Below are 72,089 nucleotides of genomic sequence, written 5' to 3' on the forward strand. Positions count from 1 at the left end.
TAAAAAGAAGATTTTAAAGTGAAAGGTTTTCTGCACTAAGAGGTCTGGTGTTAAACTTCACACAGATGGTGCTTAGGGGATAGAGCTCAATTCCCTGCAAACAATTTAAAACACTGCCTGAGCTCCAGCCTCAGCTCCTCTCCCAGCTAAACAGCAGCAATAATCCATATTTTGGGACTGAGGGCTCACTCCACAATATATACTTAAGGGTGGGCTCCAAACAGGTCACCTCTTGCCCTGGCCAAGGAAGCACCGGGGAAGCCCACCCAGCCCCAAGCACCGCTCGCCAATGCAGCTCACCCACTGGGGCTGCCGAGGTGAAGGACCCTGAGCAGGACACATCCCTCAGCACGTGCCAGGCCAGTGGTGCTGCTCCTGGGGAATGGTGATGGATCAACTCCAGGAGGCACCGACATACGGGATGAACTATGCTCCCCTGCTGCTGCCCAGAATTTAAAATAGCCGAACCCTTAGCTGTCAATGAACACGATGCAACTTCAGGACAGCAAATTCAGATACCTGCACCTGCCTTTAGTAATTGCAAGGCCTCTTCCTACTGCCAGACTCATGCCAGGTACCAATACCTCTAGCCAAATGCTGCTTTGGAAGCTTTGCCCCAGTTACCAGCAGTAGGGCAGGAATGAGCAAGGCCAGCTGTGACAAATTACTGCCAAAATGTGACAGCACTGAAGAGCAATGCAAGGAGCAGCAACCCATATTTGTTGTGATGCCATGCTTCAGGCAGAAAGTGCCTCCAGTCCTGCATGGCAGCAGGCAACGGGTTAGGAAGCGAGAAACTTGACGCTACGTGGAAAATGGTGATGCTTCAACCAGCAGCACTGCACTGTGGGTGTAGTAAAAGGCATTAACAGCATAGCAACAGGAGATGAGAGCTGGACCACAGTCACATACCTAACCCAAGGTAACTCATGGTTTAGTGATATTCCAACTTTGTAGCTTTGGGTCTAGGTTGGAGAGGAACTGCTGACTTTTCTCCTATACTAGGCACCTTAGTCAGACATCCTCTTAACCCTTGTTCCCCTCGTGAGCCCCTAAAGCGGGCAGCCTAGCTGCCTCCCTGACTGGATAGGAAGCCCAGCCACGTCACCCCAGGCAGAAGGAGGGCTCAGTCAAGGGCTTCGATTTACAGGGCTTTAACGGGCATTTAGGTCTGTCCCAGGCAGGTGGTTGGACTATGGCTGTGGGCCTCATCAGACCGTGTAGCTTTTCTTACTGACCGCTTTGGAAATTTTTTATATGATCTTATTATCTTTTCAGATTAGTTCCCTGAAGGCTCGCTCACTTTTTTTCCCCCCTTTGAGTTTAGAAGCACTAAAAGGCAAGGCTAAGGCTTGCTTACGGCTGTTGAGGATAACGATGGAAGTATGGGAAAGAGTCTAGTATTCCTCTGCTGTATTTATAGAGTAATTTTCTCTATCTTTCTTAACCTATCATATCCTGCACAGGCAGATAGGGGGGGGATTAAAATGCAGTTTTGCTTCTTTGGCTCTTTTATCCTTTTGTATCCTTTGCCACTTCTTACAGTTCAGTTATTTTAAGTTGACAAGACTGAGTTCAGTGGAATTCCTGGATGCTCAGTCTCCTCAAATATCCACACATTTCTATACCTATATTATTCTTGATTTTAAGTTCCTCTCTTTCAGTGCTTTGACTGTGGGATTTATCCCCACCAGTGTCTCCATCTCTATGAGGTAAGTATAGAGACACTGCTGTACCTCTGTTTTCCTATCTGTGAAATATAGAGAATAGCAGTTTCCTGTCTCATAAAGATGACTTTTGAACCTGTAAGCTGTTTTGTGATCTTCACAGAGGAGGCGTATGAAAGTACAACATATATTCCAGTTTCCTTCTCAAGTTCATGGTACTAACTTATATAGAGTCTCCACAAGCCAACTCGAGATCACCAAGGAGGAAGAAAACCACTTGCCTCAAACCAGCAAAGATTTATTTAATTACTTTTATTAAAATAAAAATATCATGCATTAATACGCATTAGACATTTCTGAGAACCAGTAATATGAAGATTAAGACTACGTCATTTCTGCATAAAATAAGTTGAGTTGGTAAAGCATGCAGCCTATGTATTGGAAGGGACTGGATGGAAAGATGAAAATGAGAAAGGTGCTGTAGTGGCTTTTTTCTGTGTACAAAGTTCATCTATAAAGACAAAGAAGATTTAATTTACTAATCACGATACCAGGGACTTATCCAGGCTGAATGTGTACTGACAGTTCCAGCTCCTCTCTTTCTACTGTGTTGTCAACCCAATGTATTTTGCTTCTAGAGAGCAGAGAGATAACTCTTCTTTTCCTCCCAGACACTTCACAGAAATCTCCGCTACGTTTAGGACCCTGTAATTCCTTTTATCTTTGTCTGCTATGAATTCCACCTGTTAGATTATTAAACACCAACACTCAGGGGACCCTTGGGCTTCACTTGACTGGCTTTGCTGACAGAATTTCTCTTTCTTGCTAGTGTAGTACAACTGTTCTTCCACACATCTTTCCTATACTGCATTAAAGTTAAAAGTTCATAGCTTTCCTATGCATTCCCATGTACTCCTTTGCTTCTAATGGTACAATCTACATTTTGCATGAGTGTGACTGCGGTGGAGATCTTGTTATTTTGCCTTTCCCTATCAAGGAGTCCTGCTGTGTTGCTGATGTACAATTTGCAATTATACAATTCACAAATGGCCAAAGAATGGCCTTATAACCCAAATGTCACGTGGATCTGAACTTGAGGGATTGCTTTGACTGTGCTTCTATGTTCATCATAAAACTGAAGTGAGAACCTGCCATGCATTTCAAAAGAGCAGCTTTTATTAGTGCCCTGATAAACAGCACCTGGGCTTTCATATTGCACTTCCAATGGTCAGAATTGTTAGCTGTTTTATAGCTCACATTATGAAACTCCAGCACAGTGCATGGAGAGAGATCCAAAGAGTCTTGGAGAGAGGAAAGAGTCCTGTTATTACCTTTGCTAAGCTCTGGATAAATCCCCAAGGTGACAAATTTTACAAAAATCTATGTCCATCAGTAAAGAACCGTTAACATGAGTTCTCTGGCTAAAAATCCTACAAGCTAGCCACTGTGATTTCTTCCCCTCCCAAATACAACAGTATATTACAATAAATGTTCTCCAAAAATTAAAAACAATTAAAAAGAATAATATACACCTAATTTTTATCGCTCAATATACAAACAATCTTTGATCAAAAGTATAAACCATTAAACCATATAAAAGTCAAGAGTTTCTTATTGTACAAATAGTGCTTTCATAGCTGAATAACTTTACAATGCTGCAAGGGTACCATCTGCATCTATGGATATATTGCTTGACAGTTTATTAAAACCAAGACATTATTCCTTATGCTTAGTTGATTGCATCAATACAAAGCAGCCTAAAATGGGCAGTGGATCCATAGGATCTCTGATTATTGTGAGGGATTTTCAAAATCACTCAACATTAGCCTCATTTTATACTCTGAATGAAATCAAATTAAACTTTCTATTAATTTCAAGGGAAGCGATGTTAGGAACACAGGGTTAGAAAGGAACCTTCCAGGTATGTGAGCCAAATATCTTACCATTGTAGGCAAGTACTTCACATATTCCCTTTCTTAAAATACCAGGATAACATTGATGGTGTTTGAAAATCCACACTCTTCAGCTAAATCATGAGAGACTGGGAGGCTGATTTGGATAAATTCCAGAGCGACTGAAAATAATGTACCATATCAGCTACACAGGAACAAAACCCTCCACAAGTCCAGCCATTAGGTCCACAGCTATGGTTTTCATTTTTGATTTTTCACCTTATTAATCAGAAAACACATTACTTCAAGAGAGAGCTACAGAGAGACCACAAAGCCCAAGCAGCCTTGTGTCCAGACAGCCCCATCTCTGACAAAGCCGAACACATATGAGGATGAAAGCAAACATGAAGGCCTCAATCTTGGCTGACCGTGTTTGGCCATTGACCTCAGTGGCGTAAGAAGTAACATGGGTTTTGCCAGCTAGGTCCACCATTCTCTCTTTTTGCTCCGGAAACCCTTTTCTCTGACGCTACCGAGGATTTGCTTGACAGCTAACTGAGGTACAGCCTAGAACCTCCTCCGCACTTCTCTCCTTGTTGCATTCAGCTTCTCAGGTAAAAAAATGAAGGACTCGTATGCGGTACCTCACCGACACGAATGAACCACGGGTCTCAGGCCACAAGGCCATGGTAATAGAGATGCTCTGGAAATACACAGTGTTGAAAGTAGGCAGAGCATGTGGCGGGAAGTAAAGTCAGTCATGAAGTGTCGTGATTTCAACTCCCCCACGTAATTCAAGTAATACATAACCAGAAGTGTTATCATCTTAAAGTCTCACTGCCTGCCTACACACTTCCTCAGTTAAAATGCAGTTATCTAATCACGTATCATCTTCACAGCTTTTTCTTCCCTGATGCTAAGCTCAAACATAATGTATTTTTTTTCTTTTCCCTAACTGTGTCCTTGTTTGGGTGTTGTGTGAATAGAGAATGAATCAAAGTAAAGGCTCCAGATGCAGCCCTGAAGAAATACCAGGTCCTGATTTTTGGTTTTGTTTTCAATGGACAGGCCTCATCCTCATGTCAAGGCCTCCTGGCTTAGTGGTGCTCTGGGCTGATCCCAATGAAGAATGGAGATCTATAGCTTTTTCCTGTAATGGGATGTTGTGGAAGTGGTGATCAACACCGTATTACTTTAAAGCAAGAAAATAAGACATTATATCTTTGGTCCTAATGCAGCCCATTTAAAAAGCTACTTGAAGGTATCTTTTTTTTTTCCTTTAGTATAAACTTTTTTCTATTAATTTATTTTTTTAAAAAGGCTCCTTAAAAAGTTGTATGTCAGTTGTATGTCAACAAATAAAACTTACAAAAACAAAGCTAGAAAATGGGATTGCAATATAAAAATTTGGATTAGTGGTGATAAAACATTACAAAGCATTCTTGCTAAGTGTTATACATGGAGTTTGCAATTTCATCAATATACTGTTTTCATCAGGAAGGAGGATATATTTTCATACTTTGTCCTGATTCAAATGTTTTCTCACAGAGAAATGCAGGGGGAAATAAAAGCCAGAGTAACTGCAATTGCTCATTTGGAGAGGCAGCAGTCATGCTAATAGAAGATATTGAACTCCGAAGCTGAAAAACGAGCACTTGTCAGGAAATGCAAAGTTTCTCGCTGACACCCTGAAGCACCCCCAGACTGACCGAGGACCCCCCCCCAGGCACCCGCTGCTGGGAGCTGCTTAAACTGTCTGTGGTCCTCCTGCACTGCAATACTGCTAGCAGTGTCCTTCAGGCACGGGGGGAAATTCGCCCTGTAGTACAAAGACTGAGTGCATTGGGCTTTGCACAGCAATCTCTGCAGAAGTGCAGCAGATTTAGCTTCAAGCCAGCTGTAGCAACAAGAGCCATTTGTACAGCTATTCCCACCTCTGCTCTGCAGAAAAAGCCAATGACTTCACTGACATCCCTTGGCAAACTTGGCATCTGTATTGGGTACGGCTGCACCCCTGCCCCGGCAGTGTTTTCCCTACAAGAGCCTGACGATATTTTCTAATGTCAGGGCTTCATGTGACTAGCTGAATATAACATGAGGGGACAGTAAATTACCTTCAGGCACTCCAAATCTATGAAGCATGTCCTCTATTTCAAACAACTCTCACTAGAAACCTCATCATGTTGCTGCCTGTCAGCTGAAAGCAAGAGCAAGCTACTGGACTCTCAGATGAATTTGCTCTACAAGACATACTGCAACATGAAGGAAATTTCCCAAGCCAACTCCCTTTAGAGCAAAACAAAACAACCTAAGGCCCAAATGAAGTAAAGTACACAGATCACTGAAAAACATCAAGGAAGTATGAAGACCATGACTTATTTCCATGTACTTTGCAGTTATTGAAAGTCTCTGAGTCTGTAGCACTTAAATTATTATTACAAAAATAGCTCCCTATTAATTGCTACTACAATGATTAAGAGATGCTAAACACTATAACTTACTGTTAAGCTGTGTCATTTTGTCTTCCATGAGAAATACAGTAAAAATGAAAATTTTTATTTTATTGGTAAGACATAGCTTTTAAAAGTGGCTGTGGCCTGCTACATTTCCCTGTTTAGCTGTACTTTAAAAATCAGTATTTTATACCCACAGCTCCTGAGAGACAACTGCAGAACTTTCAACTTTTATTTGGATGATGATTTATGTAAGATCTCAAGATGCAGCATGTTTATTTTGCTCATTTAGTAAAAACACAAGATTCATGCCCCATTCAAGTAGCCTGAAATCCATACAACGCTGCGCCAGCAAGATCCCACGAGCACCACAAAACCGCTGCGTAACTGCATTGGTCTTTCTGAGCACCCATGAGCTGCAGTGGGCTCTTTGCTGCGACACGCTCTGTGAGCTACAGCGGGAAAAACAGATCCTTTCAGCTGCGTATTGATTTTTTTCTTCATCAGAGGAAATAATTTGGTACATTGCTAATGTCTCTTAGCCCTGCTAGCACCAGCCAGCACAGCCCCTATGCCTCCAGCCAGAGCCGTGCTGCTGCACAGTCCCTCCGCTCCCAGCACCACTGTGCCTGCCCCGGAGGCACTGCCCCACAGGCTACAGCGCACTGCCCAATTTTTATTTTTGCTGGCTTTCGAATCATTACTGAGCTGCCTATTTGCAAATCACAGCTTAGAGGATGCATATTTATGAGAGTTATTTTACAGTGCTGCTAATCCCATAAATCTGGAGTCTTCTTGTACATTCATATCAAGAGCTTGTGGCTTCTGCATTCTCTCTCCTACATTTCTCAACACAGACAATACATTCAAAAAAGGAAGATTTTTCAGACTTACATTTCTGAGTTTTTAAATGAGTCTCTGTGGTTCTAATAAAGAGTTGTTCATGAATCCCTCATAAATTGTTTTAAAAAGGCAAGCTTATTATTCTGTATTAAATAGTTTTCATGCTACATAATGCTGGTGATACATACTGCTACTTCTTAGTGGTTTTTTTGTTTTAAATAACAGATTCAAATAATTAAAATATAAATAATTTTTTTTGCATAATAGTGTTAGATTCTGTAGGAAAACATTGCACGCTATAATCTTCTAGTGTTTTGCCTGGAGATGTAACAGATTTAGCAAACTGATAAATTTTCCATGATTTCCATTAAAATATTTTTGGATTTTATATATACTTTTTCTGGGGCAGTGCGGGGAGAGAAGCGGCACTGCCTGTGTGGACATGTTGCACACTGAAGAGAGCAGCACAACAAATCTGCTCTCAGGAATGCAAGGAGAAATCTGCCGTGAACTGGACGTGGGAACTAGATTCTAGTTTATGTTTTGAATACCAGCCAGTAATAATCAAAGTCAAACACTGCATCCTTCATAAGGCTGTGATGCGGACTTGGTCACTGTGACACAGATGTACCAAACAGCACAACAGGACAACCTTTGGATTTTGACTAAATATACTGCACTACCCCAGACCGCTGTGTGGCTGATGAACTACTGCACGCATAGAAGCCATAAATTTTTAAATGCATTACTTTTAAAGGGGTCATTTCACAAGATCATTCTTTTCCATCAATCCTCAATAAATCTGCAAAAACGAAGGGTTTTCTAAGGATTTTCTGCTTGATCCTGGACTCCAGATGCAATATGTAAACTGAAGTACATACTGCAATATTCAAAACATATTGGCAGCATAAAATTGACATTTTCTTGCCCCTCAAAAAATACTACATATCCTCTGCAGCTCAGCTGCTTATCCTACCTCAAGCAAATTCCTAACACTTGGCTAGATAAGGGCCTTAGTACAAAAATCACCAAATGCACCTTTCATTTCTGATCTAATGATTTGATTAAAATACTACTGCCAAACTGGTGGTGGGATTGTTCTAAATTACTCACTAAATTCACGCTTGAAGCATTTTACTCCCACTACGTTCATAAGAAACGTTAATGACGAAAGGCCTTCACATTCCCTAACACAGGCCCCTCGAAGGAGCAGCTTCTTCTGCTGCTGTGATTTACACACCGTCAGCACGCAGTATATTTATCCTATTAAGCTGAAATGTTTGCCTTGGCTAGTCTGTCTATTCCACTGTGATAACAGGAGATGAGGCCAGGTATTATCTAAAGAAGCAGTAGACAGCCCTGTGCTTCAGAAGAGGACGATGACATTTTCCATCATCCCAGATTTTTCTTCCTTTCCCTGATTCATTCTCCCAGCACTTCCCGCATTGCCAGGATAAGTGGTTACCCCTGCGGGACAGGTACAGTCAGGCAAACAGCTCTGGCCCCTGCCCTCCAATGATACAGCAACTGGCAGCAACTGCCTTGAGGTCAGTGCTGATGTGCCCCTTTTCTTTGCCGGATGTAGGCAGGAAAACGATTCCTGCTCTGAGCCACTTTAAGAAGGGAAATAAAACTGCATGGATAGAGCTACCTGTGTTTCTTGCCCTAATCAAGTTTTATTCAGTGTAGTTCTTTCAGCCCTGTCTGTCTCATGAGTGCTCCAATTTGCCACCATTTGCATTTCCTTGACATTTAATTAAAGTCTGTTAAATGTTATTTGACACTTCATTTTTCAGTTATGGCAACGTCTTTAACGGTTTTGTTAAAAAAAGCAAAAGGCATTTTTGACAACTCTACAGCTGCATAATGGATCAGAAAAAATGTCTCATGTTTGACCATCAGAAAACAGACTAGTGAGCACTTTATAAACATTTATAAAGGGCTTTGAGCTGAGTGCCTCCTGTCAGTTTTTAGCAATAGTGGTCAGAAGATGATGTGTCTTGCCATTCGGTCCTTGTGCTAGTTTTCCCCAGTGATCCACTTCATACTTCTGTGAACAGAATCTCCCGTACATACATCCCCCAGACGCATTTTTCCTGTTTATGCCAAGAAATGGTATATGGAGCTAATTTGTAAAAAAATTCAATGGTTTGGAATAGCTATTTATGTTCCAGGACTTTTGGAAAACTCTTCTCAAGAGTATTTAATAATATATTTTTTTTCCTTGTTGATGATCTGAGCACCACATAACAGACCAGCGGTACAAGCATCTGATCTTGTAAAAGATCCAAAAATTCTGTTAGAAACATTTATAAAAATATGCACTGTAGAAAGGAATTTGACTGTGCAATGTGTGCAGCTCTCAAGTTCATCACAGAATGGCTTCTTACAATGCTACCATTTGAAAATGAAAGGAATGCATCTGCTATTTTTTATGTACAGGAAGATCTCACTCTATTCCAACATGCATCCAAGTGCAGCGTATGGGCCTAAGTTATTACAAGGAAATGGGCAAGAAAACACCCAAATCGTATTGTCAAATGAGCTTTGCGATTTCAGCCCACATGCTGGAAGGGAAAGATGTGCTCGTTGATGCATTGCAGTTGCCATTTGCTCTGTGCAGAGTCTGTTCTTGCAGCAGCCAGATGATTCAGCAAGAGTCTGGCTTGCCTCGCTGCAAGAAGAAATTCTCTATGGTCATGCTGAGGCTTCAATGTATTCACTTTTTGGTGCTGCTACCCTTAAGTACTCCGGGTTTTCTGCTGCAGGAACTTTCAAGAGACCATTAGGTTTGTTTTCCTTCGGCAAGAAGTCCTGCTGATAGTCAGGATTGTCCAGGTTTATTTGGTGATTGCCCGCCTGGATCCAATACGGAGAGCTCTTGAAGACTGTTTTGCCCAGAGGAGACTGGTTGGTGTTGAGATACTCGGGGTTGTCCACGGCTGTGCTGTGGGAATTCTGGTAGCCCGAGTCCGTGGAGAGCTTTGAGTTTCCCGTAAGAGAGCAGTTGTTGTAGATTGGATTCTGGACCACTGCCACAGGTGGTTTGTTGGGCATCAACTGGTTTACATACTCTGGAATTAAAAAAAGAGAGAGAATGAAAATGAAGACATATAAATAATGTGGCTACTTGCATGATTTGATGTGTAGCTTTAACCCAGGTGCAGGTTGCTTCTCACACACAGCTTCCTAGCTCTGCACCAGGATTTGGAGAGAGCCAAATGCAGTGACTGCCATTTCATGGCACAAAATGCAGTGCTCTGAAGCCAGCCTTCAGGAATTAAATTTGCAAAGCAGCAGAAAGATGACTTCGACCATGAGATAGCTAGACAGCTACTGCTGATTTTAGTGACATGTAGGTGGCTAAGTCCCATGTACTGTTCTGAAATTTCAGTCAGGGAGTTTAGCTGCCAGAAGCTCTTTCCATAGAAAAAAGTTCAGAGACGAGGAATACGCCTAGGAAATACAGGACGGGCAGTAACAGAGACTCCACGTCTCACTTAAATGCCAATCCTTGCTGGGTTGTCTTCTCTTTTCAATTGTGTGTGGGTTTTTTTGTGTTTTTTTTTTTTGTATGGACACAAGGCATTGTGAGTGCATAAGCTGGCACCAGCTCCCTCAGTGCTCACCGCCTTGCACTTTGACCTCCCACTCCGTAAGTTCATGTCAAACTGTGAACTTCCCTCGGTGTATCAACATTTGAAAGCATTGAAACAAACAAAACTCTTTATATTGCAGAAATGGTTTAAGGGGTGAAAAGAGTTTTTAGAGGAGATTTTCTGAAGTGCAGGAATAGTAGAAAACTTTAAATATATACACACATATGCAAAATCCCTGGCCAGATGGCGCACACAGCAAATATGAGGAATCTAGCAGGTGAAGTAACTGAAGTGAGAGGCAGTCAGAAGCAGCCAGAAAAAGTGCAAGAAAAGGAAATGTGCATGCATTTTCCAAAGGTGCATCCATTTTCCTGTTTACTGAGCAAAAAAAAGGGTAGGGAGCATTAGGGTTGTTTCTTTTCTATGGAAAAGGAAGGAAAATGGTTATATTCAAGCAAGAATCCTCAAAGATCTAACCTCATGGCTTGCCAATGAATGGCCCTTAGGATGGAAAAACAGGAGAGGTACTCACCTGGAGCAGGCAGGAAGCCATCATCTATGCTGTCCTCCAAGAAGGCACCTGTTGGGTCTGAACTATACCTCTGGGCAAAGCTGTCTTCCCTCACCGGGTGTCCCTGCTAGGTTGGAAGCACAGGTTCAGAAAATTAGTATTAAAGGGAGTGTTTTGTAGAAGTTGAGCCACAAAAATGAGTGAACAAAAGGGAAGGCGAAGCGATTTGAAAGGAAAAGGATCTCCCAATGCTGCTACTGCTTTTGCAGAAGTCATCACACTTACCCCATTTCTGTCAATACAGGTTGTGGCAGAATTGTTGCTAGTAGCACTCTTTTAAAAAGAGAGAGAGAGAAAATACAGACATCACATGAGAAATAGTTCATTTGAAAATTGCTTGGCCTGTATTCATAGATGAAAAGTTTCATACCAATGAACTCAAGAGCGGAGTCCGGGATGTTGAGGGGCTGTTGAAAAATCCCTGGTGTGGAACAAGATATTCGTCTGCATCCACTATATCTTCCATGTCTTCCTCTTCCATCAGGGTGCGATAAAACTTCGAATCCGTGGGGCTGGGCAAGTGCATCCTTTCATCTCCCTGTCAGACAAACCACCGTGAGAGAGGACTCTCAGACGTCTTTCAAGTAAATCCCATCCAGTAAATCTGGCCTTACATTATCAACATGAGCTAAAAATTAATGGAAATATATTTCCTCAACTCATACTGATGGTATTGACTGTGGGTTTTATGAAATAGCTCTGTCATTCCACAGAGCACAGTTCTGCTCTGTTTCCTTTTACCATCAAAGCCAGAGAAGATGTTCAAGATCTATTCTGCAACTGCTCTTATTTTCCTAAATTGTTCTTCTTTCCACATCGAGTTACAGCAAACACATAATAGGAAATAATCCTTCACTGGAAGCAAGATAAACAGTTTAACAGATCTACTTCTCTAATTCTCTATGCCATTTTTGTACTGGATCTTTCAGTTTTAAGAAAATGCCAATATATTAAAGATTTCATTGCAGCACCCAGAAATGGTCTAGGCAGAACAAATCATTCTGCTTGAACTGGAGGCACACCATGAGAATGGACACATTTGATGCATACTGTGGGCCCATAATATCTGGCTTTGTTTATGGGGTAGTTGAGCAATTGAGGAAAACCTGGTATTTTGACCAGGCCAGGAGTATATTTTTATATGCATCACTAATTCATTTGGGCATCACGTTAAGTGCCCATTGGACATCTCCCTACCATTGTGTTCAGTACCTGTATAACAAGATAGCGTGAAGGGTCACGGGCCATTTTGGAGAACTCTGCTATCAGTTCACGAAACTTGGGACGACTGTCAGCATCAATCATCCAGCCTGAAGGGACAACAGGGAAAGCAATGCACAAATAAAGTCATTTTGGCAATCAAACACGGAGTTTAAAACAAAATGTAACTGCTGAAATAACTGCGTCAAGCATGAAACAAAGCAAGCAGTTGACTGCATAAGCGATCACCATAATAGCTAATTCACACCAGCCACTAGCTAGTGTGAATTTTAGCATTTAAAATGAACACCTTGTCGGTCCTGGAAGAACGCAGAAGGTAATTCAACCCCACAGTTGGGGAAGCTCCAGGCTGGGCTGTCCCCTCTCCTGAGGACCAACCTCAGCTTGGGCAGGCAGGTCCCACTAAAATAAAAAGGTACCAATCCTGAGGATAACTAGTGGGTGACCAGCCTGGATCAATCCACATTAAAACTGCTCTGAAAAAGCTCTTGAAGGAAGGGAAACAAACTAATTTCAGCAGGCCTCTGCAGACTGACTGACTGGAGCATCTATGCCTTACTACATTCATGAAATCAGGGGACGTCTAAAGCAAAAACTATACTTGTATTTTTCTACTTCTTGTACCAGATGTCTTTTAAAATTCTAAAAAAACAAACTGGGGACATTCTGAAAGATTAACCATATCCAAGCTGTATTTAATTAGTACAGGGACTTAACAAAAGCAAATCCTACAGCTTAGTGTGGATCAATGATAGAAGAGGTTTCTAATATTGATACTGGTGTTTTTACATGTGAGATTACTTAGAAAAGCCAGACTTTCTTGTATCAACTAAAAGAAGAGCTGATCTAGAGACTCTTGTGTTGAAAATTAAAAATAATAAAGGTTAAGTTCAGTGTGTCTAGAAGAACTCATAAGAAATGGCCTATCCACAGTTATGGACGAATGAAGTGATAATATGTCGTCTAAAATCTGCTTTAGACAAAATCTCACCAGTGCAAGTGGCTTTTTGCCACGCTAGCAATATGATCCCCTGCTAAATTCTTCCAATGCAGTTCTTACCAATTAAAGAAATTCCTCTCACTTTTAGACAGAGGGGAGCATTTGGGAGACTGTTGCCGCAGAAACAGCACCTACTATTTCTCAATTTATCTCTGAATTGCATATGTTTAAATACCATTATTAAAAAAAAAGAGTAAAAACTTGTAGCGCAATAATTCTGAACATTTCAATTTATACTCTCTGCTTATAAAAGTGATGGCTGGCAATCCTGAATTCCTTTAGGCAAAGCAGCACTGCTTCAGCAGGGACGGCAGCTGTGAACACAGGGTGACTAGGGCAGCGAAAGATGTGCAGCTGAATCCTCTGGCAGAAGAAAGGATCAGTCCCCAGATTCCCATGCTCTTGCTTTTACGTCCAGAGAAGGGTTTTTCCAGACAGTGGTTTGGGGTCTGGACACTCCCGCCATGAGAACGTCCCAGGCTAGGTGCACACGTTTGGATGTGGTTCCTGCTCCCTTTGGGGAGAATGGGATCAGGCTCTCCTCGTGGGGCTGCCTGTCCCGATGGAGCAGCAGCCGGCAGCTGGGACTCCCTGGAAGTACTGCCTTAGGGAGTCATCACCCCCTGTCAGGAATGGGGCATTTTGCTCCACTGAGAAGGTCTTTAAATGCCACCTAGTGGGCTGCCTACGAGCATCCTCAGAAACACTAAGGCGAACGGGTGGCAGAGATGTACACAGGAAGCAAAATAAGAATCTGACATTGGAGTGGCTGCTGTAGGGGGAAAAGGGGATGAGCTTTTGGGTACCAAAGCCCTTTGCTGTGCCCAAACAACAGCAAAAAAGTGCTTCATAAACCCCCTAACTCTTGTGCTACTTTATTGCAAAAGCTGTGCACCGAAAAGGAGACATCTGAAAATGGGGAAGAGATGCACTGAGGACCTCAGGACCWTCATGTCCGTCTGCTGTTATTGTGGTGTCTTTGCTCACATCCTTCAGTTAGCAAAGGGAGCACATAACCCATGGGTGTGAATGCTGGGGGAAGCATATCACCGAACTAAGGGTGAGCTTGGAGGAGCAGTTAGCATTAATTTTCTTTTCTAGACATATTAAACCAGAATATCAGGTAGAAGGGATGGTGTTACACAATTTATACTGCTTGACAGTCTCACCCTGTTTGAAGTAAGTGACAATATCAGTCAGCAGTGTGAATAGTGAAAAACTGTTGTGACTCTCTTAGTTGGCTGAATTAGTGACTAACAAAACGAAATCCTGTGATCCTGATGGAAATATGAGGTCCTGGAACAGACTCTGATGTCATCACTCTTTTCACATAATAATGTTTCCACGCAAGCATCAAGAATACAGCATATATAAATGCAGCATAACTAAAGCAATTGTCCTTATTGGACTGCAGACAAAACGCACTGAACTCACATTTGACCATGATCATATACACGTCGATAGTACAGATAGGCGGCTGAGGCAAACGCTCGCCCTTCTCCAAGACAGATGAAATTTCACTGGCAGGGATCCCATCGTATGGCTTGGACCCAAATGTCATGAGCTCCCAAACTGTCACACCTGTAAGGTGGAAAAAGGAGACAGTGCGGGAGATTATCCCAGGAGCTGGTGTGCTTGGCCTGGGTGCAGACTGCGGTGGGAGATGGGGAGCAAGAGCACGTCTTTCATGGCTTACTCGAAGTTTTTTAAATCTCAACTAATATCTCAGTGTTGAATATCCAACAAACTTCCCAGCCTCACAGAAGGGAAATATAGGTTGCCAACTTCTTACTCCAACCTAGGAAGTGGTTTAAAAATGGAAGTTGTCTTTTTGTTTAAAACAATCTCTTTGGAGATGAGCAACAGCAGTTTTTGAAAGATTTCTAAACCAGCTGCCTCCATGTCTTTTGCTGACATCCCATATCCTCTGTGATGTAGCTGTTGTGACTGTCTGGTAGCTTAGGATACAAAACAGGATTTTGGATGCCAAGAAACATAAATGAATTAGCAGGACCAAAGGCTGTATTTTGTCTAAAAAGACATGGGACCTGACCATCTGCACTAAATATTTTCCAGGAATATAAGAGACCATGAGTGGAAATTATGGAATAAGTTGCTCTGAAAAGTTTCCTTTTTACTGTTCTTTCTTTGAGATTGGCTTATGAACCATACCAAGTGTACAATGAATTCTCTAAGGAGGTTATTGGTTTACTTCCCTTTTAACGGGGTCCTCTCAGGTATACTGAGATTGCATACATCCTACTGACTCTCTTGTACTGAAGCACAGGCAGGTAATGACTTTAGGCTAAAGCACAGATCACTGCAACAAAATAAGTTTGCGTCTTCACCTAAAGTAGTGCCGCTGAAGACAGTACAGCTACAGTGATGGACAGWGTGGCCGGTGGTTTTAAGTCTTCCCTCTAGTTATGCTGCTTTATTGTCAGCCCAGTTATATATATTTCACACTAAGGTGCTGAAGAAAAGCATCAGCAGAACTTCAGCAAATGCAGCATAATCTCCTACCTGCAGCTCCTTTCAGGAAAGGGCTCACGATGTTAAAACATATTCTGCTAATCACCTTACACCTCACTAGCATTCAATTTCATGGGAATTTTACTTTGTTAAATAGGTGATTTTGGCCCATTATTAATGTTTAATCTCTCAATTTTCAGATAATAGGAAGAAAAAAGGGAATAAGCTGTGTAGAGTCACTAGCAAATCCTGCAATTGTTCTAACCCACTCACAATAATTATAACTATGTTGTTAGACTCACCATAACTCCAGACATCACTTTGATGAGTGTAGATCCGGTGTAAAATTGACTCCAAGGCCATCCATTTAATAGGAACCTAGGAAGATTTACAAATAAGCCGTAAGACACTGACCTAAAATTTATTAGCAGTATTTGCCAGCAGGTGGTGTTTAAACCAATAGTTTGGTTGCAGAAGGAAAAAAAAAAAAACCACACAAGTATCTGAAAGAAAGAGCAGGCAACTTTCTAAGCCTTTTATTATTTTTTTCATTTCCTATGCTGAAGCTGGGAACTTGTGCAATATTCAGCTTATTAGAAATATCTCTAATAAGTTAGTTTTGCAATATCTTTAACAGTCAAGTTACTATTTTTTAATGTTCTCCTATCATAACATGACACAAACACAAACCCAGGCTGTATGACGAAGACTGATTTGTGCTCATATAGTTTCCATTTATGGTCTCCATAATATTCGCAAGCAGCTTCTCTTTAATTTCTCAGCAGGACACATTCCCTCCATCAGCACGTAGTACAACATGAAGGCATGTTGAACCAAGTCTGACAGGTCCTTCCTTCTGCTAAAAATATACAGCATTCCCTTTCTCTTCATAAACTACACAATGTTATTGGTGTTGGCTACGCTGGTGTATTCAGACATGCTTTATTTTATGTTTTTTTTAATAATCTTGGTTTTTCCCAGACATTCTGGGTGGGAATTTCAAAAGTATGCATTGCTCTGCTACCTCTGCTCCCACTGCAGTCACGCTGGCCTGACGCTGCTTCGGCTGAATTCAGAGGACTCCCACAGGCTTCAAAGGCAGCAAGCTGCGACTGCAGCTGAGCCCTTTGAAAAACCCACTCTACTTTTCCTGTTTTTAAAAGACTCACATGGACACACAAACACCAATGTCCCAAGAATATGCAGCAGTTCATTCGCTGGCACGTTTTACCTTGCCTCCCTCCGCATGATACTCTTTCTCATCGGCACCAAGCAGTTTTGCCAGCCCAAAGTCCGTAATTTTCACGTGTTGAGGAGTTTTAACAAGGACATTCCTAGCCGCAAGATCACGGTGCACCAAGCGACGTTCTTCCAAGTAGTTCATTCCCTGCAATACAACAGACCCTGGGTAGGCATCTTGCTCGCGCGCTCAGGGCTTTGACATGCAGTCAAGTCACCAAACTTCAGCTGCTCTGTGATAACTGCACATGCACTGCCATAAACATGTGGTAACCTATGCCTCTTTCCAAAAAAACCCCCCAGGTTAGCTGTTTCGAATTACACTATGTTTATTGCAGGGTGAGGACTTACATATGGAGAAGTTGATGCCTGTGGTATTACCCCTGCAGGAACTTTTTGCGGGCCCATATTCCATTGGCATGATGGAGAAAAAAGGGGCAGTTTTGCAGCTGGTGTAGCAAGGGATGCAGTTACTTTGGGATTTCACCCACGAAACATAAATGCAGGATAGGGCTTTCAAACAAGGGGACAAATCCAGTTTCCTGCTATCCTTGTGCAGCCTCAGTGGCTGGAGGATAGCACAGCACAGAATTTAACTATCACCTTCAATATGCATACAAGCCGAATTCACAGGGAGTATTTTGACATTAATGGCCTGGGAGAAGAGTCCAAGCAAAAGGGAATTAATCATTCTGAGCTGCTGATTCTGTGTCTCGTTATAGTGCACTCTGTCTTCTAACTGCTAAAAATTAGGCGGCCCACTGCGGAGGTGATAAAAGGAAAAAAAAAAAAATTCCTTTTATGGCAGAGTTCAGAGTTGCATCTATTTTCAGGTTCTGCTTGAAAAGGCAAGTTCTACCAGTTTCACCACCTCCCCTGATTAGACTACATTTGCCATTGCATACGTGCTCTTTTGATACAGCTGCTGCTGCAGGAACAATAAGACTTTTCTCTGGAGTGACTGTAGAACTCTCAGACAGATAAAATGGTAATTGTGTTGGTTGGACTTTTAAGGCATGAACCCAACATCTGCATTTCTGACCACGGAGATTATTCTCCTTTCCCTCAACTCCAATCTCTTCACATATGAAAAGTTCAGGATTTGAGTTTCCTGCAAGATCCCTTCTAAAAACCACAATTATTCCTGGCTGATAGGTTTCTGCTGGTGGTGATTTATTTGTTTGTACATTTCTGAAGAGAGAGTTAGCAAAAAAATACTTCTAGCCTACAAAATTAACAACAAGATGATCTTATTAATGTGATGACAGAGCACTGGAGGGAATAGTGCTCTTCCAGCTTCCACCCCCTTCCCGAGCCCCCTGTTAACCTGGACCACCATCAAATCCTCCCCAAAGTTTCTGAGCAGAGCTTCACCCGTGCACTGAGCTGTGGATGTTGCCAAAACAAACCACCCAAACAAACTGGCACAAGGCCGCTATGAGCATGAATTTAATTATATAAATATACCTTTAATGGACAGAGCCTTTGAAACAAAAAAATCCTGAGCTGCCGACAGAAAACAGACTATGTTACAAAAAATCACTTAATTTAGCCCCAGTAGAACAAAATATTTCCTGCTAAACATGTAGTGCTGCAGAGGCTTGTTAAGCCTCAAAGCTGCTGAAAAGCAGAGTATCAGTTTCACATTAAGATATTTAAGACTCTGATAGCTAAACACTTGTGCACATGCATAACTGTACACAGAAGACATTGAACTGCTCATGTAGAAAGTTCAGCAGATCTATAATTGTGTGCAGGCCTGGGATTTAAACCATTTTTGATTATTAAGTGTGGGGCTAATGTGTTCAAAGAGTTACTTGACAATGTTTCTGCACATGGAGTGTATATGCTTTCTGTTATAACATTTTGACATGACTCTGTGCCCCAGTGAAAAATAATGTTTATAAATGGTACAAAGAAAAATTATTTCAAAGCTGCAAAAACAGAAACAAAAATAGGTTTCTCAGGGAACTTGTCTCCTACTGGTAACCAGACACAAATATATTTGCTACGATTCTCCCCCTCACTGCCAAAAAGTACAGTTTTAAAGAGTCAGAGAAAGTAAAAAGATTGGGCATGACTTCATCATAGTAACAACACTGGACACATTGGTGGGAAAAAGCCACGCGCATTATTTATGAGCGCTTTGAGGAGAACTTCAGTGTGGAGCAACACAAAGCYGTACGGTGAAGGTCAAGCGGCACTGAAGAGGCTGGAGGTTGCTATGGGTGAATGTTTAATTGACATGAAAAAAATCAAACAGAAGCCAACAATTGTGAATGGCAACATTTCAGACAAGTGCACAACAAATGCAATGCCCCAAGGCTTGATTTAGGGACTGATTCTGCCACTTTAAAAATTAATGAGGAAGAGGAGAAGGGAAATGTGGCTGCCAGACCTTCCTACAGAGGGAATGAAACTCAGACAGAGCAGTAACTGATGTCAAAACAAGACAGCAAAAGAGAGTTAGAGTATCAGCAGTTCGCATCACAGGTGGATAGAAAGATTAAAATTCACTTGCTGTGGCATCTGCTGTAAAAAATACCCTGACATGTGCTCTGTATTCTTTTGGTGGACACATTTCTGAGGTCTTCAGCACGTTTCCCAAAAGCAAGCCATGGCCAGGCAAGGTTGGTGTACTTGGTCTCGAGGGACCGATAAGGCAGTGAGTGCRCGGTTAACTTACAGACCGGCATCACAGAAAAGAGTAGCATTAAAGGACCCAGGCTTTGCTGCTATCTCATACAGTAAATCTCATGCAAACTACAGCTATTCTTTTTGCCCCATTCTGCCATGCTTGCAAATGCCTAACCATATTTCAAACACAGAATATTGCTGCTAGGGGCTGGCGACTGTAGTTCAATCTCCTTTGCTACTCTTCTCCTTTGGCTCTTTGCCGAGTTTAACGGAGAGCAGGCACCCAGTGCCAGGTGTGCTAATGATTCTTTTATTTGGCATTATGGCCATTATAATTAGATTATGTGCACCAATTCAGTGCATATAAATTGCAGAACAGCCCTAGAGTGCCCAAATGTCTTTCAGCCTCAGCCAGCCTGCAGCAGAACTGAGCTGGTATTTATCAATTAACAGTTTCAATCCCCCAGCCTCAGAGATTTCAGCCTGAAAAATCGGGGTCATTGCTCTCAGAGACAAAACAGGGAGTATTTGACAGCATCACTGTCTGCCCTGGGGCACAGCCCAAAGAAATTCACTGATGAAAGCAGCATTTTGGTATCAGAATTGCCAAATTCTATTCCTTTCTCTGCCACAGATTCATTTATTTCATTTTATTTCTCAATGTTTGGTTTGGACATAGACATGCCAGTGAGAATACTCTGTGTAGGAACATTTTGAAGAGTTAAGGTTTTTGCTGTTGCTTGAAAATGGTAAAATGTTTTTTAAAAAAGTAACAATCTCCTGCCACATATAAAATATTTAGGAACCACAGGGACTGGTGAAATATGAAGACCTGCACAGACAGGTAGCTAAACAAATGCACTCCTTGTTACAGTCTGCTTTAGCCTTTTTTGAGCGATGGCCGGACAGCCTACCTTTGCGATCTGCACACACCAGTTGAGAAGGTACTGGGAGCCGATGTTGTCCTTGTGCTCGCGGATGTAATCGAGGAGGCAGCCATACGGCATCAGCTGCGTGATGAGCTGAACAGTGGAAGTGAGGCAGATCCCCAGCAAGCGGCAAACATGAGGATTGTCAACACTAGCCATCACATAAGCTTCCTGAGAAGAAAGAAGGGAAGAAAGAAAGCAATGTGAAACGCTCCCTGGTGAGTGACAGAAACATTTGGAGGCAGTATAAAATAAGTTTATCGCTTAATAGGTTACTAAAATACTATACGCAAACAACATGCCTCATATCACATGCAGAAGTGTTATTTCCCATTCAGTGGACAAAGTTTTTTCCACTCGGTGGAAGGTCCAGACTTTGAACATGAAGCATTGCTTCAGATGGCAGCAGCAGAAGTGTCTCCCACTTTTGGTACACCAAGCAAATGTTTGACATAAATTTCTGGGGCAAAAAACTTAAGAGACCTAAGAGAAATTACTAAGTTTAACATCAGTGGAAGCTGATGGCAGTTCGGCATTTTGAACATGTAATTGCAAGGGCAACAAAACTTAGGAACATTTTGTGTCTTCTTTTTTGAGACTTCTGTCAAGGTTACTACTGACCAAAAAGTCAAAAGTTGTCAGTTAGGATGGGACTGACAGACAGATGAACAACATGGTCAAAGAAGCCATGTTTCTTAAAAAGCCAAACCAAACAGGTTAAGAATCAGCTCACCTCTTTAAAAGCGTGAATACCCGTCTTACTTTAATGAACACTGGTGAAAATATTGTCCCTAACTGGAGAAGCTGTTTTAGAGTCATATAGCAAGGTAAATGATATCAAAAAGGTATTTATAATTTTCTTAAAAGGAGGGAGTTCGTGTTTAGTAAGCCCTTTCATCAACAGGAATTTGGGGTTTGTGTTTCATCAATATCTGAGGAACTCTTCTTTCAAGCCTGGGTTCATCCTACGTACCTTTAGGCACCTATCAAAGGTACCCAAGGTACCTCTTTCTGTGCTCTTTCTGCAGTTAAGGGAAGAGAGAAACCTCTCCTGAGGCTGGTGCAGTATGTTCCAGACACAGTGAGTGCACCTCTTAACACGGCCACAGCGAGGGAAAAAGCCCTCACACTTAAGGATTTTTGCATGCAAAAACTACTCACAGAATTAAATTTGATATCTATATTTATATTGACATCCACTATCAAGTGCCAGTTCAAAGAATGAATACCAATGGGGAAAAAAAAAATCAGATTTGAAGTTCTTTCACTAAGTTTATGCCTGATTTACAGTATTTCACTTTTAGTCATCTTCTAAAGCCATTTGATTGAAAATGAGCACAATAGGAAATAAATGGGAATTTTTCCATGCAGCGAGCTTTTAGGCCAGTATTTTAGCTCAGCATCTGGAGTGACACCAACTAATCATCCCTTGACAATTCAGCATTAGGCTAGCAGCCCAAAGAAACATAAAACAAGTCAAGACACTACTGTGACAGGGGAAGGGAGAAGATCTGCACTTTATAAGAGCTTAAGAAATAAAATATCATAGCACTTTACTCATCCTCTAAAAAGCTTTCCACAGATGTCACATAGCTGTGCAGCTGGTAAGAACTATTATTAAATTAAGATATTAAAGCAATGACGTTCAAGAAATAAACGTCCCTGATTCTTAAGCAACACTTTCTGCCCTTGGTATTGTTGTTTTGACATGCCAGCCTAAGCAAAACATGGTGTAATGCTAAGACACTGCGCAGTTTCTTCRGAGGTGCTAATTCTGCTTTTGGTTTCTTTGCTTTAGAGCCTATGGGATGAAAGAGGCCTCTCGGCAGCCAGATTAAAGAACATCTCCAGCAGGACCGGATAAGGGCTCATCAGCCTACTGCATCATATGAGCAGCTAATTGAAAAGCAATCCTCTGTCAAGGATAGCACTGATTCTGTAGGTTAGCTTGAGAAAAGATAAAGGAAGAATACAACGTACTAATAAACTAGGTAGGTATTTCTGGCAGCTTTTTTTAGAGACTCTTTTGAGCCTGCTTAATGATGCTCAGTTGCAAGTAGAGACCAAAATATGCTCATTTCCTCAACTGCTGCAAAACCAGGCAATCATACCAATGAAGAACCTCTGCTCCTTGCACTGTTTCCTGTTGGGATCCAGATCCATCTTGTATTAATTTTGGCAGAGGGAAGAATCTGCTGCCTCAGAGCTGTTGCCCCTGCCCATGTGCTGCGCCGCCTGCGTGTGGCTGACCCGGGAGCCAGCAGAGTGGGATAAGCCCACGGGCGTACGCAGCGCCACCGAGCTTTCGACCGCCTGTCACGTTCGATACTGCAAAGTAAAATAGGAGGAAAGCAGAAGGGACCCGCTGTGCAGCCGCGGGTCCCTCTACATAGCCTGAGACACTGAAGCGGGCCTTTGTTTTGACTGTTTATCTTGGAAATCTTGGCGGTACGCTCTGACCTGCTCCAAGTATGCATGGTATTCAACAACAATCTTCTGAATTAGCCCTACCCTAATAAAGCCAAAGAAAGCTTGCCTGGATTACACAAACTAAAGCTGTTTGACTTGCTCTATACTTTGCGTGCTTCTGTAAGACAAATGACCTTTAATTGGACAGTAGTATTTCTGAGGTTTCAGCAAGCTTGAAAAGTTGGTTGTGGAGTAAAATCTTTTTTGAAATGAGATTTCGGTGTTCCCCTCCCCCTTCAACTTTTTTCCCTGTTTCTGCAGGTTTTCTTTTCCTCTGAAATACAGAATGCATTCCACCAACCAAATCATCTAAAAAATGAACAAACTGAAAATAGCAAGACCTTTTCTTAAGCATCCTGCTTCCACGGAAAAAAAAAGATAATGTGGAGATATGATACAAAAGAAAGTACTTTGATATCACTGAAGAGCACACATGTATGCTCCATGCACCTCCTGCCCTGCCATGGGAATATCTTGATCTGCTGAAGGTGGGATGCAATATTATAGACCTATTAATTAATCTTATGGAACAGAGCTTCAATATACATGAATTTAATCCAGTTAAGTCCAAAGCATCCTTTATGAAGTCTGTGTTATCCTTCTCACCACTGTTTACATCAGCTTCAGTAGCCTTGGTTTTTTGCTGATTGTATAAAGCTAGAAAGCGAGGGACAGTGATCACCGAGGCCCTGAGCATGTGTATGAGGAAACTGGGGAAAGCCTGAACCGGGTTGGGAGGCAAAGGGTCTACACACCCTTGTGTTTTATCCTGAGCTCAAGCGGCCCAGAGGTGAGCATGCTATTTATCTCCACGGGGTAATGCTGGAAGGGCAAACCCATCTCCATGCTTCTGCACTGGCAGGCTGAGTGGTTTGGAGAAAGTCTGTGCATTGACAATGTCACTGAGTTTTCCTTTAGCAACAGGTTTCCTTGCAGCAGGGTTATGCAGTATGACTGTACAGTTTGCGCTTGCCTTTTAGAGAAAAAACACTTGGGTGGCATTTGTAAACATGCAGCTGGCTCATAATTAACTAACTAAAATCAGGACGGCTTTTGCTTCATGTATTGGTTCTGAGCCGGACCACTTATTTTGCATTGCTGAAATGTGTGTACCAAATCGTGTGGTACATAAGACACAATCCATTAAAATAGAGTAATACATTAGAAGAAAACTGCTTATTTCAGGTGACTTGAAAATTCCAATGTGCCTTATTATTATCAGTAGCACAAGTAGTGGTCTATTCACAGCCGTTCATCCTGTCACTTCTCTCTGTGAGACTTGGCTTTTTGTTAAAATCTTGGCCAACTTGAGCCATTTGAGATGAGCTTTTCTACCTGTGGTGTCTACCTCCTGGATTAAAAAAAAAAAATCCCAAAAGAAAAAAATACATGTAGTTTTCCCCATGGCTGAAGGATTCATGTATTTGTCTAGCAGCACCTATCACTTTCCAAGCAGTGGAACAGACTCGCAATTTGCAGGTAGAATTGGCACGTACCAGGGATGTCCCTGTGAACAAGCACTCAATAGACATGTTCATTTGGGAACAGCAAGAAGAACCTTTGAAGATTTCATCTGTCTGGCATACCCTCCATTGCTTTGGGATGTCCCTGTGCTGATCAGTCCTCCAGAGCGACCAAGGAGGCTCCAGCTCAGGGTTCAGAGGGCTGAGCAGGACTCATACGAGCAACATGTTTCATGTCACTAAGGACTGAATCACAGTGCAGAAGCACAGGAAGGCTCAACCGAAGCTACACTGAACAACTGAGTGCTCGTCTCTGCACTCTCAGCATTTTTCTTTCCTTGTATATAAATCTATATCCTCAGTGTTTTATGTTATATGGATTAAGATGTTATGACAGAGTTCAGATTTTTAGACATTCCTGACTGTTCTCCAAGTCCAAGGAGCTTTGGATTTGGGATTCTGGCTTCTCTGTTGTAAATGTACGCATTTTTAAACCCCTGTGGAGGACATTAGGATGCATATATACATGCATGCACACACGCATCTACACCAGTCAAACACTGGCATGTGTACACACACAGGCTGTGTTCAGCCTGGCCTGATCCCTAAAGCAAGGGACGATTAACTACAGTTAAGCTGGCCCCAGAAGTCAACAGAGAAAAACTGGGAGTTCGATTCCATCTTCCAACCTCCTGTGGCCATGTAAAGCAATACACCGTACAGTGAGCTGCCTTGGAGCGCAGCTGATGGCAACTCCTGGGAAGTGTCCTGGGGTGCTAATACAGGCCAGCTCTCTTCGAGAACTGCTGATCTCTGTCCTCCTGAAAGCGTATAAGGAATAGCATCCTATAGCTTTTCCCCACCTTTTTTTGGAGGTGAAGAGATATATCCGAGGAAGAACATAAATTCCTGCATCTCTTTCATGCAGCCATATAATTTCTTATTGTTCATGGCAGAGAAACCAGACAGCTGGGGTTTGTTCTTTTGATTTTATAATGAATTTAATCCTATGTAACCAAGCAATTAATTTAAGACAATCTGCAATGTCAGGATTAGATAATCAGATATTGTTGTTACTGTTTCCATTTGTACTGCCATAACGGCAATGAATGCCATAGTATAGGGCCTGAAACATCATAATAAAGCAAACAATCTTGGCTGTAAATGTACGGTTCTGACCTCTCCTTACCTGCCAGTTCCTGCTCGCTGAGTATAAAATTTAGTATTTGGACTGCGAACAAGGGGATTCACTGAAGACAGAAACACACTTCACAGACAATTGTGCAATGGCTGCAAAGCAGCACAATACTTCTGTACGGAGAATTTGGTTTGGGGTGCTAAGTATTTCTTCCCACACAAGGTCCTGAAATCTGTCCTGCTGTTCAAGATGAAAATTCAGAGACCACTGACAAACTTGGCAAAAAAACCCACAAAAACTTACATCAAGTATTTCCTTGTTGGCTTTGGGTGATGTAGCCTCTCTCAACTCTTTAATAGCAACAGGAATTTTAACTTTCTCCCCTTCTGGGATCCAAAGTCCCTATGAAAAGAAGTTCAAAGAGTTACTCAAGCTCATATCCAATATATTAATTCTCACAATTACATCTACATTTTACATTTTCTGAGTAGAACTAAATATTCTGAGCAATGGGAAGGCAAAGCAGACAATAAAAATAGAGCAAGTAATATACAATAACCATTGTGTCTTGTGGGAATTAATGAAGTAGTATGCCTCTTTCAGTCACCTTTACTATATATATTTAAAAACCATGTTCATTACCTTACCTGTGTAAATAGCCCAAAAGATGCACAAAAAGCAACCTGTGTGGATGGAAACCTAACTAACACTAAGCATCATGGCAACTACATGTGCAAAACCTTGCCACTTCCAATTTATAAACTGCAGCATGAAAAGAATTGGGATTTTCTCACAGGAAATGAGATGGCAATGTTCCTGTACAAATGCTCCAGCCCTAAACATATACAGTGAGAGGTTTATTTATGTCCAGCTGCGTTGGTGCTCAGTTAGGAGGCAGAGGAAGCACGTGGTGCTATGAGGAGGCTCTGCTGAAGTACCTAGCAGCATAGGCGTGCATTTTCAGAGGTCAATGTGCCCATGCTGTTTTTTGGAACACATTTGGAAGCCTGCTCCAAAATGTAGAGCTTTGTAAACAAATGCATGAATCTACAGTTTATATTTTGGTACCACTGGCAATAATTGAAAAAAAAAGCCTGGAACACATAAGTTGGACAGGAGGAGTACAGAAAGATGGGACCTGGTCAAGAAGAAATGAAAAGGAAAAAAAAAACAAAAATGAAAGTGTATAGACTCTTTTCTACACTTCTGAATCAGTTTGTTTGACTGAGGAAGAGTGATCGAGGACTACAGAAACCCTAAACCAGGCAGAAAAATTGCTTAGCACTGAGCTGACCAGAGTGCAATTTCTTTTTTTCCTAATATTCACAACAGGGTATTTTTGGCTGCAGCAGTTTTTAAACAGAGATCTTTGTCCCAGGCTCAGCAGTATGGCTCTGATAACATCTTATGTAAAACTTCCCATTTTATCACCATATACTGATTCATACATCAAATAATGATGATTTAGTAGTCCTCCTACCAGTTCAACATACACATACTATGAAAGCTAACAAAAAAACTTACAACAGTGTTCTCAGCAACCAGTTCATGCTTTGCTTGGATGGTTTCTGCATGTGGGAGCAAGAAGAAGCGAGGAAAGGAAACACAGTGATCTTACCTTATAAACAGTGCCAAAAGCTCCAGAGCCTAAAACTTTGACCTTTCTAAATTCTGTTTCCTTTAAAATTCTCAGATGAGCCTGGTTTGGTGCCTCCCCGCTGGGTGTCAGAGGTTCGACAAGCTGGTGGAGACAGCAGAACAAGACTTTAGAAGGACATACAGTCCAGGAAGCAAGCAAGCAGCACACAGCGCGGAGGCAAGTAACACCTTTGCTCTAAATAATGCGCAGTTTATCCCACATGAAGTTTATGTGAGGGCAGCTCCACTCCTGACTTACAACAATAAATATCTGGAGTCACTCCAAATTTCACTCCGTAGAGTTACTGCAGATGTAAAATCAATCAAGAACGAGCTCTGTGATACTATTCCTCCCCATTTATAGAACACAGAATGAAATCTGGCATGGCTACCAGCATTTTGAAGGAAAATGAAGGACTACTACTGTTCAAATAAGACTTAAACTTCAAAGCCTTAAAACCCATGCCAAGAAGAACAGTGTAATTACCACAGATCCTAAATAAGATTAATTTTTTGAACTTACAAATAAATTACAAAAATATTTTAAATAATATGCCGGGATCACCTCCAACCTTTCAGGTTTGCTCTTGTTTAACTAGACGAAATTCCCATGGTACTTGGTTCTCCCAGACAACAGGGATTACAAACAGCAATTTAAACTCTGAGCACAATTCTTTCATCAATACAAAAGGCAACATTAAAATTGACTAGCGATGTTCTTAAAATTTGATCTAAGCTTTTTTGCAATATTTTACCAAATGCAAACAGCATTAATGCTCTCCAAATACAGACATTTAAGGCATTTTTGATATTTAAGTCAGCTTTTTCCCTCAGTCATTTTCTTTTACCTTTCCTTTGAGTAAGACCATATTTGGCTAGATACAATCTGATCCAAGTGTGCCAGCAACCTTTCTGTTGTGATGAAATATCCTCATTTTGATGAGTACAAAGGGTACAATATGAGCTGAGTGCAAACTGAACTTTGCTATTATAACTATACACTAAGGTGTAATATTATTAGGTAATGTATTGAAAAGCAAGGCAGCTGGAAGGCTTTTACCACTCGACTCTGCAAAGCCAGTGAGCACAGAAGGAAGCTGGAACTGGGCTTTTAGTGGAATGCTAAATACAATTTGCTAGTTATTTGCTAAAACTGAACTGGAAAGAGAAGGGACTCATTATAAATGAATGGGTTTGATCCAAGATAATGAATTTTGCCATTTCATATGTGAGGTACCCAGAGGGTGACTCTGTAACACACATGAAACCTGTACCATACAGAAAATGAAAAACAGTGTAGAAACCTCGCTCACGCCCAACAGGGTGAACCATTCACTTTGCAGTGGCCTAAAGGGAGGAGAGTGCTGCGTTCAGGACAGTGATGCATGTGGGGAATGACAGATTTTAATTAAACTTTCAGGTTAGCACTGCCTGGGCTGCACCTACTGTAGTAATGAAAAAGACTTCTACCATCACGGCTCAGCTCCAGCTTCAACAAGCAGTAGGACTACAAAGTGTAACACGGTGGCAGGAGATAACTAAAGGCAGGGTTAAATTTGATGGCTTTGTAACCCTTATGGGGGTGTTAAAAACAAACAAAAACAAGCACAAACACTTCCTCCACTCCTTTCATTGCTATCCTTTCTCATTTTTCTCATCAGAATCAGATGCAAAAGGGAGTAAAATTCTCAAAAGTTCCCAAGTTGCCATAGCAGCCTAAAGGCTTGTCTGGAGTGAGAAATGATTCAATACCGAGGATATAAAGAGCAAGGTAGTACAGAACAGCAAATACAATATACCTCACCCTCAAGGCTTAGTCTTTTCCCTGAGTAGACAATCTCAGTGATTTTCATCGGGGTTTAGTCCTCCAAATCCTCTAAAGCTTTTGAAAATTATATCCATGGAGATTAGATTTAAGATTAAGTGAGAAGGTGTTATGCGCACAACTGCGTCTTTTCCGACCAGCACAACAAACCCTGTGTCAGCCAACCCAAGGACTTATTGAGTTACAAAGCAGATCCATGGTGCCTTAATTTGCTGGTGCAAGGAGGCCAGAAAGCATCGCCCTGAATAAAGCAGCTGACTCCGAGAGGCTGGCCAGGGCGTTTTGGCTGTGATTGCAGYGCTCACCTCCCTCTCCTGAAGCAGCCTGCGCAGGGTCCGCTTTCTCACAATGTGGCGCCGCCGCAAGTACAGGCCGATGCCCAAGCTGACCACGACGAGGCACAGGAGACCTCCAACAACACCAGCTGCGATAGACGGGATTTTGGAGCTGGAAGACAAGAGAGGGTGTGGACAGGGAAAAAATGTTTAGGTGTAAGATTAAAAAAAAACCCTAGGTATCTGTATTTTTGAGTTCTTCATCCAAAGGACTGTTGGGGGGGGGGTGTTTAAGAAAAAAACAGGGTCTCTCAGAACTGCACTGATATGAGTCCACCCTGACTTTTACTGTGCTTGGCACTGGAGATTTCTCCTCCATTGTTTAGCCACCTCCTCCTTCCTCTGCATACTCTTTCTGCACAGAGTTTTGCACCTATCAGTTTTGTGCTGTTTGTTTTGCCGCGTTTGCCCTTTTGCCCCTGATGAGCGAGTGAAGAGCTAACAGGACTAAAGAACTCTGCCATCTGATAAAGCTGGGGAATCTGCATGGACCCACAGGGAGGGGAGAAGCCATACGGAGGTGTTGTGGTCTTGCCTCGCTAGCAGGGTCCTTCCAAGCAGACAAACAGACAGTCCTGTGATTGGGAAACTCGCAGAGGTCAGCAAAAGCAGTGTTTGCCCAGAGCCCCAGCCGTATAAGAAGAGACTTGGGAGCTAGGAGAGTTGGAACGTGACTCCGGCTGGACCGCATCCCCCCCCTCCCCTTTTCCTGGGACGCTGGGTTAAGGTAACTCCTTGAGGCTGAGAGTCCTCTCAATAGGAGAGTGAACAAGAAAGCTTCCAAGTACGGATAAGCAGCACTTCCGATTAACAGCGCAGTAACTGATGATTTTGCGTTATCCTTTCTAAATTAGTAATCGCATTATTTTAATTGATGTTACTAGTCCAAGAGCTTGCATGTGGAAATAGACATATTTTTTATTACGTTACTGTCTCAGTTGTTACCATCGAACCTTTACAGCGTGACAGCCCCATATTCATAAGGTTCCCTTTAATAAATCAAGGCACTTTTACTTTTTTTTAAAAACTGCTCCTGTGGCCAAGTGGCAGGAACCAAGCATTGCAGAGAAGGGCCTGCTCATATATCCAGGTATGCAGAGAGAGAGGATGTTGAAATCTTCTCCTATTATTTCCTTCCTCAATTCAAGATTTTTCTTCTGGTGCTCAGTATTGACGTTTGGGGCATAATCTGCTCCTACAAGTCTTCACTCTTCCCTCAGACTCACAACTGGAGCTGATCCTCATAGCAGAGGCTTCTCACACTGTGAAGGGTTTTCTCCTTCCTCTGACAAACCTGCTGGGTGCACTGGCATCAAATCGATGATGCCTCTATATGCCTGCCAAGCAGAGCATCGGATACAAGCAGCACATGGAAAGGAAGCCGATACCAAGAAGGCATATGCAGGAGCCATCAGCAAGGCTGACATCTCATCATTGTGGAGAGGCCCTGATGCATGCATGGGTCACAATGTACTTCAGATAACCCACCCTCCTCCCCTAGTACAAAGTGTCTGAGGTCAGGTAATGTGTGAACTATCCATGTTGCAAGTACAGGCTGCTGCCTGCTTGTTTGTTAGTGCCTGGTTCATTTCAAATTTAAATGGAAACGAAAAAACTTTTTTCCAAGGTTGTCTTTTGGTTTGTACTTAGAGAATCCATCACAACTCTTTATAAGCTGTCCCAGAAATTACTATTAAAAGTTACTTTTTAATAGTATGCCTAGGCTGAATTTGTCTTGTTATAGCATGACTTGGTGGCCAGAAGTTGAATCCCTGCCTCTTAGTCAGAGAAGCCCTGTTCATTTGTGGCATTATCTTGAGCAAGTCATGAAGGTTAAATGATGCAAAGTAAGATCTAGTGTGAAGACTGAATGTACATGTATGCATGGAGGAAGGGCTGGAGATGTACAGATCGCAGGGCTGGAAGAGTCTCCTGTAATGCAGGTAACCATATCAATCCTGAACATCTCTCACTCTGCCTCTAGCCGATTATCCTTTCTTTTTCCCACTCCCCCTTTTGTTCTCCCATGACAGACCCCAGGTCTCACTTTAACCTTCCTTTTGACAAACTATGCAGAGTAAGTTTTTGGAGTCTTTTGCCATTAGGAGCATTTCTCAATTCTTTAGTCATTTGTATACGTCTGAGCCCGCACTAATCTGTCACTTCCCTATGCAGACCTGAAGTCCTAGCTTTAGGCCTAGCCTTGCAGTGAACAGCACAGAAAAGCAAACATGCATGCATTCTTTCCAGCTCTATCATTAATTGTAACAGATGAAATACTCACCCGTTTGGACAGCCTTCAAGACCGGGTCCTTTGCACCTGTAAAAACAAATAAATATTACACACACATTAGCTCTGGCATACATACTCCCATCATTCCAGCTAAGAAGAGTGCTACTGATGAAAAGTATGTGTTTTAGAGCAGGCTAAGTTTTAACATAGTTATTTATAATGATCATACATGCTATAAAATATCTTGTTCCAGAACATTTTATCTAGAGGCTGTTATGCTGCACATTCAGTAAAAAAGAGTATTTTAAAACATCTTTCTGTGATGTGGTAGAACGGAGGGAAGACACAGAGGCACAAAGTTCAAACAAACCCTGGATTCCCTACTTCTTTTTTCAAATATATCTGCAGTTTCTGCAAGCGCTGTCCCATCCATCAGCTCCAGAACAACTGATCTGTTCATTCACACCCTGAGGCTGCACAAAGTAATTGGCAACAGGGACAGCTGTGGGGCAGCCAGTGATCTTGCTCTGCGCAGACACTTGTGTCAGCACAGAAGCTCAGGGCTGACTGCAGCTGAAGACAAAAGTAACCCCTCCTTGAAAGTAATTCCCTATATAGGGGCAGGAAGCTATGTGGAAATGCATTCATGAAGATAGTCCTGCATAATCCTTGTTTCTCAGCTCAGTAAAAGATTCCAATTTCTGGACTTTCCATTGCAATAGAAAACTTCAGTAGTAGACACATGCTCCCATCAGAAAATAGGATTTGATAGCCCTCCCTTTTGCTATAGTCTTTTGGTATGTGTCCCTGATATTTTGAATTCAGGACCTAAGAGCTTATATTACTGGTACGTGATTGAATCGTGTCGTGGCCTTTATGCTGAAGTATGAGGGTTATCCAGGGAGCCAGGAATGCTTCTAGTAAGTCATTCAGCCTCCACTTGAGTTTAAAATGCCCTAAATTCATTTTGGCAGCCTGATGCAAAAAGCAACACAGATAAAAATATAGTGACTGTGCGTATTTGATGTTCTAACGGGCACGAGAGACACCGTGCACTCCCCATGTGCTGCTGGGCCGTGAGATGTATGGTCTTCATGGGAATTGTGGTCTCTGTGGTGCCTACCAAGGAAGGAGAGCATTACAGAAGGGATTGCATCACCTCTGAAAAGCAGAGCAGAGCAGGAAGAAAAGTCCACTTTGTGGTATCCGCTCCCTGCTCTGACTTAAAGGAAATGCATCATTCCCAAGCAGCTCCAGAGGAGGTCAAGCAGGGGCTAAGGAGTGAGCCCGCGCCAGGAAACGTGTTCCAAATTCCCTCTCGCCGAGAGGAGGAACCAGAAAAACTTCAAAATGGCAGGTGGAGCTGGAGATTTTATCCCACAACTTGAATGAGCTCTGGGGGAGGAAGAGGGGAAGCTACTACTCATTTTAATTGTCTTTTTTTTGTTTGTTTGTTTTCCTTACTCTGATCTTCCCTYGTGTATTTGCCTTGTTTCTGTGCCAAAAGAGTGCTCCAAGACCCAGCATCTGGAAGGTCTTGTGAGTTCACTGGGCTCCCATGCAAGAATGTGCATCCTGGCGTCTTCAGCGCGCTGGAAGCATTGTGCATACTGGTTCCCGGATCCTGGGCGCCCAGCTTTGTTAGCATTTTCTTTCTGCCTACAGTTTGTTTTGTTTGCTCAGTTGAGTAACTAAGCACAAAGAGCCTGCACATGTACAGCAGAACCACAAGGTTGCTCATGGTCACAGGAGATGTATCTAACTTTGCAACAGGCCTCCCTCTTCGAGCATTTAACAGAGAATTGATCTAGGACCCAAGACCACATCCTAACACACCTCTGTGTGAACTTCTATACACTAATGCAGCAAAGCATGTGTAGCTTCTTCCAATTAAGATGTTAACTTAGAAGAGCTCACAGCAATCCAGAATGTGACTGTGGTCCTTTTAATGACCTCTTTCCAAAAATTCTGGTCTGCCATGACACTTTATGATGGCAAACCCTCTGTGTACTTCCTACAGCAAAAAAGTTGTCCAAGGGGATAGTATCTATAGTCTGAAGAATAATCAACCCGTCATTTTCCTAGATTAGAAAGTGAAGGCAGAAGAAGAGGCATAGATTTTCACCTGTGCCTTTTTTTTAAATTATTTCCCACATAAATCTATCAATACGAAGCCTAGTGGGATAAAGTTAAAAGGTGTTTGGGAAGAAAATGATAGATCAGCCTGTGCTTCTCAAACCCTATGTGATTTTCCGATTCATTTTGCAAGTCAAAGAAGAAACAAAGCCTATGACAAATATCCATCTGAGACTAAATATAACCATCTTTCTTAATGTGGAATTTTAGGATGACACCCAACATAAGTAACCCAGGTTTTATGGAATCTAAACAATCGCTTTTTCCATTCCTGTATCGTTTTTCTTCTTTTGCTTACAGAAACTAAAATGAGAAATGTGACCTTGTATTATAAACTGCCTCAAGATCTTATGGATATATTAGATGGAATCTAATAGCAGTCACAGTCTCTGAAGCATTTCTCTACCATCCCCTTATTGGAAAATTAGCACTGTGTACAGTCCCTGAAACTACTGCATCCTGAACTCAGCATTTCATCTGTCTGCGTAAATATTACTTGTCTCAGTGTAGACACAGCTATTTATTTCTGAAATCCATCAAGATTTTAACAACTTTCTCCTCGACCCACAGTTCCTAATTTGATGTAATACAGCCAGGTTGCTATGATTTATGGCCTTTCAGAGGGGACTCAGACTATAACAGCCTAAGTTACTTCAGAGCCATAAAAGAAATGGAAAACCACTAGGCTTTGTAAAGCCTTACGAGAACTTTCCTCTGCCCTTTCTTTCTCATTAACCTTCAAAATGTGATGAAGGCATTGAATGTGTGCTATGCTGCCACAGACTTCCCTCTCAGACCTCCTTGCCTTCCTTCCACCCATCTTAAAATCCCGTGGCACTTAACATGAAGGATGGCAAGACATGTAGGGTTCACATGGACTCTGGAGGCAGGATGCGTCAGTCATGAGACTCAGGACTATTAACTACCGTTATGCCTTCTCTCTTTCTTGCTATTCTGCCCCACTGGCTATGACTGAATTTAATTCTGCTGCTCTGGGAAAATAACATGGGAAAACCAAACCACTGAGCGCAGCGCAGATTAATCAAACTAGTGTGTTTCATTAGTTGCTGGAGGTATAAACTGGGTAATTCCAGGGCTTCTGGGACATCTCTCTCAAATGGAGTGTATTTTCTCAGCCATAGTAGAGACAAACTAAAAGGAAGTTTGGGCACAAAAATCCTGAGTAACAAGGGAAATGGGAGAGAAGGAGTCATTTGGGCTGAACAGAAGACAGCTACCTCCCTTCTGTTTTCTAATGAAAGCTGAACAAACTACAGCTTAGGGACTTGGCAAAGAAAACCAAACTAGATGAGATTCTTAACAGCAATATAAAGAAAGTGATGCACTACAAGTGAGCACACCTAAAGTAAAAAAATGAAATTTGTGACAAAGCTTGGTTGGGAAGAAAAGTCCTGCTTACTTGCAGCTTCTTCAAATAAGTAACAAAGGGTCAGATCCTGGAAACCCTTACTTGCATGAGTACAGAAGTCAGAACACTTAATCATGCTGATAAGATTTTATGGGCTCTAGACATGAAATTGGACAGGGACAGCAATAACAAAATTGTTTCTTGTCATGCAGAAATTGCTGAGACTGTGGTTATTAAGGATGTAAAAACTTTGCGAGACAGATGTTTTCCACCCACTGCTGCTAGAACCGATCGCGTTCCCACGGCACAAGGGGAAGGTGTGAACAGCAGTTAGTGGGCAGCACTGATCGGTGGCCTTCATGGGGAAAACGCTGCCCTGGACTGATTGTTCCCACATTAGGCCTCTGCCACTGGCTCCCTACCCACCAATGCCCTTGCACTTAAATGTCCCATTGGTAAACAAAAATAGTAATGCAACCTTCCTCCAGCTCTCTTGAACCCTTCAAGGGTACAGCCTCTTTCTTTTGCCACACTTTGGCAGCAGCTTGAACAGGGCCAGTCAGCATGTTCATGATATAAATAAATAACAATGGCAAATCTAGCCCAATTCTTTCGCATCAGAGATGAAATAGATATCATTTTTTACGTTATACCTTAATAACATAGGGTCAAATACTCTGAGCCATAAGTTCAGTAACCCTAATTTTCAATAATCTCTCCTTACCCTCCATCCATCCGACTCCCTCGGTCCACCCACCCACTGTAGGCAAGCGGGAACAATTTGCAGTCCTGCTTTGAGGCCTCTCTTGTGCACAGAAAGCCACTGCATAGTTTGCAGTTGCATTCACGTCTGGCAAATTATGTTCTCCAAGTCTGTATTCGAGCTTAGCGTTTGATCTTGCTACCACAGCCACACAGTTGAAAGCCTTGTTCAGATGTGGTTACCGATTATGCTACTCAAATAATCAGCCACATTTTCATGTGGCCAGTTATAAGAAGGATATTGGTTCACTGTGGCCAGTTGGGATCAGTAAGGACTAATGATCACAGTCACTGAGGTCATTAAGAAAGATCAAAGTTATTAAGATCCTTTTTCAGCTGAGATCAGTCGTTAACAGAAGTGTGACGGGAAGCATTGATAAGCCTTGCCTGTGATGGTGAGGAAACACAGGGTAATCACTGCAGATCACGGCAAATCCACACTGGTGTTACAGCTCCCATCTGAAAAACTGAGCACTGAATTTACCATGCCATGGCTGAGGAACATGACAAAGTCAGTCTGTGGTCACCTGGGTGGTAAAACTCGAAGTCGCTTGCTGTTTTAGCCCTTCATGGCCATGAAGGTGGGGGCTCTCTATATTTTAATGACCTGGCAGCTGAAATAGCTGAATGTATGATGGGATGAAGGTTGGCCTGGTTAGACTGAGAGGAATCATTACAAGTTCTCTCCTAGGCATACTGCAGAAGGATTTTGGACCAGGCAGATCCTGCAGGCTACAGGGAAGAGGCCTGCGAGGGAAAAGACACCAAAGAAGGGTCTTTTGCTCTGAAAGCATCCAACAACCAGGTCCCAAACTCCACACTTCTTACAGTGCATCCCATGTCCTTTGCAGGGAGGAAGCCAGGAGAGGACACAGCTGCAACCCTGTTACCTATTGTCACGTAGGTAAAATATAGTTAAATTCACAGCTCATTATAGGCAGTGGTTTCACCATGCCCCCAAATAAAGACAAAGGCTTAAAACAGCTCACAGGGAACCGGATTGGGTTTGCTGTGATTCCCAGTGATTAAATTCATATTTAAGGCAGGCAAGGCTTTAAACTCAGACCTGGTGCTAGCATATGGAAAGAGAGCAGAAAATCGCTGTATATGCCTGAGGCACTCCACTGGGACTTCCCTCCTGAAAAATTCAAGTTGCAGAGGAAAATGGGAGCAGCCATTCACACTGCTCCATCCATGTTGATGGAGAGGGAGAAACGCACCCTACGGTGCAGGCCCCCGGAGCTCAGCCTCCACCAGATGTCACCACCGTCCCTCTCCAAAACCCAGGGCTGAGCACCCAGCCGGGTGGAAAAAAAAGAGCAGTGCATCACTAGCAGGTGAGTTTTGTAAAATTCCAGAAAGTTTCTTTTTTAAATAAAAAAAAACAAACCTGTTTTAAATCCCCTAAAACATTTTTCCAGTTTTTTTTTTGCCTTCTGTGCAAAGAAGAAGTGCCACTGAACTTTTCCTATTTACAAAGTCAGCTGCACTTTGCTTACATTACCTGCATATTCCTGACCTCGTTCACTTCCTGCTGGTTTTTGTTGGTGGTGTTTTGAAACAGGACTGTCAGGAAGGGAAAGAGCTCAAGAGGAGTAATAAGCTATTCTTCTTTCTTTTTTCCTTCTTCTTCTGTTTAGACAAATATCTTACTCACCCGCGGGTACAGTTTGGATGGCAGAGCTGACAAACAGAGTTTCCGTCCGCGTATTTCCAGACGAGGGTATCATTTTCCCCCAGCACCCCCGCAGGGCAGGTTTTCACGCAGTGAGGGCCATCTATGAAATGGGCACATTTCATGCAATTGTCTGGGCCCTGCAAAGAAGCCAAGAAAAAGAAAGCTTGTTTGTAACACCTGTATACTGGCCTATTCAAGAGGAAATTCAGAAGATACATCTAAATGTATTCGACATTCAACTGCTGTTTTTTATTCAGAGCGTAGCAGCACTAAGATTGCCCTAAGTATTTTGAAGCAGGGAAAGCAGCAAATCTGGATCAAATTCTACTACAGAAAAACAAACAGGCCAGATCCAGTGCTGGTTTCAGCAGGGCTACAGTGAGACATGCTATGTGAAGATTATTTTAATTATTGTCATGTTGAAGGGCCACAATAATAGATTAATTACTAGATGCTGAGCAAATATGGAACGAGAAGATGGTCAGTGCCTGAAGGAACTTATAACGTTAATAGCAGCCCTCAGGCCATGGTGGTCTGAGCTAGAAGGGAGGATGGAAATACTTCACATTACTGAGCAGTGACTCTGCAGACTGAAGGGCAACAGTCAAACATGCAGTGGCTGCAGAAGAAGGCAAGAGGTGTTTAAATATTTTGGCTAACAGCACAGAGGGGAGGAGAGAATCTGTGACAGAAACAGGAGATTTGATTTCAATTATCAAAAAATGCTCTCCGAGACAGAGGATGCAGTTGCATTGAAGTGCATTTGCATTCTCTCACGTAAAGGTAAAGGACCAAATTCAGTTGCAGATGTAGAATAGTATGGCACCCTTCCAGATATTCATGAGAATTAGAGTTTTAAAATTAAGATGTGAGTTTGATCTAACAAGTATTCAAATGAAATTATTTCTCACATTTGCCAAACTAGACATTTCATAAAGGAGCATTTTAAAAATGGAAGAGGAACAAAATTGAAGATGACTCTGGATGACTGGCAAGAGTAGAGTGTATTGACTTTTGTAGAAGGAGCTTTATGTGAATCCGGAAAATGTAAACAACTTTGAAAAAAACATTCATTTTGTTTTGATTGACTTTCCAGACACAACTTATACTTGCAATTACTATAATATAGGTATTTACTTTAACCTAGTTAGAGGAGGGAATGTAAAAACTGCTTCCTGAATGTTTTCCAGTAAACACCTGTTTTTGATCACAACTTTGTCCTGTGTTTTTCAAAATGGAAAAGCTACTGTATTGATCCACTGTTTTTAACAATTATTCTTCTCCCTCTGAATAAGGAAGTTCAATTTGTTCATGCTAATTTGGCTGTTTGGTAACTACACATTCCTATAATGGTCACCAAATTCCCATATTTTCACCTACATATAATCCTTAAACTTTGCTGTAAAAAGACATAACCAGGAAAGGCCCTGCAATGCCTGTGGCTGAGAGGCAGTGTGGATTATGTGTATGATGGGTGACACGAAAGAGAAATTACCTTGAAGACCCCTTTCCTGTTTTTGTCCCCTGTCCCTGTCCCCAGACCTTGCCCTCTAAGTCCCCCATCTCAGCCTCGTCCTGGACTTGTTTTAAAGTACCAGCCCTCTTCATGGCATGTGCAGGATCTCAACATGGGAAATGCATGTTACAGTCTAATTTGCCTGCGTGTAGAGGTTTGCTAAGGCAGATCTGCTCTTACAGGTCCAGTGCAGGTGGCATTGTAGATGGTGGAGTTTTGCACCAGGCACTCTGGGTGACACGGGACACATTTCGAGTCCCTTTCGAACTCCCGGGGCTCCCTGGAAAATAAAAAACGGAAACAATAAAAAAAAAAAGCTGGCAAAATGCTGATGAGCGAGTGATAAATTTTGTCGGTCTCTAACGTCTCTACCCTCCTTCTTTTGACTTTTTCAGTTTAACTATACTGGGAGAAGGTCCTGGCTAGTCGCAGCACATTGGCACAGCAAGGGGGAGGCAGCAGTATGGGAAATTTGGTGACAGGGGAACACATGGCACTCCAGACTGAACACTAAAAATTAGTTTACTTTCCATTTTAAGCTAACGACAGAGAATATCCTCAAAGATTTCCAAAAGCTTTTAAATGGTAGGGATGCAAAGAGAGCAGCAAAAACAGTTCAAGTGATTCCAAGGCTCCAAACAATAATTAGGAAAGTTAAACAGAAATGCACTGATAATTAAATTCATGCCCTCCCTACAAGACACAATGAATCATTAAAATATGAAAGTTGGGAGCAGATGGTTTCAATAGCAATAAAGCTGTTCCACTTCAAGTGATAGTGTTATTAATTAAACTAAACCTACCCATCATTTGACACAAAAAATGCCCAGATCTGCCCTTCAGGTCGTAATAACTGCTGGAGGGAATTCACTTACAAAAAAGACAGCTGCTGAACTGCAAGTTGCTAGACAAATACAAACATCACGGGCATCAGCACACTGTCAATTACTTTCATAATACTAACGATTTTTAAAAGTCCAACTTTGAAAGATTTAGTAACAAAATAAAGACAAAAATTGGCACCAATAAATCTGTGGATGGGAAAACCTTTTGTGTTTAATGCACATTGCTGAAAATCAGCATAATTTTTGGTGCTAGCCTTTCCTTTCCTTCCTATACCACCTGTTGTGCTGAGGGAAACCACATTCATAGCGCTGACGGAGAGGCATCAAGATGTTTTGCTTATCCTGAGTGAAGCTGAAGCAATAATTTTGCCTGAAATTATTGCTCCAAGTGCTCTTCATATTAAGGTTAATTTTCCCTTGACTACAGCTTTGCAAATTGCAAAGCTCTGCCCGGGACTTTTGTCAGGAGCTGCCTGCAGTTTCAACAGGAGCCTCTCCAGAGCACCCCGGGGCAGACTCTGACCTCCCGAAACATGGGCTGCAATGCAGCAAATCGCTTGCGTGTAATTTTGAGCAGGCGGAAGAGTCCCTTGGCAGCAAGGGCGTCTCCTGAGGGGCGAATCCCTGGCTCGAGGGGGAACCAAGCTCCCTGTGATTGCAGCTAGCTCAAACTCTCGCCCAATGGGCTTAGCATGACAGGCATAGCTCGGATTTTCAAAGGGGCTTTAAAAGCTCCTTTATTTCTTAGGGGAAGGAAATGTAATGCTTAGCTTCCTCGGGCCTCCAGCTCGTCCCCTGGCAGGCTTGAGGGGATTTCCTCGTGTCAGCTGCTCTGGCGGGAGCAGGCTCCCCAGCAACGCTGGACAGGGCAGCCTCGCCACCCAGCTCCCAGCTTTTCCCTGTTTAGGTGCTGTGCTCAAACTAACTTATTTGCAGTGCTGGTGAAGTCCAACGCAACCAGAGCCCCAGTTTTTGCTTTCTTGCTAACCACCGAAGTTCTCAAAAACAAAATTGAAATATCACCACTGAAACCCCCAGACGCCTTACCCTTGCAGGATATTGCACTCTTTCACACACTCCTTCTGGCGGCCAAAAAACCTGCAGGAGAAGCAGTGGAAGGGCCCTGGGCCCCAACAGCCTATATCCGAGCACAAGGGGTCACAAACATGCTTAGCAGCAGCTAAGAGAAAAAGAAAAAAAAAAAAAAAAAAAAAAAGCCATGAACTTCAAAGCAGGAGAGAGCAAATACAGTACTGCAGCACTCCATTTTGAGAGCCAATTTTTCCAAATTATTCGAAAGCAGACATTAATGATCCTGACAGTACAGAAGAGGAATAATCATGCTTCCCTTAATTTCCAAAACCTGAAATTAAAAGCAACTTCTGACTTTTCAAAATGAAAATGAGCTCCTCTGTGGCTGCCTAACAGCCACATAATCAGGCTAAATCAGGACCAAAAGAGATTTCTTTCCAAAATATAACAAATTCACATTCTGCAAAGAGAAATAATTAGATTTTGGCCCAGGAGTGACTGCAGTCAACAGCAGCATGAGTGAACATGAGCTTCAACAGACTTTGAAATTGGGAATGGAGAGAAAAATGTCGCGCTTAAATTACTTTTGTGTTTTAGCACGAGATTCCAAGTAGGACAGGAGGACATCATTGACTTACCACAGTCATTTTTATTTCTGTTCTGTATAATTTTTGTTTTCTGACTCTGAGTTGCAAACAGATTACGCCAGTTCATCGTGTCTGCGTAGCAGAGGTTCTTGTTCTTCATAATGGCAACATCTCCATCACTGATTTCCTTAAGGGAGCGCAGCCCTAAGGACTGTATTTTCAAATTAACAACTGCAAGGGAGTATTGGCCACTAAAATGGATACGGACAAAAAGAAAACACACAGAAGAAAAAGGATGATTAAACAGGGCTTTACTCAGTGCGTTTTTCTTTTGGTTTTCAAAGGCCTATGTGTGTTGCTGTGAACTGAACTTTGTTCAAACAAGGCATCATCTGGTTCACTAGGCTTAAGATGTGGTACATGACATACCTGTTGTAAAACAACTGCAATACTGATATCTGGTTTTGTATGGGAATTTTAAGCTAAATCTTGCAGCACGTGTGCCTTCTATCAAGTAAATGCTGTATAACAATAGTTACAAATAGAATAGTTATTCTGCACTGGTCCACAAAGCTATCTCCCTCTGAGAGGTAAGCCAAGGCTGGTCTGGATGCACTGCCTGTGTCTACACCACTTGGAAGCTGTGGTCTCCCTTTACTACTACCCAGCTACCTCAAAAACCAAAGTGTTTCTGATCACATAGTAACTTGCCTGGCACCCTCAAGCCCCAGACCCCAATGAGCTGCTCATGCCGACAGGCTTGTGGCGGAAAGCCTGGTCCTGAGAACAGGCTCATTGCAGGCCTCTAAAAGCAGTACAGAGGTGCAGATTTGATCCTGTTRGGGTAAATTCTCTACTGTCACAAAAAAGGTGCTTGACTCCTAGCAGGATTGTTCCAATTTAGCCCAACTTTTTTGTGACACCCGAGTTTCACAGACCTTTGCACCTTGGTGTGCTCAGACAAATGCAGCTCTAAACAGTTTCTTTTGCACTGAGTCTGGCACGTGATTCACTTACTGTTGCTTGGTTCTGCCTCGTATAATCTCCAGATTTTCAAAAGCATAGAGATCAGTAGCATTATCGGGCCAGGCCTGAATCAACAGAAATCCTGAAATGAAGAAAAGAAGAACATAAATAAAAATGAAAACTTAGTCAGTATTGGAAGTGGAACTTCTCGCCCCCAACATCTCCTGAGCTGGCGGAAGCCACTTGTACTTTCCATATGCCTTCCTGAGAATTTCAAAGTGAAGCATGACATTTTAGGGAGCAGGAAGATATTTTTAAACACTGCCTTGTAAACAGTTTACTTTTTAGCCCACCATGAGGGCTCAGCAGTGCAAGAGAATGGTGTGTCAGTGAGCTGCACATCCTGCCACACTGAGCCACCAGTGCCTGCTCTTGTCAGCAGCCATCCCGGCTGAGAGGCTCTGCGTCTCACTGCAGCATGAGAAAAGCCTTGCTCTGTCCCCGTTGTGAGCTGCCTTCGGGGAACAGAAGAAACGAACAGAAGACAGAAACAGAGCAGAACAGACAGCAGATCGGAGAGTATCTGCTAAGACAAGCAGATATCCCTGCTCAGATGAGGCGTTCAGGTGGAGGAAAGGAATTTGGAAAACTGTATTCTGCTAGATGAAGTTCTGAGGTTAGACATTGCTACCCTTAAGGTAGCCAGAGAGATAAAAGAGAGAAAGAAAGAAAGAAAAGGGGAACTGGCAACACGTCTGTGGGCCCAGCTCTGATACTACACTGCTTTCATAATGGAATGTACTTCTTTGACTGAACACAATTACTTTTAATTGATGCTTGTGCAAGACCAAAGCCGAGCACCCTGCTGACCACTTCACGCTTTCAGAGCCTGCATTCATTCCAGGGAACAGCTCTCCAGGCTGGAGAGGGTGTCTCTACCAGGATGAACCAAGCCACTGATCACGCTTCCCTAAGGAACTGCTAAAAGGTTTTCCACAAATAGAAACACACTTGGTTTTTTTTAGCCAGAGTGGCACACCTCTGCATCATCACATACTTCTTGGGTGGCTGAGTATCTTTTCTGCTTTTACTCTTCACTAGGGCTGACAATTCAGCAGAAGGGATGGTCTGGCAAAACCACACACCTTGGATAAGAGGCCAGGATGAGTTATGTGGGCATAAAGCTAGCGAAACTCTACTGATCACCTTTGTGAAAAGTGACCCGTATGAGCTCAGGGGCAGAAGCTATTTCCTCGCACTTCTCTTTACAAGCTTGAAAGAATTTCCTCGTCTCCCTTGGTGTTTTTGGCAGTACAAATCAGATAACATCTCATGCTTAAAACATATTGCTGACCTGATATTTCTTTGACTGTTTTGAAGACATCCAGTTTCTTAGGGTCAAGAGGTTGCGTCTGTGTGAAGGCATCACTGAAACAAACAGAAGGAGGAATTGGAAGAAGAAAGGGTCAGCTTGAACTTCTCCCTAGCCCCCCCTCCTCTAACGCTGAAAGATCAGCGGGCAACTCACCCTAGAAACGCGACTGGGAGAATACTGACGTCCCCATTGATCTTAGTACAGTTTTTGAAAGAGTCGATGTTTGTGGCATTTATGGAAAGAATCCCTTTAAGCTCGCCGATTCCAATGCCATTGCACACTGGTAAAATGGAAACACAGAAGTCAAGGGGGAGAAGAGTTAAGCATGATCACATGTGAGGGAACAAACAAAAAAATTATATTAGTCCAGAAAGCATTCCCATATGGTCAAACCTACCACTGTAAAATCAGTTTCATAGATCTTTTGTCTACTTTTGCATATCCAAAAGCACCAAAGGATAAATGCTTCCTGCTTGCCTAGTTGTGCAGCATTGATCCTAGCACCTCAGCACACAGGCTCTTTCACACACACTTCTCTCTGTTCCATTTTCATTTTATTCCCATTGAGGAGATCCTGGAAAGGACAAACTAAGGAGAAGGCTGATGTGCAAGCCTTACGTCCACAGGAAGCAGAGTTTACCTAGTGCACTTGCAGAGTATCCCAGTTTGAGAGCGTGCTCCAGAGCCATGGATTCCTGATCAAACTACTTGTCTTGACCTCCAAACTATCAACGGATATTTATATTGAATTTGCACGTTGAGATCTAAATTAAGGTGAGCACTCCCTGTATTTTTTCTAATAAATTACCTTCTGGTTCAAAGCCTTACTATTTTATTCCATGCTTTTTATACCTTTGCTGCATAATCCATCACATTTTTTACACTTCCGAACACCATTTTCTTCCACTTCATAAGTATCAGTATTACACGAGCGAACGCAGGAGCCATGGTCTGTCACCACATAGTTGTCTGGAAAAACAAGGATGACAAGGGCATTGAAATATCAGGGGGATGCACTGGGGGCTGCACAGACACTTAAATGCTAGAAGGAAAAAAAAGGCTTTTGACCTTTTGGAATACTTAGGCAAAGCACATGCATTAATTATTAACTCTCATGACATCCTTTGAAGGTAGATAGACGTACATTGTTTTCAGTGTTTTACCGAGAGGGGAACTGACCAAAAGGGTAAAGCAACATTGCCAAAAACAGACCATGCAGCGCTGCCATAATCCAGGTCAATACCCGGCACTTTCTGATTCCTAATCGTTACTCATTCTTCCAGGCCAAAGGCCCAAGAAGGGCAACAGTGAAGCTCAGAAAGGGACACCAGTTCTATATGGTGAACTCTCTCTTACATATAAGTCTTGGTGTTGAAAAAGACCATCAATGTGGAATAGCATAAAAGACAAAGCAAGCATCTCTGGGGGAGGCAATGATCATAAAACCTGAGAGGGATTGTTTAAAACAGTAAGTTCCTGAGTCCCCATTAAGAACCAGTTAAGAGTTGATACTGCTTTAATTATCCAGAGAATTGATCCTATATGGCTTGTTTTGCCATTGTTCTGCCAATTCTCACAAGATGCTTTTCTCCCCATTAAGAGAACATCTTTCAAAGTCAAAACTTAATTGTTAAAAATCAGGGAAGGTGATGAATGCAGAAAGTTTTAAGAGGCTGTCTTCTTTATCAGCCATTCTCTCTCTTTTGTCATGTGTTCCCAGTTTCCACTGCAGCTGGGAAGATCAAGAAAGTGCTCCTGCACTTGGATGTAAAGCAGGGAGATGACACAGACAGTTCCCTTGCCCACCTCCCTCAAACCCGCCATCTCCCCCAGCAGCTGCAAGTCAAAATGAACTTACGAGGACATTCCCTCACGCACGTGGCTCCAAAGCTGTATTTTCCGTCAGGGTTGACATCCATCTGATAGGTGGTGGGGTTATAGAGGACTAATGGGGGACACGTGTCCTTGCAGGTGGCATCATCCCGAAACTTGCGACATGCCTGTCATTGAACAATACATGTTCATTAAACTATCTCCTATTTAAAAAAAAACCTACAACGGTTTTATATTAGCTCTTTAAAAACACTCTTACTGGCTGCTTTGGTTCACACTTAGCTCTAATGGAAACCATGAGCACTAGCAGGGTTGGTCCCTTGTGCTTGAAAGGTGGAAAGTTGCATCAGGTTGGGCAATCTACTTTGATATTTGAAAAAAGAGCGAACATGAGGTTTTCTTGATCTGAAGAAGAAACCTTGGCACTCTGGAGGAGAGCTGCTGGGATTCACATGGGAACAGGGGTGAATCTGCATGCCTCAGAAAGAAGAATTTCCCCTACAAGCAGTAACCAGATCAAGACAAATGGCAGTTTTCTTGGCCAGCCGCTTTTTAATAACATAAATCAAGTTCTTTCCTGCCAATTACTGACATTTGTGGCTAGGCATTAAACTGAAACCATTATATTTGGCTGAAGGTAATGAACAATTTAGCAGGTATTTATGAAGGACATGTTGGTTCTTCCAACCTAATCCTGCATTAAATTAATAATTGTTCTATGTTTCTCCCTTTATTCTTCCCTGGCTTTCCAGATGAGAGAGAATAACTGTTTTTTCTGAGAGCCAGTAAGAGCATTCTAGCTATGCAGTTTATAAGGAATACAGCCAGGAATGCAGATAGCAACAACAAAACACAAACTGTACTGTTTCTGTGGCAATTACTCAAATGTCACTTAATTCAGAAAGAAGTATAGTGTAAAGGTGGGGAGGAGTTAAAAACACAGTGTGTACCAAAACCCTCAAAAGCAATGGAATTTTTTCCTAAAAAAACCAAACCCTCCATTTGCTCCGCCCCACTCCACCGCCTCAGCACCAGGATCCTCCAAAACAGTGTTGTTGGGGCAAGTGACAATCAGAAAGGGAAGTCTTGATTTCATGTTCAAAGTTGAATGAAATGCAAAAAAGGTGAAGAGCCATCATATTTAATTCCCTCTACAAGTTTTTGTTTCAGTAATCTAAGATTATTATTGAGGAGCATAAGGAACGCATGGCAAAGCAGCGCGGGCATGGAAAAGTACTGAGTCTTGACAGCAGCTGAGGATCTCAGGAGCTGTGCACACAGGGAAGCTGATCCACAGTAAACACTTAGCTGCTCTGCAATAACTTCTCATGTGGACACTTGGAGCTCTCTTGGCTTTCAAAGGCACTAATGCCGATTTGGCATGTGTTAGGAGTGTCCACCTGGAGAATTAGTAAAGATCAGCTAAGAGTGATGTAAAATTTGGTCCTCGCCCCTACTGTTGACCACACACTCGCTACAGCGCATGGGGAATCCCTGGTTGTTCCCATTGCAACGTGAGGTTCTCCTGGTTAGCATCTCTCGACAGCCTTCTCAGATAAAAGAAGGTTACAGGGCATCCAGCTGAAAGTCTGCCTTGTTGGGCCATGGCTTTAAGCAAACTGTTGTAGTGTCATTACCAGACAGTCGCTTTCCCGAGGTCCCGTACACCCAGCAGCACACTGGTTGTGACAGCAGTCACTGGGCACCTTTCCCCTGCACCGGCCAGAACACTGCTGGGCACAGATGACTTTTGTTACTGAAAGATAGAGGGGAAAAAAACAGGAATTAGAGTACTTCTAAACTGTGTTTGCTACAATGAGATCAACAATATGGAGAAATGCCTGCTACATAATATGTGCTAGAGTTTCTCCATGGGATGGAGTATTCTGTCCCCATGATCAGGCCAAAGTTAGGGGAGGGTGAGGCCCGGTGTGAGCAGCTGAGACTTCTCCTAGGGGTGTCTGAGAGACAAGGTGCTGCGGTCAGTTAATGGCCTGGGGATAAAAGCTCAAATCTAGCCAGGTGCTAAGCACTTTGGTCCCAGACAGCAGATCACCCGCTGTTTAGCGAGAGCAGTCAGGTGCCTGTGGCATCAAGGCCTAAACTCACAAAAACTCTATGGAGTGGCTGCACTTTACAGCTGGGTAGTACAGCAGGATTTGGCTCCGTTTTATTGAGAGAATCTGCTATTATTGGTGCTAGCTTTGGGAAAAACAACATGACAGGAGAACTGCCAGGACTCTGGACTATAACAGGAAATAGTACATAGTTGGTGTGACGTTAGGATCCCTTCAGTAAACTAAGATTATTTCTGAAATTTGCAGACAGAAGGGACCCACTCAGCAAACTAATTTCATATGCTTAGTGTATTATTTTTATTTAGGCTTCAATTCCTTGGCCAAATTTTATCTTTGTTACTCAACTCCCATGTGGTTTGCACCAATGCAATTCCAAGGAAAAACTGGCCCTGAATCAGTTTTTTGCAGGAAAGCAAAAACTGCTCGCAAGATTTTGGTTAGAAACAAAATCATCTGAATTTGAATATAATAATCAGAAGAATTTAAAAAAAACAGAAATTAATGGCTAGCATGTGTTTGTATCACAGGCCAAAGTCAGACTGTGTGTTCTCAACAAAAAAATTACTGTCCTGCAAGCTCTGACGATCGGTGCCTGAACAGTTGGTCAGGGGAACCGGAATGCTAATCCGCTGCATTATAGCACTCCGAGCATTTTGGATGCACCCTATGATAACTGCTATCAAATTCCCAGTTGGGCACAAACGAGTTACAATATCATCAAGAATTACTGCAACTCAGAAACAGATCGTTGTTAATTAACAGAGAATTATCAGAAAATGTAACCTGTTTACAGAGGATACAACAGTGCTCTTTTTTTAAATCACATTTCCTATCCTTTTCCATTACACACTTATGTATCCAAGCTGTATTATTTCATTTTTCTTGTAGGCCTGTAAGCAAGATACTGCAGTTTTAAGGAAACAGATTATCTCCACAATATGCATTAGCCTCTCTGATAACAGCTCCTCCATTGAACCAGAAACGGGAATAAAAGGCACATTGTTCTACATGAACAGCATTTTGATATTATTTTTTCATAAGCATCAGCAGGGGAGTAAAACAGCTCATCACTTTGATAGCAACTGACTAAAGCTTCCTGCTGGAAACATATATCACGGAAAATGTTTATATTTCATACAGAATATCCCAAGTTCCTTCAAGGAGAAACAGATATATATCACATCAAACTTTCCCATGTATGGAAATGTGGGATACATTTGCAGTTGGCTGGATTCTTAAATGTTTTAAGAGGAGAGCCAGAGCTGGCAAATGGTTTTGTTTTAGGCACTCCAAATAATACTCTTGAAGGCAAAGAAAGTTTGTAAATGCTGAAGGGCCTGAACACAGGATTGAGACCTGGAGTTTCACAGGCCCATGGGACAGCTGTGCAGTGTCAGCAGTGGGGATCAACCTAGAAAGAGCTTTGTGTGTGCAACCACTGTCCACCTCGAAGGGAGCTCAGCGCGCTTGGCAACTGCTGAACGAATCTGCAGAGCCAACTGGGAAAAACCAAAGCTCGTAGTAAATGAAGAGGGAGAGGAGATACATTCATTTTTTCCTTAAGATCTGGAAGCTGTATAAGACTTACAGGCTTTAATAATTATTTACAATGGAAAACCTAAGAGACGACGTTGCTTTCATTTGTGTAAGCGTGGACCAGCAGTCCACTCTTTACAGAGTTACACTCACACAAAACTGGTAGGAAACAAGGATCAGAAACAATGCATTTTCCCATTTATTATAAAAAAAGAAAATAATGAAGTATCAGAAAATGTGAGGTGGTGTTCCTCCTCAACCTTTCCTTAAGGAGAAGTAAAGCCTTGCGAAACCTAAAGCATCTCTGAATGCTCTCTTAGTATCAGGTGAGCATCCTAAATGCAAAATTTTATAGTAAAGTACATGCTACAAAACTGAACAACCTCCTAATCCCAAAAGGCTCCATTTACAAAGACTGTAAAATGGCTATTCATTTTCTCAGAGCCTTCAAAAGGTCTTCTGAGTACAGTGAGGTCTTATTAGCCATATGACGGTGACAGTTCGTGTTTATAATAGAAACCTACGGGGATGCCAAAAAGAGGAATTAAAACCAACAAAAATCAGGCTATGTTGTTACTTCTTTTATCAATTAAAAGTATTGTTAAATAGCCTGCAGAGGCTCTCTGCTGGAAACAGCAGCAATGCAAACAATTCACCGTGCGGCTACTGCATTACCTCTTTATATGGTAAACTAACTTAAAAGTACATATGTTCTCAAGTTCAGAGGGGGGAAAGTTGAGGGAGGCAGACAAAAGCTTTCAATTCAGGAAACAGCTGCAGTCTCTGCAGCGCTGGCGAAACACCGCATCTGCAGGGAAACCGAGACCCAAGGCAAATCGCTCAGAGGCTTGTCCTGCAGTAGCAGAGCTGCTCTGGAGGAGCTGGCACAGCTTTCATCCCTGCCACCGCGCTCTTGCACCAGGGAAGCCCACGTGGGCATGCACACGGTACCAGGGGTGAGCTTCAGACTTGGTTGCCATTTGTCATGCAGGGGAAGCAGGCCACATATGTCTATAGCAGGCTTTGAGGAGCCTCCGCACAGCAGGATGCAGCAAAGGACAAGCGTAAAACATGTGTCCCTACTTCTCACTTGACAGGTAAATTATTTGGTAAGTAGCAAATTAGTATGTTTTGGTTTGTAGCATCCAAGATATTGTTTAATTGATCTGTAGGCTTACATGTCTGGCAGTTCTCTTCACCAGGGCCCCAGCAGTGATCCTCTGTACAGTTTGGATGACATTTTGGACCTAAAACATGAGAGTGGAGTTTTTATAAAAACGTTTGTCAATGAAATCCCGGACTACAACGCCATCAACATGCCTCAGAGCTGTCGAAAAGAAAGTCTGAGCTGTTAGTCTCAGTAAAACAGCAAAGGAAGCACCTGTATGCTGGTACTCATAAATTTGGAGAGCAGGACATCAAACCCTCGCCCTTCTTTTATCATTAGTTTCCTACGTGCAGCTCCCCACGTCTTGCAGCAAGCAAGCCGAATACACAGCAAATCAAGCTTATAAAATGGACATATTTCTGCTAGGAGCTGGAATCTCAGCAACTGGCCGACTGGCCTCGCTGCTTGGATTTGCACAAAATGGCAAGTCACAACTGGCTTGCGATGGGGCCCCTGTCAGCTACTTGTTATAGGCCATACGAAAATCAACATTTCTGAACAAAGTGCTTCTAAAAAGAAAGCAAAACCAACGGGATTCGCGGGCAACTGGCAGTTATCCTGACCACAGGGTAATTTGACTTGTCTGCTTTGTGCCCTGCTCCTGCCCTCAGCCAGAATTCCTGCTCAGCACAGCACTACAGAGCAGACGGACAATCAATGGAGATGCAGCAGGATGAGCGCCTGACGTGACCTTTAAAGTTCAGCACAGGTCTCTCTTCGCCCATCAGTCCTTTGCCATCCCTCCCTCCTTCCTCTTCCCTCTCGCGCACGCTCGTTTCCTTTTGTTGTTGTTGTTGTTGTTGTTTCTTAGTGACAAGTAAAACCCCAGAGAAACGACTCATTTCAGATTACAGGATCATTATTAAAAACGTAAATGGCTGTCTAAACAGACTAATCTGTAATTCACTACACTTAAGAAGCACTTCCTCTTAGAGTGTTTCCTCCTGCTAATCACACGTGATTCTCCCTCCCCCTCACCACCCTTCAGATAGCTGAATAAATGCCAGTGCTTGTCCAACAGCTGACTGATTTGGTATGGGACCAAAGAACTTTTTTTTTTTTTAATTTTAAAAGTTAAAGGTTAACATTTCTATGGTGTTTAGAGCCAGACTGCTATGCTGACTTGTATTGCCTGCAAGCCCTTGATTATACTAGGGTTCCACGGAATATATGTCAAGACAGAAGTTGGCTATTAGCTCTCAGGCAATTACACAACTGGAAGAAGATAAAGAAAATATGCTTTCCGCCAATTTATAGCACCAGAAATGAAATGCTCAGAAATGAAAATAAACTCTCCTTTCCGTGAAATGACTGGGGATTTTACAAGCGACTAGAAGTAATAGCTTGAGCCTGCTCTAAGCATGGAGATAAGTTACATAAACTTTTAAATACATCCTCATCTCCCTGGTGATCTAAAGCATCATATTTATCTGACTGTGATGATTATTTTTGCAAGGCCTGTCTGTGCAGCCTGAAATACTGCAGTTTCACAGCCCTCACATGAAGCAACTTGGGCCTTAGCACAAACAGGAGCTTAAGCACCACAGGACATCCATGAGTCCCGGACTCTTACCCTGTAAATTTAAAATTACTGGAAAAGAAATAGGTACACTTCATTCTGAGTTGTGTCACTGTCCTGGAAGAAACACATACATAAGGGACTTTCTGAAACCAAGGAAAGCTTTCTTGAGATCTTGGCTGAACTATGAGCAAGGACCCAACTGTGATGAAAAATTACATCTTATGTCAGTGGTGAAAATGATTTCCCTTACAACAGGGATTGACACTCATGCATGCAAGAATTGGTAGACTTCGAACCCACAGCATAAAAGATGGGTTGTGCATACTCTATTCTGAAGCACATAGCATTTTGGTAAATTAATACTTACAAGAAGACAGGTTCCTTGCAAAATCAAGCACTGTGAGAGGCTTTTTATTTGTGTCAATGATGTCATTCCACAGGACAGTGTCCATGTTGCATAATTTTGGGTTGTTGCTGATTTTAACACCTCCATTGAGAATTTCTATGGTGGAAGGAAAAAAATTAATAAGCAAAGCAAACTGCGCAAGTCTTCTCTCTCATTTAAAGGGAAATAAAACACAGATCTCTTCGTCCCGGTCACACTATGCAGAAAAGGACAATGTGCAAGGCACCAGGACACCTGAAGGCATAACTAACACCAGACTCAGACAAATCGGTTCTGGAGAATTGGCTGCTGTAGGATGCCACTAAATCTATGTTTTGCCTGGCACCACCTCCTGAGGCCATTGCCCTTGGCAGAGATGGCAGAAGGGAGTTTGTGCTTACCCACTTCAGCTCACCATCCTGCTTCCTAGTGCAAATGCTCTCTTCTCCATGTGTGAAGCTACCAAGCCCGGGTGAACTGGGGTGGCAGAAGACTGGACATACGGCCAGTTTTGCTGCCTCTGCTACATGTGTTGTGACCTCTGGCAGAGGGTGATGTGGGCATGTATGGGCACTGATGGTTTGTATGGCCACAGCCCATCAGCCAGAGACCCTGTGAGACCCTGGCTCTGCAGCCCTTCTCATAGTAACAACTCTCACTGGTATTTAATAGAAAATAATGAAGCATATGCACTGTAATAAAATAATGCAAAATAACAAGTGGCAAATATGTCCAAGAATGTTGACTGATTCTTTGTCATTTTGGAACACCCAAATAAATCTCACTGCCCTGTTGATACCTTGGATTTTCTGGACCTTTTTCCAATGGAAAATTAGGAACTTTATTCACCTTTTGAGGACGGCTAGCTAGCAGGAAAGCAAGTAGAAAACTTGGAAATTATGCTCAGATCATTGCTTTTAAAGCAGGATCTGACAGCATATGCCTTTGGGAGAAGATCTTCAACAGGATCTTGCTACCAATAATCTAACAGTTGAAGTTTACTTTACAGGTACCTCCACCTCTTGTCCTCTCTCACCTGATAGATGTCTCATTGGCAGTTCTCGGAGTCCTTGAGTTTTATTCACGTGGTAGTTGGATAAAACTGCCAGAGCATAAGAGTTGTCATAAAGCACATTGCCTCGGATGATCTGAAGATTTTCTAGGGGAATTACGTCCACCATATTAAGTGCAATGAGCACATAGCCTGCAACCTCCTGTATGGTCTGAAGGAACAACAGAAAAAACAAGATGCTTAATTCATAGTACTCTGCTACAAACCAGGCTTTGCTCTTCTTGACATAGTTGTCTTCCAGCCCTACCACCACCCATTCCAGCACTTTTCAATTTTAAGGAACAACAAATCATGTAATCCCATGAAAAGAAAAATCAAGCAAAATATAATCAGAGAGCCACAGGGACTATGTGAAAAACAGCACAAAGGAAACCCAGCTTCATGCTTACTTGTATTTTGCATTTGATAGACTTTGCTGTCTGAGAAGGTATAAACTGAATCTGAGAGCAGCTACCACAGGGTCATTGCCAAAGGCGTAGCTAACTGTATTTTGTCTCCAAGAGAGGGCATGAGCGAATGCCTAGGGGAAGCACAGGAACAGGGCAAGCATGTACATGTGGCAACCCTGTATGATACTTCCCCTGAGTATTCTCCCAACCGTTTGCAGCACAGGGACTTCATCCGGTTGAGGCTCATGCACTCTCTCTTCTATGCCCCTTCCTACTGGATCTACCAATCTCAGCAGAGGGTGAGATCAGGTAACAGTCTCTCGCTTTAGTAATAAACAGTTAGAAGACAAGTGAGGCATTGCTCTTGGATATAGATGAACTCATTAATCAGTGCTTGCCTAGTATTGTGAAATGTATGCATTTCTACCTGCTACAAAAATCACTGTAAGTGAAAAATCCTCAAACTACCACGTAGACTATTCTTCCATTCTCTGTAGACTACCAGTGATTTTTCAGGAGATCTGTTACATTCTTGGGGACACGAGTTCCATGGTCAAGTTACGCTTGGAGAGAAAAATGGCAATACCAATATATTTATAACTCATATGTCTGAAACTGCACTCTCTCCTGATGTTCTTGCTTGCTACTATAATGACATGCCTTTTCCCCTCTCTTTATTCCCTGAATAGGAAAGGTCATATGATGAGATTATTCCTCCAGATTCAGAGGACTAGCCTGTTTATTCACATCTGCTGTACAAGAGCTCTTTACACCAGATATACACTTACCATGTGAAAAATGCTTTCTCCTCTCCTGTCTCTTTCTTTGAAAACCTTGTAATCTGACAACTAGGCACACCAAAAGCAGTGCATTTGAAATACCCTCTTTTAAACATGTCACACACCACCACGGCAAGAGAACGAGTTGCAGTTTGGAGGGCAAGGGCCTCTGCGCTTCAAAAACTGCCATCAGTGGTTTGCCACCCAGTTTGCGATTTGCTCTGGCCAACATTATGACAAAGCCTTTTGCCCTCTGAGGAGTGAGGCAACGGGATACGCAGGTAATAATTGCAAAAAGGAAGAAGCATGTCTGCATGGCAGCCAACACAGGTTAGTAGGGACTTCAGAAGCTATTTCTTAAAGAACATGATTTATTATTTTTGAGTTCAGCATATCCTGGAGCTGACAGGTATATTGAAATTGCAATCTGTGATTTCTCAAACTTACAATATCTAACTATGCTTTTGGAAAGCATGTCTGCTTTCCATAGAATTTTATACACAGATGATTCTTTGCATTCAAAAATGAATTAAGATTCCTTTAGCAGGAGAATTCACACTGTTCAAAAACACTAACCTTCAGGAAAGAGAGATCACGATTGTGCTCTACATATGTAATCTCTAGGTTGCTCAGTACCACCTCGCAGTTGTTATACATCCTCTGCAGGCTGGTGAAATGGTCTTCCACATGACCCAGCTGCGTCAGCTTGTTATTTGTCCCTTGACAAACTGTGGAGAAGAGAAGAAAGCTTCATGAAGGAAAGCAAGAATAAGTACAGAGTAAACACTTGTCCATCCATCTTCATAGGCATCATCGTAAGTGAAGCATCAGCACAGACTGCTGTAAGAAACAGCACTGTCTCTATGCTGCATCACCCCAATGGCAATAGAGTAGGGAGTACCCAATATTTCCCAGGCACAGAAATAGCTGGAACAACCCTCCTTCACTTTCTGACATTAAAAAAAAAAAAAACAAAAAAAACAAGACGAGGCTTTCATCTGTAAGCAGCACTAGTTTTGCTCTACCACAAGCACAACTCAAACTCTGAGGAGAGGGCACTGATACAGTGCCATCAAATGCTATTCAGAGCAGTACCCTGCTCTGCAAGGTGATGGCTACAGATGTTACGGATTTCCCTGAGGAGCCGTTTACGACAGTTCAGTGGCCTCAGGTCTGCAGGGAAGGCCAGCAGGTGGGAGGGAGAGGAGAAGGGTTTTTTTCCTTCCAGTCCCCACAGGCTACAGGTCTGGGATTGAAGAGCAAACTGAACCTCCAGGGCTCTCACATCTCTTGCTGCTCTGACATATGGTAGTATGGTAGACTCAAGAGATCTCCTCAGCTTTGGCATATAAATCCACCGAAGCCTGCTTCGTAAGTGGGGAATAAAGTGGTCCCACATGGAGCACCCTGAAGAGTACAAATATTTACAACGGCAGGATGGAAAAATTAGCCCCCATCTGAAACTCTATTACTCTGCTTTGTCAAAACTAGTGAAATTGTCAAAAATTATCACCACTACATTTGACTGCAACAGAAGAACAGTATGCAAATTACTTTAAATAGTGCCTTCCACCCCAAAACCCCAGAAACATTGTACTCATCCAGTCTTTCCCTGGGTTACCCCTATATAGCTAAAATTAAAACATATCTGTGCTATGCTAATATGGAAGAAAGGAGAATGATACACAAGACAACACAGTCAAAGACTTCACAGCCCAGCACCTTCCAGGTGGAAAGCTTCAGTGCAGCTTGGAGATTTGCCCTTCAGTGGGAGCAAGAGTCAGCCTTTGTCTCATCATTTCTGTAATGAAACCCAAGCCTGACCTCATGCCTTTCCACAATACACTGAAAGAATAGCATTCTTTTAACTTAGAGGAAAAAAACAAACAAAATGATAATTCTTTTCTTATTTCACACAGCCGTAATTCCTAGAGGCACCAATCACAAACCAGAACACCATTGCATGGGGCACTACAAAGCAAATAACATAGACTCTTGACAAAGCTATGGAAACAGGTTTCAGAGCCAGCAACGTAAGACGACACCTGTTGGAGATTTATCAGCCAATGTTTTTAAGGCGAAAAAATAACTTAATAGGCAGTGATGAAAATATAATCATCAATCATCAAAGCCCTTTACTGAACATGTGTTACTTCTCAGTACAGTCATCATCACTACGGAGCTACAGGGGTAACAAATGAAATACTCTTCGTCCATGCTTAAAACAGGCTATTCACTCACATTCCACAGTGATTTCTTATTACAAGTCAACAGAAACATTATGGAATTTGGGATCAGAGCAGCAACTGTTAGGAAATGGGGAAAGTTTAACCACCTAAGCCACTTGTTACTACATGAGGATCAAGTGTAGAAAATGACTCTTTTCATATTTGCCTTGAATTTTTGTAAAGGATGAGAAATTCCTAAGCAGGATTTTCTCCTCCAGTTTCAAACTTAACTGTTCCAATAAGTTCACATTTCAAAAATGTGCATTTGAGTTCTTCTGCTTCAAGTAGGAGGACTGTGAATGACAAGCCAGTCACAAAAGGGGTCTTGTTCTGTGGAGTGGTCACATTTTAAAGGCAGAAAGATGGAAAGATTGCCATATACTGATCTGTCCCAGAAAATGTGTTGCTATTGGGGATGGGGGCGAAGAGACTTTGCACTGGCTGGGCAAGTACAAAATCCTCCCAGAGATCTTCATGAATTTTAAGCCATGTTATCCTCCAGCCAAGGCAAAACACAGTAATAAAAGATTCTCAGTCAAAATCTCAGCTCAGATTTTCAGTTTGAGGGTCTCAGATCCAACCTCTAACATGGCGTGATTTTGAAATGCACTCAAACACGAGGCAGAAGCAGGTAAAGTGCTAAAACGCAGTGTCCCCTCCATCAGGCTCATGGTGTCCTCTACACAGGGGGCAGAAGATGCAGGTGGGTCAGTAGTTAAGATCCGGGGAGCAGAAGAAAACAGGTTGCTTCTATAAAGAAGATCTCAACAGTATACAGCTATCAACAGTCAGACAGGGCCACCCGGTTCTCTGTATTGCACAGTTTTTTGTTTGCTCAAAGAGATAGAGTGTTAAATCCTCGTTTGCTGCAAACAGTTCTAAGCAGATTAAAAAACAACCTCTTCACAGCAATATTTACTGGAGAAGAACCTGAGTCATAAGCAGCATATGCTGAGGAAACAAAACCAAGTCAAACAAAAAAAGCTAAGCCCATGCAGTAGAGTTACTGAACTCAGGCAGAGGTGTTGAATAATTTCCCAAATAAAACGTTTTGAAAGAAAAGACAATGGTTTGGCTGCATGTGATGATTAATACTATTCCTGCAATTTCTTTGCTTACGAAAACTATGTTCTGAAAAGATAAATAGTATAATTACTTGCATATAATGCTATAGTGTGAATGCTGTTCTGGCTAGAGGGGAAAAAACCCAAACTGCACTGTAATCAATTCTTCAAAATCAAACAATGCAGAATGGGATTCCGCATGTTTCAGGTAATAATGGCAGGTAATTTTGTCTGGCTTATGAAACGCTGCATTTGTGCCGGCCATGTAGGCACTGAAAATAACAGCAGCACAGCCAGCGCAGCACTCGCCTCTCTCCACAGAGATTTAAGTGGGATGCGTGCGCATAAGTGGGTGGACAAGCTATGTTATAATTTAACCCCATTAAACTTGACGCATTTGCCCTCTAAAGGACAGATTTTGATGCCATATTCATTCACTATACAATTTTGTTTCAATGAGTAACACATACAGCTCTATCCAGTTTTAAGAGTCAGTGATGGGTATGGATACTTCCATGGTACTGTTGGGCACCATGATAATATACACCACCTGCTTCTTTATGCAGCCCACATGTGGACACTTACACATGGCTGCCGCACATTTTAGTTATACAAGAGTAAAGAAACCGGAGAAGTTTCCTTATCAAAATTCAGGGTCAGAACAACCCCAAGCAGCAGAGAAGTTGAGATCCAGATCTGAACTTCGGGGCACGGGCTAATCTCGAAAAGAACCCAGCTTTGCTCTTATCTGTTCTGTTCATATATCAAAAATATAATCAGCTTAGAAAGTTTTGACACAGAGACATCTTCCCAGGAGGCAGCTGTCTGTGGCAGCACTATGATGAGGGATGCAGCCTGGGAGCCTGGTGCTCTCCTAACCCAACCGGGGTGACTCACCAGCCCCGGTCCCCATCCCGGGACACGGACATAACCCCAAGTGCTGGCAGACCAGGCATTTATTTCTGTATGATGCTGTTCTTGGTGGGTTCGCTGCACTTTCTAAATGACAAAGTGATGTGGTCTTTAATTAGTCACAGTATTCCCTCAGCAAACGGCCTAAAAATACAGATACTGCTGAAACGATGCAAAGCATCAGGTGCTTTATAAGAGTGCAGTGGTGAAACAGCCAAAAAAAGAGGCACGCTCTACTGATATGCACATTTCTTCTTCAAGATGTAAACCAAATTTTAGTGTTTATGAAACGTATGGGGTTGACAGCCTTGGATACTAAAATCCTCTCTCCGTCCACCAACTTAGTAAAATGCCTGTTTCCCTTCCCTGCCTGAAGCTTGGCTTTGAAGGAGTATTTCTAGGTGATGCGACCAGGTTCAAGCTCCAGGACCCTCCACCCCTCAACCTGTGAAGACTGTCAGTAAGGGTGCCAATTTCTACTGATCCCACAGCTGCACAAAGACCTGGGGCGAAACCAAAGCTTTTCCTAACTTACCTTTTCCGCAGGTGATGTTAGGGACCCAGAAAAGCATCCATTTGTAATGCTAACCGACTCAGGAAATACATTGCCTCAAATCCATTCAAGCTCAGATTAAAAAAACTGGTCCCTAAGGCAACTGCCCTGGTCCAAGTCAAATTGGTTTTTATTTTTTTCCCGAGAAAACCTACAGTTACTGTAACACCAATCCTATTGTGCATATTTGTCCCAGACCTGAAAAAACCCTTGAGAATGCTTTGAAACCAAGTTACCATCAGTCTCCATCAGCTGTTTCTGCCTGCATTTTGCACAATGTGTTATCCTCCCTGCAGCTCTGACATACGCATCAAAATAACTCAACAAGGCAATTTCAGAGACACACAAGCCCATTTCCAAGCTTGATATATTACCTATAATGCTATACTACCTGAAATAATAAATTCATATACTTTTCCTGCACGTTTTCCATCCATCATTGAAAATAAGGCAAAACCTGCAGAAAACAGATTCTTGTCTCATCTGCCAGCATATTTATAAATATTCCTGTCTCCTTGCTCATTTGCAGCAATTTCACTTTGATTCATTCCAGTATTTCCATGGGACAACTGTACCTTCCCAGGCAATTGTACCAGACACAGAGCTGCCTCTGAAGGCCAGCAGAGATAAAGGTACTTAGTGTCCTAAAATCAGTGCCGCTGCAACCAATTCATCTTAACCAGGGCATGGGAAAAAATATTTCAAGTGGACTGGAAACATTTTGTAAGAAATACTGCTCAACATGGGTATGTATAGGCAATCACACAGGTTTTGTGTTATACTAACGATTGATGTGTACAGATGTTTGCGCCTTCCTGCAGGCAGACAGGTGCCCTTTTTATTTTTGAAAAGTTCTTTTTTTCATTCATTTGTAATTGGTCTGCTGGTTACGATTAACATGGAGTCCACGAAACGGCTAGTCACATTAACTACATCATTTGGGTTTGCAACTATTTGCATTTCCAAAACTGCACGTACTGGCCCCTTTTCAAGCAAGACCAATGATCTAAAAATTAAACATTTTATTTATGCAACATATGCTTAAATGCACACACTGGGCAAACCTACCACTCACCAGCTAATAAATGGTCTTCAGATTTAAAATTACAATCATACTTGAAGTAATATATATAACGCAGAGAGGGAGGAAAGGGAGGGAAGAAAGGCGCTAAACTACACCATTCTTCAAGTGACACCCAGGCACTGCGCTTTGGGGACCTAAATTCAGTGCAATTCAGAGGAGCAAAGTCAGCCGGGGCCAGCCCACGCCACAGCTTGGAAGGGGATGGTCAAAAGGCTTGCAGCAAAGTTAGACCGGTTTCTATTTAAAATCCGCGAGGGGGTGGGAGAGAAATAAATGCAAGCGGTTAAAGCCAGACTAAACAAGGGGGATTCCTGATTTCCTCCTTCCTTTGCTGCTGCCACACGCTCCCAAGCTGCTGCATGCAAAGAGCGGGCGATGCCAGGCTGCCCTGTACGAACTGGACTGAACCGACAGCCAGCGCCTGACTGCAGCCCGGAGGTTTCTCGGGTGAGGCCGGCACTTCGGGCAGCGCGGGGCCACGCGCGGAGGGGGTGCACGTCCCTGTCCCCCTCCCCAGCCTGGGCAAAACCGCTCCTTTGGCCACTGGATCCCTCCAGTGCCTCTCCTGTCAAACCTTGCATTTAAAACCCCCCCTTCCCAACTCAGGCATCACTCATTCTCCCTTTAAAACCCAAATCCTGTATTATTCGAACACAAAGCTGAGGGTAAGCTATAGGGGACAGGCCCTATATATCCGATATTATTTATCTAGCCTCAAAACATTCCCATACAACTACCAGACAGATCCACATAGGGTTATTTCCATACGATGGGGGAAACCAGAGGAGTGCAGCTAGTACTGTCCAGCAATGAAAATAATGGCATTTAAGATGACTAAGAAGTACTAGAGCAAAGAGGACATCTGTCACGATGACTAACACAATTTCTGATGGAAAGAACCATACAGTGCTTTGTATAAAGAAAGAAAACAGGATATGAAATGTCAGAGGTTTGAAAAAGAAAGTAGCAAAGTCTTGTCATATGTGACTAACTGTTTAAATAGAAACACTTTACGTATCAAGCAATTTTTCAACATTGGAGAGAGATGTGATGGTGAAGCTTCTGTATTACTGGGTTTTGAGTGTATTTTACATACTGAGTAAGAATTTCAAAGGGGGTAAAGTCCACACGATACGGAAAGTAAAAAAAAAAAAACAAAACCTGCTATCATTTGTTGTTGAAAGTTAAGGAAAGGAAAGGAAAATCTAGAAAACAAGTTAAGAGTACAAATAGTGCTCAGGCACTGACAGATGTTTTCCCTTGAGAAGAGTGGTTGCAAATGACACAGCACCTCAAAAGAACAATTGCAGTTTAATGACAACAACATTCAGGCACTGAAAATGCTGCCACAGAAGGCAATCATTTTTGCACATATTCAAATACCATGAAAAATAGCCCAGTGTGGCTGTTCTAAGTCCCTGCTCAAACAGTGCGGTTTGGAATACAGCAGCTCCTGAGATTAATTCAGATTTTCAGACACACTGGGAAAAAACAATGACACAGCTCTTAAGAGTACTTAGATGAGAACTGTAATTGCAAAAGTGACCCAAAACTAATGCCACATTGGAGAAAAAGACTATGCCTTAAAAGAAAACTTTCCTCGAAGCCTTCTTATTTCTGTTTATTTGAAGAAAGTAATTTTTTCAGTTATATCTGATTTTAAATGTTCCTTTCTGCCTCCCAAACACAATCCACGCAGTCAGTTCTGCCCAGCCTGCTCCAGCCGGGAGTGGAGACCTGCCCTCCCATGGCAAAAGCCACATCCTAAATTGCAAGGACAGAGGCAGTTTGACAGTCGGAGCTTGATAACTGCTGAGTGTCTACCTGAACGAATACATAACTGCATCAAAAAACCCCACTTGCTCCTGAATGAAGACCTCTCCAAAGTCAGCACATTTCTGACAGTAAGGGATTCAGACTGATTATTTCCCTAGTTTTTCTTTTTTTTCAAATATCATTAAGCAATATTTTTGTTTTTCTTCTCTGTTGCCATTATTTAATTCGGCATGTATATTTATTAATCCTGCAGATTAAGGCCAGATCAGGATGTGCTGAAATCAGTCTTTCTACTGGCTTCAATAAAACTGGCTGCGGGATGAAATTCTCCTCTCACTGATGCTGGTGTATATTTGGAGCAACTGCAATGACATTGTGGTTTAGTGCAGAGACTGAGCTTTCCCCTTTGAATGCCTTATGAGGCCATTTTAGGAGGGATATGGCACAAAACAAGCTTTTTCTGTAAATGCCAGCAGAATTTCAAAGAAATGAAAATTGTCACCATACAATTTTCTATGGTTTGGGAACAGGTTACCTTCAAAATGTAAATAATAATTTGTGACTTTTTGAGGGGGGTGCTTCTAGCAGGGTCCTGAGAAATATATGGGTTAGATCAGTTTTCTTCAAATGGCTTTGTCAGGGGTCTGTAAGAAAATATAAAAATCACACCAAAAATATTTGCAGACGATACAAACATCATTGCAGTTCTAAATAATAAATAGGGATGGTTGAGCTGAACAGGCTGATTTGTACAATTCAGTAAAACAAACCCTCTGAACAACGTTTCCTTGAAAGGCAGCCAAAGGCAAGGTCTGACATCAAAGACCGCGGAGCATGTGCTGGATAGAAAGCGGGAACCCGCAATGTCATCGCCGTCAAAAGGACTTTGGGATACTCACGGGTGGCCAGAGTGGTGCTCGGCGTAACACAAAACCGCAGCCCCTGGATTCACAGGCAGAAAAACATGGAGCGGGGCAGGACGTGTACGCGCAGTGGCGCCGATCTGCCCGGAGAAGGGCGGCCTCCACGCTTGAGGGCTCTCCACCCCCCGCAAAGCTCCTTCAAGCACCGCGAAGGTCCAACCTGGACCCTTCACTGTTTCTCCAAGCTGCGACTCAGGCTGTGTCCCCGCAACACTGGCAGGAACTGCTGCAGGGGTGTTTTTCATTGAATTTTGGAGGCTATTTAATGGGACTGCCGGTGGGGAGGTAACGGCTCCCCAACATACGCTCACCAGCAGCCCAGATCAGGCCTGTTCCCATGCTGGGCTGCCTTCACAACCGCCACCCTTTGGGGAGGCTGTTTTAAGCAAAATTAAGAGCTTGCGTGGGACTTTTCCCCCAGGTTCACTGGGGAGCCACTGCTCAAAGTTAACAGGGAGGCTGCTGAATAACCAGTGCGGCTCAGGAGCCAGCGTTGGATGCAGGTTGCCAAGCCACACTGTCCGCCCAGGACTTGGCTTCTGCACGTAGCAGGGCAAAAACCTTTGCCTACTGCATGTGCAGTCCCCAGCAAACTCAAATAATGAGCTGTTCCTATCATTTGTTAGAGAGGAAAATAGAGTAATAAGAAAATTTTATATCTATCAACCCCTGCGCAAACATGCACACACACATACACACAAATGTTAACAGCTTATAAAGTTTGTACTCAGCAGTAATAAATTTTATAACAAAGAACACAAAGGCACACCTCTCCCCACCTTTTCCCTTTTTTTACACCATGTTTGCAGAAATTCAGGCCTCTTGCAGAAGAACACTTAACATGTTATTTGAAGTCAACCTGGACTCTGAAGCCCCTTCAGAGCAGTTTCTCCGCGCGAGCCTGACGGCACCCGGTGACAAGCCTGGCCCTGCAAATCTATCGAGCCCAGGATGTGTCAAGGCGCAAAATGCAGCTCTTCAAGTCAAAACATGCCAGCCGTAGCTCCCACACCTATGCGGCACGCAGTACAGCACAGTAACACCAAGCGCTAGAAMGAGGAAGGAAACTTTGGGAGCTGCTGTGAAGGAAATCAGGGAAGAAGGGCACTGTCAGCGGTGGCGACATTGCGTGGAAGTGTTTCCACCCCCTATGCTGGGTCCTTCAAGGGCAAGCCTTACCTATACGTTGAATCCCAGCTATGTCTCTAGGCAGTGAGCTATATGCCACGTTAAACCTATGGACTATTTGAAGCAAGTTTCACTTGTACTCTGCATATTAGGCCATGGAAGGGGTAAAAGATGCCAGCGGCAGGCCCAGCAGGCAACATGCCCTCTACAGTGTGGGAGAAGGGCTGCCCTGCTGTTGGGCACATGGGCATCTTGCTCCAGGGCCACCAGGCAGGAGGGAAACGACATGGCTCTACAAAGCAGAACGGTTCTCGGCAACACCACCACCTCCTTTTGTTTTTCTGTGCTACTGCAAGCGTTGTAAAAAAATCTGCAGAAAGCATGACTGCAAGCGATGGAGAGTCCTCCAAAAACGGCCATAACTCACTGAGTCTACAGTCTTGGGAGGCACGTATGGCAGGCGTGTGGCGTTTCGAGAGCTGCACCTGGATATTTGGGAAAATAAGTGGATGATAACAGATATGTGAGCTTGTAAGTAAGTACGTTCTTCATATTGTTTGCTCTGGCAACATCTGTGGATCAGCAAGATTTTACAGCACAGTAAAAAGAACCTAAAGACGTGTGCCTACGAAAATGTGGGACCAGCTTCTAGTTACATCAGCTCTGGACTGTTTAAGATAGTTTCAAAATGAGCTAAACTTTGAGAAATGAGATTTAAAAGCATTAAACTATGCCATGAACATTTTACCGTGTGGGATTTCTTAAGACACTGCAATTGCATATTTTCATTTGCGCTTTCTGATGAAAAGAAATTGCATGTTTTTCTTGATTTATATTAAATCAAGTCGTATGTTGAAGCAAGCTATGGTGTTCACGTATATGCTTCTAAAGATTCACAAATCCCCTGAGGTTTAAATTCTACATAAGCATTCGCACACAGATTCAGAAATGGTAAGAGAAACCCCTTATAACTGATTCCAAGTGACAGACTGAAAGTTTGCTATTACAAATGCAACACATTCTCATTTTTAACCAATAAACATATATATATGTCTGCAGCTCCCTCAGGCTACCAGACTGACATCTCTGGAGACTGCAATATATCTGGAAGACAGCTGAAAACACAAGAGCAACTGTGCAAGTTTTGTTTGATGCCTTCAAAACTATGCATGCCCACCTGCACGATAACCATGTCCAGTGCCCGCTGAAGTCACGGCAAGCACTGCCAGCAACCACAGTGGATGCCAGGTCAAGCCTCAGGGTGTCTATAGCTGCTTCACCGCACCACGCTCCCTCCAAAGTTAGTCTGTAGCAACTAATTTTGTAACTTCGATCCCATATGGATTCAAGGTGGACACCTGCAGAAGGAAGGATTCATGCCCCCAAAGCCCCTGGGAGACATCCTGTCCCTTAAGAATGAGACCAGACTTCTTGACCAAGGCTAAAACAAGACAAAAAAATACAGACAGCACTAAGAGAAACACTGCTTGCTGCTCTAGACAATAAAGGTGATATTAGGTTATCTCTACTAATGCAGCAAACAGGCCTTGCCAACTAACTAAAGATAACAAGTAAAAGTTGATTCTTCAAAAAGGTTGTATCCAGCTACTACCCAGTCGCGGGAATGAACATTACAGCTCACACTTACATTAGGGCTTCCAGCAGAAATTTAGATATTTGCACATGTTGACAAGTGAGCAAGTTAATACATGCTGCAGGGTTTGAAAAGCCTCCAATAATGTTTAGGTTTAAAAGGAATAGCTGAAGAGCACATTAAATGTAAATGAGCTCTGGATCACTTTCTGATCTTCATTTAGGCCTTGAATGAAAGTCAATGGAAAGACTGCTCCTGAAATCAATGGGATCTGAATCAAGCTCTTATTTCACTTAAAATTTAACTGTGTGAAATTCAATAAATGAGGTAAATAGACTTAGTACCACCCTTTTTTCTGGAAGGAGGAGAACTACAATTACTTTTTGAAAGCACAGCTAAAAAGCCACAAAGTGATTTAACAGCACCTGGGTAAGTTTTGAAGATGGAGACCAATTTATCTTCAAAAGTCTGGGAAGAAAAAGCATTGAATTTGGTTGCTGGCACTACAAATGTTGCATGTTGCAGCAAGTGCGCTGCTTTGAGAGCTGGCCTTATTTAGCAAAATGGAATCTCAGCCACATTTAATGCCAGATTTTAGTTCTGTGCAGAAATGTAAACATGTTTGAACATTTTCGAATGTACTTGAAATGTACAATATGGTACGTTACATGCTGTTCAAACTGGGAAAACGTTCTCTCTCAAGCTCGTGATCTGCACTGTTAACCTCTGCCATGCAATCTGAGCTTGACTAGACCCAGCCTTCCTCGGGCTCTTCCACCTTCTTTAATAAAGAAAATGTTCAATGGCTTAGTACTGATCTCATAAATTTGGCAGTCTGAACTCCAGAAAGGTTATGCTAGCTAAACCTCTGCTCATGCTCTCCGTGTTGCACCTTCCTAATGCAGATCTGCACAGGTCACAGAAGATGCGATGGCAGAGTTAATCTTTTGCTTTGATTGGTTACAGAATAGGGCACAGGCGCAGGTCTTATTTCTCCCCGACCTTGCCAAAGTAACCCTTCCACTTCCCCATGCTGCTTTTCCTCCACCTGTGCAAAAGTACCATTTCTGCTTCTGCATGAAGTATTTTGAGGCCCATGCATGCAATGGGCTGCACAAAAGCCTGTAAAACAATTGTTATAATGGCAGACTTTTAAGGCACCATTATTTCATCTATTGTCTTGGAAACAGTAATGAAAGAAATGTATTAACAAACAGGCAAATGAAATTATTTTCTTTTCTAAAACGCATGAAAGTACAGATTTGCCAAAAGCAGATGCATTATCCTGTATCATTCTTTTTAGGTCAGATTATTAATTCAAATTTACTCAGAATTTGTGACCCTTTAGTTGTAAGTGCTCTGGTTTAAAATCATTATGAAGATGAATGTAGCTGTTAAATTTGATTCTGAAACTCCCTTGTCCCCACAGTTGGGGGAATGTTCCAGGTTTTGCGTTCCTCAAGGACCTGACCTAAGCAATGGACAAAGCAGGCAAAACTCCCCATAGCTTTCTCCAGCACAAAAAACTACATGCAAATATGAAAATCCAAAAGACAACATGCAGATTAAAAAAAAAAAAAAACGCCCTTATAGAAAATCCATAAACCCACTTTAACGCATTCCACTCCTTGGAGAAAGGCTGCTAGGAAAGAACCATCACATCAGCTCAGTGACGAGGGAATGAATGACCCCTTTTATTCAGAAAGTTGTTAAATTGGCTACAATGTAAGTTACAGTAGAGAACGTAAAAATGTTATCTACAGAAGTCAGTCGCACTGTGCTTATCTTTGCCAAAGATGTCTTGAGGGGAGAAAAAATAAACTTTTTACTAGTACAGCAACATTCATGCAGAGACATGAAAGCTTTACTGTAAAACTGATCTAATTCACTTCTGCTCCCATCTGCTGCTCCACTCCTGCAACATTTGTTCTGCAAAAGATTGCATTCAAGGATTTTGATGGCTAGAGCTTTTCTTTCTTTTTTTTTTTTAAATCCACTGGGTTTTGTTTCTTCTTCCTTCTTCTGCTCTCTCCCTAGAACAGATTTACTTCTGCGTTTTTTTATCTTGCGGCATGAGAGGCAGCTTCAAAACTCACAGCCGCTGCCGAAGTTTACGCCCTTGGACACTGATGCGATCACCCCCTATGCGCGCAAGAGGGAGGCAAACGCGGGTCGCACTTCACCTCCCTCAGCCACGCATGCACCGTGCAGGCCGGGAAGCAGCACGAACAAGAGCAATGCGATGGGTCGTAGCTCCCCCCGTTTCGTCTGCCAGGAGGAAACGGAGGTGAGCAGCGGCACGCCGGCGCAGGGAGCCAACGCCTGCTGGCGATCGGAGCATCACAGCTGTGGGAGGATGGCACCGCCAGCGCACGGCTATCGGCTCATCTACGAAGAGTGGGCGAGGGCGCGCGCCGTAGAGATACACCCTGCAACCCTCCTACAGCATTCAATGCCACTTCATCTGCTGAGCAACACCGGTGGGCCAGGCAAGACGCCTGAACAATTTATAAAGAGATGCTGGCTACAGGGTGGGGAAAGCTCTGCCTGGCACCGCTGAAAGGCAGCTCGCAAACGGCACCATTTGGGCCCATTCCCTGTCGTGGATCAGCCCTGGCCACTTACAGCTCCATTCGGGACTTCACATCCCTGCTACTCCTTGCCTTCAAAGGGGCCTTGCCAAGTTCACAGCAACACCACAACAACCTCATTTTTTTTTCTTTTCTGGGACGTTTCTTTATCAGGAGAATTAAAATCCCATTCTGGCATGCTTCACAGCATACCTTGGCTTATTATTATTATTATTTTTTTTTTTCTCCAGCCCATTTCCTAGGTGGAAATTCAAACAAGAACAGAATTGGTGGGGTGGCAAGCAGTGGAGAAATTAAAGATAGGCAGTACTAAAATTTGAGAATCACTGCTTTAAGGCTTTGCACACTCAGATCTTTAAGCATTCAGGGACTTTTACTGCATGCTAAAAATACCAGAAAAAAATTACACGAGGCAGGGATTTATGAACCACAACTGAAAAATCACATTCATTTTTCCACGATGGGACAGTAACTTCTGAACTACCCAGCTTTGGCCATGACATCCCCGAAAGTTTTCAAAATTGCAAAAACAGCCTCCTTCTGAGCAAACAGGTACGTCACACTTCAGGCCCTCCCACTCCACTGCAAAGCTGCGCCCTGCGTTACCTAACTCCTGATAAGCCTTACTAAAGCCAAGCCATCTTATCTTGGAAAAATGACACCTAGTGAGTTTTTAAAGCTGTAGGTCTGTTGAGCTGCCTTTGATGCCTTCGCAGTCTCCCATCGGTATTGCTCTTGCCGTGGAAGAACTGAAGCTGCTGTTGTGCACAGACCATTAAATCCCCTTGCTGCAAGCGATGGACCGCTACTGGCGCTGCACAGCAAAGCAGCCCTGTGCTGAAGAGATGCTAACGGCACCCCCGGTACATTACACGGGCTGAACCAAATGCTGCTTTACAATCAATTAAGAGATCTCAAAGTTATGTCAGCGAGTGGGAGGCGAGCAAGGGCTCGGCCTCTGCATCTCTCTGCTGTGCAAAGGCAGAGTTATTGCGTCTGCAGGAGGGGGCCTCCTGTGCACCCCAAGGAGAAGAATTTCGCCCCAAAGCTCTGCTGGCCTCCTGATATCATGCAAAAACAGAGAGATTAAAAACAGGGCAGGAGGAGCTTCAGAGGTCTTCTTCCACTTGGCAGCCCTGCTCCAGCACAGGCTCCACCATCATTAAACCTGGATCTCCTCCTGGGTTATGACGGGTGTCTGTGTCATTCCTGATCCGAGTGAGTAAAAGCGAGAGGCAAATCAGGTCTGTTTACCTGCTAGCCTTAAATGTTAGCTTCTCCAGACCGGCCTCGCTACAGCAGCAAAAAAGTAGAAGGAAATGCTGGTCTCACCAAAATCAGCGGGAATTGTGTCATTAACTTCAACACATACAAGCTTTTCCTCCCAATCTTCTCATTGCGGTTTCTTCTCAAAAAGTGCTTCTCATCATAGAAAGTCCCTTTTTCACTTGCCCTGCTCCTCACCCCCACACAAACTTGGAAACAAACACAAATTCTGAACAAATCAAACTATTTCTCCCATAGGCTGGAAAATAAAAAAGTACTTTGTTGTGCTGAATGTGAGAACATGGCACTACATGGTACCGTATGGCCATGTCATAAAAATAAAACAAAACAACCCTCTTTCCAAAACTAGAAATAAAGGTCTGTGTTACAAAACCTAAATGACAAAGCATTTAAAAAAAATTTTTCCAAAGGAGGAAAGGAGTTGGGCACACAAATTATACTGCACACCGGTGGGAGGTGGACATCAGAACTGGCTTTTGAAAATCCCCTTTCTAAAAAAGATCAGTACTATTCAAGCAAGGACAGAAACTGCGCCACTGAAAAGTAAGTTTCCAAACTTGCTACGCCTCCATGGAAGGAACTTTTTGAAGTAATGAGAGTGTAAAGGTTGTCTAAAATACCAATATTAGAGTTTTGATATCACTGCTGTATTAGGGCATTTCAAAAGCCTCACTTTAAAATGATTTCATTTACTTGCAATAGGCTATGATACCTTGAAGCGGTCTCCTCATTTTTAAGCAGAATGCAGCATAGCCTTAAAAATTATGGTGGTAAAAGACAAAAAGAAAAAAATGGGCTTAGACTCGACAGAAACCAGCTGCTGGTAGATGCATTATATCCTTACTCGGCTTACAAGTTCCCCAAAGGGTCTGATACAGGAGTTGCAAATACCCATGGGAAAGGCTAGCTTGTGATCTGAATATCTTATACAGCTATGGGATGTCTCCACTGTCACCAGGCTTGTTTTTACAAGGCTGCCTCTGATAGAAGGATTTTGTATTTTAGCTCTCGGATCTCATAACAAAAATTATTGAGTATTTTGAGAACTTTGCCAAAATGAGTTTCCACTGAAAGTCTCAAAACAGTCTAAGGAAAATTTCTGCTATACTCTGTTGAACTCTTCCGAAAAATGGCAATATAGTTTATCCTTGAGGGAAGAAGCTCTGTCAATGTGTAGCTATTCCAGATAATATGCTGCTAACACAACCCAGAAAAGAGAATGTGACTCCAATAATAAACCTGGCGTCATTTGCAGGGTGTTGCTTTCTTCTGCAAACGTTGAAGCTGAGCAGAAGTCGCACAAAGGAATGGAGTGTGCAGTCCACGCGATTGCACTTTGCACCAGGCAACTGAAGCGCCACTGGAAGCTGGGACACAATAAAATACTGGCTTTCTAAAATCTAAAGATCGAGCTCGTGTTCTCAGGAGGAAGTGATCTTACCCAGGACTGGGGGGATGCTCATAAATAGCAAACACATTCACCTGCTCCTAATAACATGTCTCAAAGCATACAAAATTGCCTGCTTTTCTTTTTCCATTTACTTGCATTTATCTTGAAATGTGGTTTCCATCAAGCTCACTTTAAGACCCAGACTTGGATAYAAGTACTCACTGCCTTCAGCACAGAGCTGGAAGGCCATCTCTCAGCTGAAAGCATTTCACAGTAGTCATTAGATGACAACTTAGGGAGAGGCAATATGCTTTCAAAAGCAGTGACATCTCTCAAACAGAGCACTGGAAATCTCCTTTTCGCCTGTGTGTTAGTAGCAGGATGTTATTAGGGCTCTGCGCTTTTCATTGCCAAAGCGTATAATTTCATGCATTCCAAGTCACCCCTTAAAGGGCTTCCTCACCACTTATCACACACACCAGTGACTTTTGACCTGTGCTCCGCATGTCCCTGGGAGTCCCCAGGCTATTCCCATGCCCAAGAAAGGTAAATAGGGGAAGTAGGCTTAAGTTCCCGAGACAAAGGTCTGTGCCCCCTTGCCCTGAGAAATACTGTAGGAGCCTGCTTATTGGAAAAGGCTGGAAAACACCGGTATGCAGAGCCCCACTCTAAATGTGCTGTGGGTTCCTTTAAAGCAACTCCTTCTCCCCTGCAGTTTACACACACACACACACACACACACACAAATAATAAGTAAGTACATAGACAGACAGATAGAGTGGATGGAGTACTTACGCAAGAGACTAAACTTGTGATTCTCAAGCTTGGACCACACGTTTAAATTCTCATTTCACAGACAAAGAGGGCACACATGCCTAATTATGATTAAAAATAAAATGCTGAATGT

The 72,089-nt window shown here is 42.7% G+C and overlaps 1 protein-coding gene across 1 annotated transcript; it reads right to left on the bottom strand.

Annotated features, from left to right (window-relative positions):
• Positions 1-9,552: 9,552 nt before the first annotated feature.
• EGFR (epidermal growth factor receptor) lies at positions 9,553-55,375 on the bottom strand. Its single transcript, XM_026075289.1, has 27 exons — positions 55,229-55,375; positions 53,449-53,635; positions 52,395-52,529; positions 50,516-50,584; positions 47,361-47,479; positions 45,749-45,890; positions 44,743-44,859; positions 44,044-44,170; positions 43,870-43,943; positions 42,567-42,657; positions 41,601-41,800; positions 40,978-41,110; positions 39,266-39,365; positions 37,549-37,706; positions 31,676-31,711; positions 29,362-29,503; positions 27,212-27,334; positions 25,897-25,995; positions 20,509-20,694; positions 16,950-17,105; positions 16,021-16,096; positions 14,681-14,827; positions 12,238-12,335; positions 11,396-11,563; positions 11,251-11,298; positions 10,987-11,092; positions 9,553-9,929 (listed from the first exon to the last, which is right to left on the bottom strand). Exons 1-27 carry the CDS (start codon positions 55,307-55,309, stop codon positions 9,553-9,555), a joined length of 3,495 nt encoding a protein of 1,164 aa, XP_025931074.1. The 5' UTR covers positions 55,310-55,375.
• Positions 55,376-72,089: the final 16,714 nt, after the last annotated feature.

Source organism: Apteryx rowi, unplaced genomic scaffold (genome assembly GCF_003343035.1).
Source record: "Apteryx rowi isolate R43461 unplaced genomic scaffold, aptRow1 scaffold_400, whole genome shotgun sequence".
Lineage (NCBI taxonomy): Eukaryota > Metazoa > Chordata > Aves > Apterygiformes > Apterygidae > Apteryx > Apteryx rowi.

Coding starts and splice junctions, on each gene's coding strand:
- EGFR (XM_026075289.1), bottom strand. CDS start 55,309: ATGTATAACAACTGCGAGGTGGTACTGAGCAACCTAGAGATTACATAT. Junction 12,336..14,680: donor GTATATGATCATGGTCAAAT/GTGAGTTCAGTG, acceptor TTGTCCCTTCAG/GCTGGATGATTGATGCTGAC. Junction 11,564..12,237: donor CACGCTATCTTGTTATACAG/GTACTGAACACA, acceptor TTTGTCTGACAG/GGAGATGAAAGGATGCACTT.